The sequence below is a fragment of the Hydractinia symbiolongicarpus genome, chromosome 2 (assembly GCF_029227915.1).
Source record: "Hydractinia symbiolongicarpus strain clone_291-10 chromosome 2, HSymV2.1, whole genome shotgun sequence".
NCBI classification, from domain to species: domain Eukaryota; kingdom Metazoa; phylum Cnidaria; class Hydrozoa; order Anthoathecata; family Hydractiniidae; genus Hydractinia; species Hydractinia symbiolongicarpus.
Window position 1 is genome coordinate 18,363,192 of NC_079876.1, and position 72,089 is coordinate 18,435,280.

General features: G+C 33.5%; 1 protein-coding gene and 1 long non-coding RNA gene across 3 annotated transcripts; one reads left to right on the top strand and one right to left on the bottom strand.

Moving 5' to 3' along the window:
* Positions 1-10,719: 10,719 nt before the first annotated feature.
* LOC130629817 (uncharacterized) lies at positions 10,720-37,344 on the top strand. 2 transcript variants are annotated; one of them, XM_057443178.1, is made up of 16 exons: positions 10,720-10,934; positions 16,416-16,594; positions 17,201-17,585; positions 17,660-17,760; positions 19,341-19,800; positions 22,920-23,041; positions 23,586-24,093; positions 24,324-24,593; positions 25,125-25,403; positions 26,210-26,358; positions 26,506-26,749; positions 27,902-28,194; positions 28,872-29,065; positions 29,203-29,437; positions 29,870-29,946; positions 36,894-37,344. In XM_057443178.1, exons 1-16 carry the CDS (start codon positions 10,880-10,882, stop codon positions 37,231-37,233), a joined length of 3,891 nt encoding a protein of 1,296 aa, XP_057299161.1. In that variant the 5' UTR covers positions 10,720-10,879; the 3' UTR covers positions 37,234-37,344. The 2 variants fall into 2 exon arrangements, with proteins under 2 accessions (XP_057299161.1, XP_057299162.1); XM_057443179.1 differs by lacking the exon at positions 36,894-37,344 and adding an exon at positions 34,245-34,670 and having other exon boundaries at positions 10,721-10,934.
* On the bottom strand, positions 12,455-14,460 carry LOC130629818 (uncharacterized). The gene is made up of 2 exons (XR_008982022.1): positions 13,183-14,460; positions 12,455-13,021 (listed from the first exon to the last, which is right to left on the bottom strand). It is a non-coding gene; the product is annotated as an uncharacterized LOC130629818 (long non-coding RNA).
* Positions 37,345-72,089: the final 34,745 nt, after the last annotated feature.

A 72,089-nucleotide genomic window follows, 5' to 3' on the forward strand; every position in this document is an offset into this window, starting at 1 on the left:
ACCGATCAACGTAGGATGTTGATCTTTTTTTCCGTTATGTATAGGACGTTCACCGAAATGTTTGGCTTATTCGCCTCGAATTTGTAAATGGATTTGATACTTGTTGGGTACTCTATACCCTCCAAATTATAAAGGTCCACGTAGGGTTTCACTTGCCTATTCTTTGTGTGTCTTTTTCAATTTCCTCATGATGCAGGGATGCTATAACAGCCGATTTGAAGCACTCCTCATCTTTATTTTTTGGATTATTAATTGCCTTCTTCGAAGCTATCCATTTAGGTAGTTTGATGTGCGATGAGCCCCTTGTCAGGCGTAGCTTGTGGAAGTCTACGTCGAGGTATAGGATTTGAGATATTGTCAAGCCGCTTTGGGTAACGCCAGATTTTCCACATGTGCTTTAACCTGGGCAAACATGCTGGATAGGATGTCATCTACGTCGTTACCATGAAATACTGAGGCCATATTGCTATGGAAGACCTTTTTCACTTCGATATACTCCTTACCATTAGCCCCCTCTATATTTGTTGGTTTTTTCCACATTATCCATAGCGACAGCTACCTTCACTGATCCCATATCTTCTACCCGCCCCTCAACTAAGGTTATAACGTTTGGCCGCATCATCCCGAAATAGCCATCAACATCGGCATTTCCTATACCGGTAATTCGGAAACTCCTAAAAGTCCTGTGAAGAGCATGCTTATGCTCTTGTGGTGTAAAATCCTTCCCCGGCCGTTCATGTGGATAGCCCTCGTTAGCCTCCTGTTCTTCTTCATCATGGAGCGTAGGTCTTGTGTTTGCTACCCTGTTATAGAGCTCCCTCACTCTGCGTTTGAATGCTGCATAAGTATTCTTGACCCCTTCTTTTATAGGATTTGGGACGGCATCAACTATCCAGTTGTACCATTTCTGCATCTTATCCCTTACAAGGGAACGATTTTTCGACAGTTCCTGTTTCTCAAAGGCGTCCATCTGAGGTGGGGGCAATACCCAGTTGTACCATTCCCCGATTTTACCCTCGATAGTTGGACGGGTCTTGGCCATCTCCTGTTTCTCAAAGATATCCATATCCCCGCTACTATGGGATTAGCCGGTTGTTTAGGTGGTCCCGGGGCGTATTGTGGTATATTCCCCTTCTCCAACAAGGCAACCAGTTCAGCTTTACGTGGCTTATAATACCCTGTTAATCAACGACTTTTTGCAATATCTCGTAATTTTTTGACTGTTCTGGATTCCATTCTCTCTTTATTATATAGAATTTTTTGTTTGTCAGAGGATTTCATTCTGCTCGACCTAGCGTGGTTATTTTCCTTGGGGGAATTCCCTATCATGCAACAAATGAGTCAAAGGGGAAATTCCCTATATGTGCGTGATTATTTGATTATTAGGGAATTGCACTAAAATCTTGATGACGTCAATATGGTGAAAACTAGGTCTTATGTAGATTAATATGGGATGGTATCGGATGGTCCTGGATTACTAGGTCTTATGTAGATAAATATGGGATGGTCTTGGAATGATGCGGTAACTATTGGGGGATTGTCGGTGACTTTGCTGTGGGTTCCTATGGGTTGCTGTGTCGTCACTGTTGTACGCGCACGCGACTGCGCCAGAACATACATTTTCCTATCTCTAGGCGTGCTGAAATAACACGAGCTGGTGCGGCAGCACACACACCTTCCAAATGTAAATACTTTTTACAGTTCCCCTAAAGAAAACTGATAAGTAAAAAAACATATAGTAATGTTACTATGCCGTCTCCTTTATCAGTCAGAGGTGAAGAAATGTTAAGCCCATGTTCGTGTCTTTCAGAAACTCAATAGGAAAAGTTAGAATGAATGTAGCTCGATTAAACCTCTTCCAAAAAACCACGATAAAATAAAGGTAGTCAAGGCAGTTAACTACCCTGTTGTCTTTGAATGACGACCCGTTTATTAATGAGTACCTTACTAATTTTAGAATAAGAGCATTACAGCAGTTAGAAATCTCAGTTTTAATAGTACCGTCTTAGAAAGACGAACACTGGGGACAAGACCTCTTATCGCTGCCCAAGAGTTGCGGTGGTTGTAAAAATGCTCTGCGCAGTCTGTTATCGAGTTGCACATAGGCTTTGTTAATGCGGATTCTTTCTGTTGTCTTTAAGATGAAAAAACAGTGGTTGCACGATGTTGCTGTGGTTAGCGTTACAAATAAAAAGTCGTACACCATAAGGGACGACCCAATGAACAATTGCAATAAATACTGCAATATCGTTTTTGCACAAATGCCAAAATACCAGATTACTTGATTACAAAGGCTAGTATATAATATGTGATAAAAGGCAAGCCGGTCCGAGATCTTGCTTCTATTAAAAGATTTCTAATGAAAAGTGAATTGCAATCAGATGAGAAACGACCCAGCCCGGTTTGCCGAGATCCCGCTTTGTTGAACCGAGATTTCGGTTGACGGGCTGGAAATTTCTCAGGCTGATTTTTTAGCTCGTACACATGCCTAAACTTTTAGAAGATCAATATGACATGCAATACTTTGGCTGGTCCTTCTGGAGCAAAGAAAGAACTTTCATTGGTAACCTGAATTCATTAACGATTTTTTGTCTTGCCTCCTGGAATTCAAGACTAATATGATTTTTATGTGTCAAGATTTCGATGCTAATAAGCCAAGATTATATTCAGAAATCCGTTTATCAATGGCTAAACTGTTTAGCAATGGTGATAAACCTTTTGGCCCAGTGGAAGTTTCTGTCATGCCAACAGATTTATTAACTGAGGATGAAATAAATAAATGTAGTACAAGGATCAAACAGGAAAAGGCAATCATAAATAAAAGGCGAAAAAGAGTCATGACAAAAAATAAAGACACGAGACAAAAATTTTCCAAAGCTGTAGTAAGTGCTATACGATCTGGTAGTTGCAGAATAGTTTATGAAAACTATGATAGACTGGCTGAAATCTGAGGTGGTTCAGCCAATACTGTGCCACTTCCATTTGCTGTTAGTGCTGAAGATATTAAAGGGGAAACTAGTAGTAGTGTTAACAATGAATATTATGATGACAATGATGCAGCAAATGAAACTTATGATGAAGAAAACCGTAGCTGTGTACACACAAACCTTTCGCCATTAAGTCACCAAATTGAATGTGATGCTTTAACATCCTCGACCTCGGGTTCTTCATCAACTAGTTGTGAGAAGCGAAAGACTTGTGCATCTCGCTTGTTAGACAATAAACGGAAAATTTGCAGAAAAATTTATCTGCAGCTCAGAAGGATAAGTTATGTTTTTTATATAATCTATCTCAAGCAATGAGAGAATCGACCAAATGTTTCTCTGAATCAGAAGGATAAGTTATGTTTTTTATATAATCTATCTCAAGCAATGAGAGAATCGACCAAATGTTTCTCTGAATCAGTGACTGCACTGAGTACTGGTATGTTGCAGATGCATTGACTTTGCAAAGCTAACCGCAACAGCAAACAAACTTTGTTTTCCCTCCCCAAGGATACTTTACAAGCATGCTACAAAATCAAAATTATCCTGATGGATCGAATACACACTCGTATATATATATTTTAGTGCTAAAATTGACATGAAATGAACTGTTAGATTGATTGTTGTTGTTTTAACATGACTCATTATGACTCAAACTTTTTTTTTTACATTTCTAATTTGACTAATTAGCCAAAAAGAATTTGCCAATTTTTTTTGCAATCTGTTAATTTTAATATATATTTTATGTGAACATTTGTGACAGAATACTATGTGAGGTTCGAAATTTGGTGTGAGACTTATTGATGGTAAAACAGCATGCAAGTTTATTAATTTTGGGTTTAAAAACCGTTGTTTTTTTGTTTTTGCTTTTTGACATTTTGTCTAAAGTTTAGTAAGGATATATTTTATATATTCAATACATAAAAATACATAAAAAACGTTTTCTGACATTATAATTACAAGCTCGTGAGCTTGTATTAAAACGCAAATGTGTCCTACAAGAATGGAAATTTTTGCCTCTCTGAGCACCGACACGGGAGTCGTCGTGTGTTCGAATCTCATCTTGGTAACTATTTTTACTTTTTTTTTTCTTTTTTCTTTTTTAAAAAGATAAGACAAGTGTTCAAAACACTTATTTAACTAGCTAGTAAATAAAGGTGTTTCCACCAAACTTTTTAAAAGTGAATGTAGGCAGAATTAAGTGAATTAATGACTTTCGCAAATTTTGGGGTTTGTGGGTTTGTGGTCTTTCTTCTTCCTGTCAGTCGGTTCACCCAAGACGGACCCATCGAAAATTAAAATTTCGAGGAATTTTCCGTTCAGGAAGATCTCACAAATTAATTTTGAAAAATAACTGCGTAGTGTGTAACAAATATTATTGCGTATCTGAATAGGAAAATATGTCGTGTCTAACTTCGTAACAAAAATCCCAATTTGATAGACAACATTTTGTAAACCTTATTCGCGAGGTTGTTTGCGTATATCATACGTCTTGTTGATCCTTGCATTCCATTTTTTTACACCTAAATAAACATTTATTTTCACATTTTGTGTCAAACTTTGGCAGGGTTTGTAGTAAACTAACTGATCTTAACATATACATTGACAAAGATTTGTTTTTGACATTGATCAGCTTTGTTTGTATGTGACATTTTGAATGATTTAGATTTTATGGAGGAAATGTAGTTTAAAACGCTTTGGTAAAGTTTTTTCCGAATCATTTTTGCATTGTCAGAGGGTCGGAGCAAAAAATTTTAGTAGATTTGAATTATAAATGCCAAATTATACTGCAGTTGTTGGATACCTTCAATTTTTTAGTCATTTTTATAATAATGCAAATTGTAAGCTTCGCACTGCTGTATCTTTTGTTTCTTGATGTTTTTTGATCTGCTATACATGAATTAAATGAGAAATCCGTGGGAAGCAGCTAGTTGAATATTATTTTACTACTTTAAATGAAAATGTAACTTTTTACCGCGATCAATCAACAAATTGCCTATAACATACGAAAACGTTTGATACGCATTTTATTAGAACGTTGCGTTTATTTAATTTTTGATGAGAAGATACCTTTTACCGCCTTTTAAAGAAATAAATAATTTGATGCGAAGTCAAACTCACAAAAACCTGAAAAAATCAAAAAAAATGTAAAGGAGAGCAACGTTAAACAAGTATTAACCCTCGGGACATAATATATTTTTTTGAAGGAAAGAACGTAAAGTGTGTGAACCAATTATAACGTGCAAGTTTTAAATATATCACTTTTATGAAAAAAGGGTAATATCTCGACAAATTCAAAATATATGGGATGCAAATTTTAAAAATGGGTGTTTTTTAAATAATTTTTTTAGCCTTTCAATATCAAAATTATAGAAAAAATCTACCAAAATTTTCAGGCTCTCGTGGTGGTGGTCAACATTTGAATTGTTATTAACAGAAGTATGCTCGTTATGGAATTTCCTGACATAAACATGGTTAAGGTATTTTCAACGGTGACAATAGTGGTACACGCGAAAGTAGCGAGCATTAAAATCGCCAATTTTTATTTATGTTATCATCTGCAGGTGTTCTAACTTTTAAAAGTTATTTCACGCGCACACACACAAATGTAAACTTCTAATTGCTTGAATAACATGCATTTGTTTAGAACAGCTTTGGTATAGTGGTGCAGGTTCAGGTGCGGTTTTGTTTTTGTTGTTGAATAGCTTGGGTGGTCAGTATATAAATGTTTCTATCGCTAGGTAAAAAATGTTTTTATGGCAAATAAACAAATAAATAACAAATAACAAATATTTTCTATGTACACAGATATTGATAAAAATGTTGTTGAGAAAGCTATTCGCTTCAATATTGTTTTTGTCAGTAACCCATTTTATTATTGTTCGGGCATTGATTTATATGAAGGAGGATATCGTGTTCTTTTTTAATCCTTAATTAGATCATTTTTGGAATTCTATATTCAATCCATAGGGTGTAGAATGTTTTTTTTCTGTTTTTTGTTAATAATTTGTTTAAGCAATTTTTCACAAAACATACCTTTCTTATGTAATTATATGCCAGATGATAACATATTCAAAAGTTTTATACAACAATGAAGACCTAACATGTTTGGGCCACCTTATATCATTCCAACGTAGTATTTGTACCTCAAGCAAAGATCCGGGGAGAATTTTAACCGTTCAAACAGATAGATTTTTCATTCAGTTTAGTATCAATACGAACTTTCTTTGTAACTTCCGGAGATTATTGATTTTCCGGCACATTGTGGCAGTTTTGTTCGATTTTTTTTATTTTCTTAGTCAGTGGATATACTTAATTATTAATATGCAATAAAGAAGAACAGAAGTAGCTTTCACGAGTTTTAACGTTTTACAACATGCGTTTTCATTAGCTTCTGTTGTAAAACAAACCTTGGGTGTATCAAAAGGGTGTTAGCGAAAAACTTTTGTTTTTTTATAAGTTTCTCACAATAACTTTATGCTTCTTTTTTATAATTTTCTCACAATAGCCTTATATTTCTTTTGAAGGAAGTATCATTCTGCACCAATATTCGAAGCTGTGTGATTTACAAAGTTCGTGTTAAAGTTTTAAAGAGAAACGAAAATGCTATCAGATGTTAGATCTTTCAAGGGAAGGCCCTGTAGCGATCCGAGTATTTTTTACTTTATACACCATCTTTGTTGTTATTAACGTTTCTAAATTCTTTCTGTAAAATTTGACAAGCTATATTTGACAGAATTTATAATTAATCACGACATTTGAATTTTTGATTACTGCTACCTTTAGGAAAAGCTTAGACAGGTTTACATGCAACGGGATCCGAGGATCTGATTTGGAGAATAAAACATTGATTTCGCTAACTTTGAGAATATCAAAATATACCGTTTGAAAACCATAAATAATTGTCCAATAATAAAGAGCGATTGAAGTGCACAGGGATGAAACGTCATCCTGCCTGAATCGTGTAAACTTTGTGAGAATTTATTAATAGAGACAGGGCTGAACTCGTCCTGGGATGAGATTTTACATGTAAACAGCCTCTTAGGAAATACTATTCATAATATTAAAACAAAATGTTCAAAATAAGAACAAAGTACAAGGCAGACCTGTTATTTAATGCACGTTAAAAAAGCATATTGTGTAAAATCGTTTTAAGGACTGATGAAAGTGCAGCGCAATATAAATTATACTTCGTTTTTAAGCTTATGTTCAAATACCATCTCGATTTGCTAAGGCTTTGGCGTTACAATCAAGCCAGTCAATGCCAAGAACTCATGGTCGCTACAGGTGGTGCTTTAAAAAGTATGTTTCGCAAGATAAAATCTGAGTAAGTATTATGAATTCAGCAGGAGATTTAAAATCAAGTTTTTCCCCTTTAATAACTACATTATTTCAAACACTAGACTTGATCCTAAATGAACCTAATGGCATAAAAAAACACCAACAGCACCACTGTTAATTCACGAGATAACAAGATCTGCGCTGTTCACTACCAGAGAAAAAAATAGATATACTTTCTTTCCCAAGGCATGGCATTTTGTTGTGCATAAAAATATTCTAATACAAGTAGTTGAAACTACGTGAATTGAGATTTGGATTTTCTTGCCCAATTTGGAATTACATGCGCTTATTGTATAAAAGGATTTAATTAGCAATATCTTCATGAGGCACGTTTCAGGCAGCAGTTTTTGAATTAATTAATCTCTCCAATGAACTAAATTTCGGTTCTCAAGATGTTTTATAAAATATCAAAGAAACTGTCTGTTTCTTCAAATGTTAAATGTTAGATGATAAAAGGAGAACGAAAATAAAATCAAACGCATATATATGTTACTTTTTGAAAAATGCGTACAACAATATTTGATAATCTCCTGATATTTTTTTCAAGAATTCCATGCAACAGAACCGTCTGGCAAATTTACTTACTTAGCAACTTGTAAAAAAATGTTTTTAGGCAATGTGAGGTTTCCCAAAATTTTTTCCTCAATTGGAATGTCAAACGTTTTTCCAACAAATTTGATGATTTTAATACTTATAAAGAGATAAGAAGGCATATTTCTATCTTATAAACCGACCAACACATGATCAAATCACTTGTGTAGGTGTGAATAATTTCTGTGAGTTTATTTATTCATTATAAAACTGGCAATAGTGAGAGCAATGAGACATTAAATATGCATTTTAAAGAGTCTGGGAACGAATTTTGTATAAATTTCATTTCAGTGAAAAAACACGTACGAAAGTGACCAATCTCCCCGATTTTTTTTTTTTATCAGGTATTAGTTATAAAAATACCTCAAAAGTAACAAGGAACATAACTTTTATTCACATTACACGTTTTTGAAGTTGAAGATGTGAAGCACCGTACGCGCCTGTAATGTGTCCACTATTTTACCGCCGGTTCATTATGCGTGTGTTGTATCTCTCGGAAACAAGTTATTTATCAACTGAAAAAAGGAAATGAAGCGAAGAAGATTGTTTCTTTTGTACTATTTACCTCAAAATTAAACGGAGATTCATAGTTATTTTTAGTAAAATTTATTTTGTGTACAATTTCTGATCTATACATTTCTACGTTTTAGGGTAATACCAGTATTAGGGTAATTAATTTAAAGGTACCAGTATATGTTAATAAGTCGGTGGGGGGGGGGCGTGAAATAAGTCATGTGTTTTGTTATCGGTATAACAACGCCATTTTCACGTTAATCCAACAAGTTTGTAGAGAATGCAGAACGTAGTTATTGGGAAGAATGTCTGTTAACATTAATTGAAATTTTATCTTTTATGATCTTTTTGTTACTTATTTTAAAAGTTGTTTTTTCTTTTAAATTATTTACAAATGCACCTGCGATATATTGTGATACCAATTTCAAATATGTTGGTTTTCATTCAATGTGGCAGACATTATTTTAATTAATTTTTTTACGAATTGTATAAAGTGCTTTTGGCCATAACAGTTCCTTGATCTTATCAATACTTTGTTTACACAGAAAATAATTTCTGCGCACGATTGTCATAAGAAATTAAGGAAACGGGCGTTAATTTCTCAAGTCTTTTAAAATTTGTTTAAAAAAGTTTCTTAACTTTATGAGATCTGATAGTTATTTGATCAACCAACATAATTCTGACAGAACACAGAGACCGGCTTTTTTTCACACAAGAAAAAATGAAATACTGCGCTTTAGGCTTTTTATATATAGTCTAAATCTATTCTGTTAAAATATTTAATTAATCTCTTGATTTGTCAAGATAACCTGCTCCACGTTAATCTAATTTCTTGCCAAGTCTTATTACCTAAATGGCATTTAAATACTATTGATTAAGAGGCATATGTAAATAGAGTTTCCTATTTAAAATTCTACATTTTTCATCTAGTAAACATTTCCTAATTTTTGGGAAGGCGTCTAGTCAGTTTTTTATGAAGCAGTGAAGTGAACGCTAAAACAGACGCCTTACTGAGTTTAAAATTTAAGATAAATCTTAAAAACAAAATTTAAAACAAAAACTTTTAATAAAAAGAAAATTTAATCCTGTTTATTGGTTATTTTTAAAACAGAATATTGAAACAAAAAAATCTTACAAAACTTTCTATACTTTCGTTTCCTGAAAAGTAATTCTCATGAATTTTTCATTACGCAGATTTTCATCTATTGACTAAAAAGTACGCGGTTTTTTGATCTTGTAAAAAAATTTCCTGCCTCTAGAAGGTTGTCGAATGAATTGAAATGGGGAGAATGATATTTAAACAAAATCCTTGCTGCTTCTATTTTTAAGAAAGAATTAAGCACATTTATTTAAAATATTGCAGGATAAAAGTTATATTAAGGCAGCCATATTTTGTCAAATAATCAACAGCAGCGAATAATTGGCATTCTCTGCACATATGCAACTCCCTGGACACAAGCCATTTCATACTGCATTTTTAGTTAGGTTGCTGTTTATAACGTTTTGTAACATGCAGCTAAAGTCCCCCATAAAGTATTTCATTTTTAATGTTCTTCTCAGCAAGAGATTATATAGGCGAATTCTATACAAATTCACGCAATTTAAACTTATTAAAGCTAACTTGCCGATGTCCGCTTACGCTTACAACCGAGTTGGGACGTCGATGTTAGATTCCTTGGCTAGTTACCCTAACTCTCAAAATGTGTTAAATGTTGCTGACGTCAGCACGGCATTTTTTCTCAAATTTCGAAGCTTTTTTGGGCCCTGTTGTGAGTTATTCTTTAAATCAGATGTGTTAAAAGGACGAATATCGCAGATTACACGCCACCATATAACGCATCTGTAAAATGTAGCTCTTCCCCAGCCTCCAGCTGCGGAGGACCGTATTGCTGGCATTATAAGTTTACCAGGTTTGATTCAATTTGGACAAGCCCCTGAAATATTGAAAGCCCTGACCGAAAAGGGTTACACTTCAAAGTTTAAAACAGAGCGATGATGTGAGTGCAGTTGTGACGGAGACTAAACTAACTAAATATAAACAGTTTTTGTACAAAATATTTGCGTTTTATTAATGATTTCCGTAGCCTAGGAAAATATTGACATTCATCAATTTCGGAATGTGAAGTGTTTCATATTTTATAATTCTTTAGTTTATTGGCGGCCTGTAGACGAGGTTACCGCGGAGTCACACAATTGGTTATGGCCACGTGACTTCTTTGTTAAATGTTCATATTATTCTTCCCATCAGTTCTTAAAGTCTTTTGAAGAACCACGCTTTATAGCTACTTTCATTACTGGATTTTCTTTTACGAAAATTTACAACAAGATTCTAAAAACTTTTATCTAATCTATTTAATCTGTTTACATTCTTTGGCGCTGTAAATGTCAAGTGCTTGTTAAAGAGTTTGTTCAATGTAATGTAAAAGTCTTCAAGTCCAGTGTGCATTGAAATGTTTTTGCAAGCGTTTTTGTGTGTGGCTGGAGTTCTGTTTCTTCCAAAAAGAGGTATGTCGTTGTTGTTTTTAAATTTTTTAATTATTCCATTTTAGTGTGTAAATTTTAAATTTATTCTTATGATAAAGACCTCTGAGTTAATGAAAACAAAAAAATTTGAAAATTTTATTACTGCGGGACAGGGAAATAAATTTTAGTGTGTCTTAATATTTGTGAGTATAACGCTGTTTGAAGATTATCACGGGGGACATTTTAAAGAACCACAATTTCGGTAGTCAAGATATAATCTCGACGTGTAAAAGCATATTTCAATCAATTTCTGTTGTACATCAAAAATCGTGCCTATTTTTACGCAACCATGTAAACATGCCAAATATCCGATGTTAGACTGATTTAGGCGCCAAGTGAAGGGTTGCTGAGTCCATACGAGAGTATAAAATAAAGAATTGCGCAATTTTACTAATCTTTAACCTTACTCGGTCCGGTGATTTTCGGACATATTATGACCGGGGGGGGGGGGGGGGGGGCGGAATCCTCCCCCCACCCCTTAATGATTTTCCACAGACTTGTCCAAATTGAACCAAACTTAGCACACTTATAGTACTTCACAAAAGGAACAAAATAACAGCAATAATTTTTGCTTGCGTCAGAACATTCTCTGTAACGTCATAAATAGCTTGAAATTTCTTTAAAATGCTACTATCTGCTTAAAATTCAATTACTTTAGTTATAGAGCGAATTTTTACATTCTGTTTAAAGATTCTGACAGCTAAGTAAATGTTACTTAACATATTTCCGATTTTTACACGAATTGCATTAAAAAGTGGCAAAAAATGCACGAAATTCCTTTTTCTCGATTTTCGGGTTAAACCCAAACAAATGGGGAAATCGGATTAATCATGCGTCCAATAGATGTGGAATGATTCTTCCTGATAAAAAAAGTGGTGTTGTAAGTTTCAAGTTCTAAGAACAATCCTAACAAGAGTTATTATATTGTTTTTATTATAAGGGTTTCATAGAGATTTTTAGGGGTACTTTCGAGTAATAGCCAATATGAAAGCCTGTGAAAGGTATAGGACATAAATAGTCCAGGAGCTCATAACAGAACTTTAGGTGCCATTTTCTTCAAAAGGTTTGACCCTCCAAATAGGTTGGTAGTATCATGGACAATAAAAATCACATGGTCAGCTGACCAAATTTGGGGGCGTTTGGGTCCCAGGCCCCTAAAATTAACCTAATTTGAGACTCCTATTTGGTCCCACAATTCTCAAAGCTTAAAAGTTCGTAACGTGTGTAATTATATGAGAGAATCTGAAAAATGATAAAGCTTACCGAAAAATTGGGTCTTAAGACTGGGTCAGACCCCTGCAAAGACCATATTAAGGACCTTAATGTGTCTCCAAAAGCTACAAACTCCAACCTTTGCACAAAAATTCTCGGAATTAATAGTGGAATGTCATTGGTCATAAAACTGACCAAAAATTTGGGTCTCTTGACCTAGTCAGACCGCGTCTCTACCCATATCCCTATTTTAAACAGCTTTTAGAGGGTGAAGAAAATCAGTGACTACAAAGCCCAAACTCAGTATTTGTGTTCTATACTAACTATGTAATACATAAATGGTCGAGCTTACCAAAAAATGCGGTCCTATCAGCAGGTCAGACAAAGATCTGAACAGAAACTCAAATTGGACCTCATAAGGTACAAAGACTATTCCTTTGTTGTAAGACTATTCCTCATCATTCAGGATTAGACATAGAGCCGTACAGATAAAAACCTAAGAAGTTAACAAGAATAATGCTTCCACTAGATGACAAGAGAGGAGTACAGAACCAATCTCATATATCAAAGCACGCATGTACGATACCTTGTGAATGATGGGTTTTATTTTCCACCCGACACTGCACCAACGTAGGTTGGCTGAAATTCTATAATTTTTCCAAATACCAACAATATGCAAAAGAGTTTGGTACCTGCCACAAATTAATCAGTTCCCAACTTCTATAGCTGTAGTAGCAGAATCATTGAGACGTGCACAGGTGATTGCAAATAAATGTTGTAAGAAAAACATTTCGTAACATACGATCTTGCAATTGCCAAAGTGGCTATGGAACTTCAAGCAGAAGAATCTCAAACTACTAGAAAAAAAAAAGAAAGTGTACAAATTGTATTTAAACAGCTAGGAACAAATCTTGATGTCACAGATGACGCTTTTGCAACGTTGGGAAAACTTGTAGAAAAAGGAATATATCATCTGTATGTAAAGCTAGATTGGTAATGTTCTTGGAAAAGTACAAACCATGAGGAGAAAATGAAGCAATTCCATGTGATAAGAAGTTTGATGGAAGTTCTCTGCCACCTTGTTTATGAGTGTTGCGTCAAAAGATTTATCGCACAAAGTATGTTGCACAGTTATGGATGTCATCAATAACAACGGAGCCTCCAAATCACCTTTCTGAAGACACAGGTTGGCTCCTGAAAGATAAAAGCTATAACACACTTGGTTTTCTTTCGCTTTCCCAGTAGTAGCTAACGTTCTCTGGATAAAAGTTCAATCAGTTTTTTACTTCGATTACTAAACTTCGCTTCATACCAAAGAAAACAAATGGAAAATGTATAGCTAGCTACAATTGGCTGATATATTTCATCGTCGTACGTTTTTCTTCTTTATAACATATATTTCTGACAACAAAATAAACTTTTTGTACTCGCTCGACAACAAAAGCCGCTCTACAACAACATTTTTGTTTTTTACATTTCAGATTCAAATTACATTCATATTCAAATCCGATAGAATTTTTATGAAAGGAAGCAACCTCGGTCCCAGAACACAAAAATGGAAAATATAGAAAAACAAAAATAAGCTTTAAATTAACCTTATGATGAGTAAACATTGTTTGAAATAACTTTTTCCAGGATTACTTTGAAAAACAGACAACCTTCTTTGATTCGGTTTTCTTTTTTCAGTCGATAAACAACTTGTTTCCCTTAGATACGGCGTGCACATTAATCCGGGGGTAAAATCAAATTATTCTATCTATAACGACCAACAGGACTTTTAAAACAAAAAATAAACAAATAGAAACATTTAGAAATAAAAATAAAAATTTATTGTTAATATAATAAAAAAATGAGTTTTATTTTTTAAAATAACGAAAAAAAAGAATTAAAAGTTTAAATAGTAACCCCCTGATTTGCGTTTTTTTAACTTGGTAAATTTTAGCGTAACGCCATCTCGTAACTTTGCGTGTCGTGGACTCACATGGTTACTCACACAAGCGTATTATTATATAGATAGCACTTCAGGCATATGGCCTCACATCAATAAATGAAAGCGCCATTTTTAAAGAAATAAATTTACCGTAACTTTTGTTTAATTACAAAGACCAGGGTCAAAGTTACATATCGCATTTCTTTTATTTCGTGAAAGACGTTCCTTTGGATAATACAAATTACTAAGCGATGTTCAATGAATACAGGTACAGATAGGTAGTTAATACAGATACACCATGCCACTTGCTTATCTAGTGCATCGCTTAGTACAGGTATTTAGGCCTATCATATATCCATAGAGCGCCCTTATCAAAAACATAACCTTCGTTTAACTTTGACTCACCATACCTTTATCGAACAGACACGACAATTTCCATGTTCTAAATTTTAATTGTGGATATAAAAAGAGTTAAAGTATTTCATAGGTAGCTAGCTGCATTTAAACATTAAAAATTGTATGAAAAATTTGCCTGCCTTTTCACTAACACATCATGCCTGGCAGATTGCTAAAGCTATACATACTAGAATAAAACAATTGTGGAAAAAAATATAATTATAGGCATAATATAATTAACTAAAAATATCATGCAAAGAGTTTCCTCCCCATTATGGATACGTGTTTATGTAGCCAAAATCTTTTCAAAATTAGTTTTTTTAAGAATTGAAACTACAAACAACTTGAGACAATGGAATTTTCTTGGGCATTTTTCGGAGTTAGCAAAGATAATAAGCTCGCCTATACTTTTCAGCCGATATGTTGCTACTTCAGCATATTTGAGGACCGCTAAGCAGCGTTTAAAATGGTCTAGTCGCATTTCATAGCATGAAGAAATTACGGAATGAACCACGTAAGGTTCCACGAAGTGTCGAAATATGGTAAAAACTACCCATGCTGACCTCAGCAACAAGTAGCACAGGTTAAGAGTTTGGATTTAACCAAATAACCGAAATGCTAAGTCGTCCGCTGTAAAGATTGGCAAGTTCAAATTGTGTTAGCGTGATATAGAAACAGCCGAAATAACCACTTCTGGCAACAGAATTCAAACCTTGCAGTCATGCACCAACATTTTTCCCACTAATTGTAGCTAACTATTAAGAAAAAGTAATTTTATTAACCTGTAGAAACGAATAATAGAAACAAATTTCTGAATACAAACTTATTAGCAAAGACAGAGACATTTTCGAGATGCATGAGCGTAGCTACTGTTTGTTTAAAAAAATCTGGCTTTGCGATTGATTTAGTAAACTTGTGGAAAAGTGATAGACGATGTGCAGTGCCGAAATTTTAGTACCCGTGGCGTGCTGACGTGTTCGAAAAACATCTGACGAAGATGGTTAAAAAGCATCGCGTATACATGATTGAATGAGATAATAACTATTCGAGATAATAACTATTCGGTCCCCCTATGTATGTTTTGATTGAGAAAAGCTAATGACTTCAAATTTTGTAGGGAGATAGTATTTAATAAGTAGAATCTATTTTATTAAAAGAAATCACGATGACGTCATCATTTTTAAGATGGCGTCATCAGAAATCCCCAAAATTGGACTTTTTGATGTAATCAAATGACGAAATTCATTTTAGTAGTTACTGCTTTATTTTTCACATTTTTTTAAACAATTCATAAACATTTTTTTGGCGATGTCACGCATATTATAACGTCATTGTCTTCGTTCAGAAGAACGGAATTTCCCTTTACAGCAAATCAACATAAGTTGATAAAAAGATAATTATTTGACAGTTTATTATTTCTCTTTTATTTCTTTCATCTATTATTTCTATTTTATTTTTATATCAACTATTTGGTTTTTTCCATGATGACATATGACAATAGATTAGTGAATGAGTGAAAATGAGTAAATGTCATATTTGTGTATGTCTTTTCTATTCTCTATTTAAAAACAATAGTAAAAGTATTGAAACTAAGTTATTTTAGTCAAAATAGAAATATATATTTTTGGGGGGATTTTGACACCTTTAATAAATTGAACGAATGAGGAAGGTGAGGTTCAAAAAAAATTGCGGCAAAGTATTGCTAAATAAATTTTAAGAAAAGTCAGAAAATTTCAGGGTCATATCACAATTTATAACAAGTTATGCAAAAAAAAAAACTCGTAGGTGGGGACCATTTGGTTCCCCTGGTTGGAATACGGTTAAACTAATATGTCACTCTGTATTTAATATTTATTCTGATAATTAATGGCTGATATACTTTGCTCCATTTAATATTAATCATAGTTCATTACTGTTTCACGTAGATTGTACCAAATGTAATGTGCAAAAGAAGTATGATTCCACCATGAAGAGCAATTTCACCCTAATTGATGTTAACGATCTTACAATCGCCAACCACACATATTGGCTTTTTAATATCGAACGTATTTATGGCATTCCAATATTGAAGAAATGTTTCCAATACATTGACAATGGTCTCTTTGTAAGTCATTTTTTAAAAATTAAATTTATAGGAAGATAGAAAAAACAGTAAGTAGATTTAACGTCATCTAAGCATGCTTTAATTTGTTCATATATTCACCACAAAACGAAGGAAATAATTTGTTGGTATGATATTGCAGCCGCTATTATGGCTTTTGAAAATCGGTTTAATGAAGGACTGTCACCAGGGCCATTGGATATTTTGAGGTGATGGAAGTAGTAAGCATGCGAAATTAACCTGTTGCACCAGCGATCTTTTAGTGGGAATAGCACTGAAAATATTGGAATATTCTCTCTCATAAAGTCATGTGAAATAATTCTTCGCTTTTTTAAATGAGACTTGGATCATTCTTGCTTGTTTTTGGTATTAGATGGTATTTTTATCGATTTTTGGAGGGTAATTCTTGTTAGTTTTTGGTATTAAGTGGGCTTTTTTTAACGATGTTTGCAAGAGAGTTCATGTTAAATTTTGGTGTTAAGTGGTATTTTAACGATATTTAAATGGGTATTTTTGTTACGTTTTGGTAATTAGTGGTATCTTGAACAATATTTAGATGAGAATTCTTGTTTGTTCGCGGTACTAAGTGGTTATTTTAACGATATTTAGATGGGAATTTTTGGTTTGGGATACTATCAAACAACAACATACCATCTCATTATACATGCTATCGAGTACAACAAAACATGCAACCGGACTTCTCCACACAATACAAGAGATGATGAATTCACGGCCGACGAAACCACTATCGTCACATACAGTATCACAGCATCCGGTTTTGTTAATGCTGATAAATTCCAACTTGTTTTTGTATCAAATGAAAGCATCACATACGTCAAGTCAACAGCATGTAATGTTGGATACAGTATTATAACAGGATTTAGACCATTTTTAGTAGCTGTTGGTTACTACAAGTATTGTTTATTTTATATCCATTGCCGTAGTGACGGAGCAATTGCCAAGATAGAACACAACCTTTGCACAAGGAGGCCAGGTAATAATCATTTGTCAAGTTTTTTTATGCTCAAGAAAAGAATTTAAAGATTTAACAAAACAATTATGTTTTAGTTATCTACCCACCATCATCTGAGAAAATCTACATACAAGAAAATATAAGAATACTGCAAAAACCTTTTTTGTTTTTCTCCAGTTTCACAAATTACGTCATGGTAAGTCATTTACTTTTTTATCTGTAAAAATTTTTCTTGATATTACTTTATGCTAACTGGCAGCAAGGACACACGGAAAAACAATTTGCAAACTTTGTACGATGGGCGAAGCACTGTGGAATTTTCCACAGGAGACAGTATTATTAATACTCGTTCTCTGCTTGATTACACCAAAAAAAAGGTTTTACATATATATTTATATTAATATACCATAAATGTAATCAGAGACTTCCGAATATATGATTGAGTGAATTTTGACATTTTTAACCGTGGCACTCACTTCTTTAATATACCTACCAAAACAATGTATAAAAAAAGAATGCAATACCATCAGTATTGCATTCTTTTTTTATACATTGTTTATCATTAGTATCCATCTTGAACGTCTTCGTCCTACAAAGTAAAACCATACAATTTCTACATCAAAAGTACACATCCTTTTGATTAATATATGTATCTGATCCATGATGTGGTTGCTTTTCGTGTTTTGTATCTCCAGAGTGCTTTTTGATTGAGGTACAAATAATGATAGGGTTACAATTATTATTAAGCATTTACTGGGTGCCATAATTTAGAAGCGGTGGTATCCCTGATAAATAAAATTCAAACTACAAAAAATAACTTCAAAAAATACTACATATTTTTTCAATCATTGTCATTAAATAACGTAGATATTATCATGTCATGAACAAGCACGTTTGCTTTTAGGCTACAGCTACAATGACAACAGTTGTAGCTGTCGAAAGGTTGCCTAAAGTAAGTTAGCTTTAGGTGTGGCAAAACTAAAGTTTAACAAAAGTTTTTTCGAAATCTAAGTGTCGTGTTTCTTTTGTTTTTGCATTGCGCATAAAGATATAGGTTTGATTAATTCTAGACAACACATGCGAGAGGTTTCATGCCATATAAAGAAAAACTTTAAAATTGCAGAGAAGAAAAACAAATCATTTTCTCCCTACTCTAGCATTGGAAACCTCAAAATAGCCCAGCACGAACAGAGTTAAAATCACGAAGCTATCGAGTTTTTCCTTGTGTTTTGAAAATTTGAAAATATCTTTATTTCTAAAATTTGACAAATTACTAATTTTGCTTCTACTAAAATTACTGAATCCTCAGTACCCACAAAATTATTTCCAGGATTTCCGGAAAAAAGTGCAAAATAAACGATATCGGTTCCTCTCTTCCACCAAAATAAGTTTCAAGGTAGATTTTTCTTCAAGTTACTTGTTTAATTAAGCTACTGGGTATTAAGTTATTTGAAAGTATCCGTTTTTTCTAGAGAGCAATGACAGGTGCATATTATATGAACTATAGACCTTAAAAAAGTTGTAGGATTCTCGCGAATGGTTATGCTTTGGCCTGATGGCGAATGGCTTTGCCTTGGCCGGATCGTTTTAACTTTCCTTACTTCACCAAAGCTAAATGCATCTACCAGCTAGAGCATGCACTATTTACGTGTGTTTATTCTACGTGCGAAGTAAAACAAATCGTTGAAATAATTTCCATAAGAGTCTTAGAAGTGCTCCTAACCACCAGAAAACGTGTTAGACAAGCGCCTACAATTATTACGATGTTTTATTTAGATAAGTCGCAATGGAGTCCTGTCACTTTCATCGGTTCATAATGGCTACACAAGCATACCAAACAAAGACACTGTATTTGTAATGAATAACAACAGTAAATCAAATTTTCTAAAACTAACACGTTTGGAATATCAAACAAGTCCCCTATTTTTAAGCGTTGCCGGTAATGACATATCTAAAATTACTCAAAGTCCATTCAACGCTACACAGCTTCTAATCTTTACCAGTTATTATGATGACGAACTCACAAACCAGGCAATCTTCGCTACAGACAACAACTCAACGTACGAGATATTAAACTACCGAAGATTTGATGATTACAGTGTGATTGGCTATTCAGAGCGCTCTTGTGGAAGTAAAATTCTGTTTGGAAATAACTCAAGTCAAATGGTGCACACATCAAATGTAGGAGTACCAGGTCGACATGTGTTTCGACTGACCCAAAAATGCAGAGTTGCAGGTAATGTAACATCTGTTGTAATTTCGGTCTTTGTAAATTGACATGTGTCAACAAAATAGATTTTTTAGCTTGTTATTACCAGATCGATACAAAAAACCGTTTCTAAGAAAAAAACATGATTTGATTGGCTTACGGCGTATTAAAACAAGGCTTTGTATGGAACCATACTTACCTGTTTGGAAAGCCATGAATAAAACGGTACCATAAGAAGGTAAATACTTTAGATAAAGTTTCAATTCACATAAGCAATCTATATTATAATACCCGTATACGTCTGTCTGTCACGCAAAATGGTCGCTTAGCGGCGCAAGTAGCGAGAAGCACGCAATGCAGTATAAAAAAGACGGGCGAACCCGTGGATTCTTCCACTGGCTAACGACTAGTTATTCAAATTTGTTCTGTGTACTTACAAAAGTTCAAAATCAAGAATTCTTCAGCATTAAAGTTCGCAGAGCTATTCGCGATAAACATCAAAAAACATTTTCTTATCATATTATCAAAAACAGAAACATCAAGAACAATGTACACATTCACCGCAATGCCACTTCTTCGGATTTGATAAACTTTTAAAACGGATAAACATCATTTTAAGTTTGATTTCTTTGTTATTTTTTCGTTAGAAAACGCCAACCGCATTAAACTACCCTGCGTGCGTTGACTGTTGACAGTTATCTATCAATACAGTAAAAATGGCGTTTTATTCTTTTGTTTGCTTGACTAAGTTAAATTAAAGAAAGGGTACAAGACAACATATTTAAAGCATATTTAAACTTTCTCTAAACTAAAAATATCTATTACTATCGTCATCGTTTTGTAGGTACTGGTTGAGTAATCTAAAATATTAAAGACATGGTTTTATTGCAGTGTAAATTAAATAAAACAGGTTCGGAAGTTTGTTGTATAAAATTATTAGTTGGCTATATAAGAGATAAATTAAAAAAGAATTACTTCTTCACCAAAGAAAGTTAAAGTAATGTCGTTACAAACCTGAGTTCATTTCTTCCTTTTCCATATCTGAGGCACAGACTGTTTCTCTGTAAAATTAATTCAAGGAGTCATCATAAAACATTACAAAATAATAAACTGTATTAATATTTTTTTATTTCCCTCTGATAACGTAACAAAACTACAGCAGAAGTTTTTATTGTTTTCGTTTTTTTCCTCTTTTCTTATCTAAAAGAAGAAATTTTGAACGTCGTTATCGATTTCCAATTTTGTTTTGCACATTTCGCGCCGAAAATTCACTTCAAACCCAGTACGCAGAAAAATATCTTACGCCAGTAGGTAAAATACTTTTTAACCTGGAGTTCATAAAGAAAACTGGACTAAAGGTCACAAGTTGGACACCTGACTAACTTTTCAAAAAAATTTCCTTGGGAAGAAATATTTTCGCTTGCTTAAATGGCATATGGGCTTCGCTGGATGGTTTAGCGCCGCAAAAAGTATTGAAATCAAACAAGTATTTTTTGTCATCCTTAGTTGCTTGGGAAGCACAATTTAAACAGAAATTGTGTCCTTTATTTAATTTAATTCTTAAAGTTATTTTTCATATGAAAAGCAGTCGCGTAATAAAACGGATACTAACATGCTTTGATGTTGCACTATAAAACATAAGGCCGATATGTACTTTTTACCTCGGCTTTCTATTTTCCACTACAAAATCAAACTGTCAGTATTCATTTATTAAAAACCCATTCTCCACTTCTATGTTGCCGTAAGTAAAAACGAGGCCGTGTTTTTAAAACGACGCAAAGCTTTAATGTGGTTTAACTTCCTTTTCATTAAAATTGATTGATAGTTTTGTTGATCTTTGTATAAGTGATATAAAAAGAAGGTACAATGACAGAAAAACGGGAAATATTTATTTTAGAAGAAGAAAAACATAACTAGCTAGCTAAATATGTTCAACGGAAATTTACAATTGATTGACTCTGGGTTCTTTACAAGTCGAGACACTTGACTCTTTTCCCACAAACATGTAGAAAATCTTTCATTACATTTTAATTGCCAATTTTAATTCGAATTGATGGTGAAAATAAAAAACTCTATAAATTTGGTTACTACACAGTTACGTACATGAGCCTACATTTTGCGTCATTTACAACTGCTGCAAAATTCCTTTATAAACAGTTGTAAACAATTGTTGCCATGAACTGTAGCATTTGTAGTAACAGAGAATTAATGTAAATAACAGCCTGCTATTGTGTTTTTTCAATATATCGGTACTATATTTAACGGAAATGGTTGTTTTCATAGCCCGTATATTTATAAAAGACATATTGTTGCAAAAGATAAAAAGCAAATTATGCTTAAATGTAAATTACGGTCAAACGTAATTAATAAGCCAACAACATCAGCCTTGCTTGCATATATGTGTCGGTAAAACTTTCCATAAAATATAAAACACCAAATTTCTGATCAAGATGATCCGTCTCCCATGCCATACTTGGCATCTGTATATTCAAAAGGGAATATGCAGTTTAAAATTTCTTCGATAAGAACCACAAAAAATAAAAGTTGGATGTAAGGTAGTTGAATTAGAATTGCTAAGTACACAAGCTTTCGGCATCTTTATTTGTCTATGAAATTTCTTCGATAGAGTAAACTTTCAGTACTACACAAGCATTATTTGTTTTGTCCAATGATTTGTCTTTACTCCTATTAGACGTGGTTATTTTTCATTAGGTCAGAAATGCTGCCAGGGTCCAAAAGTCTAATACGCTCAATATCCATTACATTAAGGATGGCATCGTATTTAATTTTTTATTTCGCTTTAAAGTTGATTCATTTTAGCGTCAACAGCGGCCAACATAGACGGCATCGCGGCTAAAACAAATTTTAATGCTGATGCCAATACAATAAACGCTGAAAGCTACGACCAAGAACGCGTGAATGATAATCGGCCCGCTAGTTGGTTGTACATCCGGTTTAATCCGAGCGCTTGAATTTTCTACCGAACAGAGCAGAAAAATTATTCCTCTGCTTTAAATTTAGAGAATCAGTAAGAGAAATCAGCAGGAGCAGTCAGAATAGTCAAAAATATACAAACTTCCGTTGGTTACTAATTACGTCAGGTTTACGTTCGAGGGCAATCCTAATAGTAATTCTCTACATTTTAGCTCTTTATCCGTATGGAGAAGAAAATGGTGACCAATTGTTGCCAAAAGGAGACAATCTTGTGGAGAAGTTGCAACTTCAATCACCATTAAAATTGAACACAGAAACTATTCACGATATCTTCGTAAGATAAATTTTGTGTTACTACTTTACTCTGCTAATTTTCGCGTCTATTAACGAAGTTTTAATTTGGACCAAATTATCGAAACTGGATTATAAAAAAATGAAATTTACGAATAACAATTGTTTCATTTATTCTTTTGTTGACTTATTATTAAATCGAAGTCTAAGAAAGTTGGGCGGGAATTTCTACCCGCAATTTTTAATCAAATTTATCATTGTAACCAATAATTGGATGAAAATAAGTGTTTTCACAATACGATAACACTTTTAAAATATATATCGACTAAAATACTTACTGTAGCACATAGTCAACAAAAACGACAGCATTTCACTTTGTTTTAAAACGGGAAAGTTTTTTTAAATGCTGCCTCTTTTTCTACAATTCAAGTCAAATCAAATCGTGCGCAGTTTTGTAAAAAAAAAAATTCTGTAACCTTATATAATAAGAAGTAACTTTGTCTCGATAGTTGATATTCTTGGAATTTGACGCACTACTGCCTGCCTGTTCTTTTTTTTCTTCATCGCTGTTTCAATATTTTTTTCAGATAAGCACCAATGCTTTGATATCCACAGAGAGACTTTCATCTTCAACGGATTACCATCTGTATGTACAGTATCCATATACAATCATTGCACCACATAATCTAGATTATGATACAAGAAATAGCGGTAACATATATTACAGAGAAACTAAGGATGAAAATACGTTGAAGCTAGCTTCTATGGACATCAAGTCTGTGTTTGGATTTGTTGTCAATATAACATCTGCAATTATTGTCACTTATCTTGATATTGCTGGCAAAACTGCACCGTATCAAAAAGATACATTTCAGGTTGTTATTGCACATAACAACAGCAAGGCTTTTCTTATTTTGATTTTCAAGCAACTAAAAAATTCAAATGGATTGGTAATGTTCTCGGAAAAGTCTTGTTGCAGCATCAATGTGAGCAAATCATTTAATTATGGTGACACAAGATTTTTGTCTGGTCATACAAACAGTGGGAAGTTGGGACTTGGGAAGTTTGTTATTGATTTAAAACGTAATTTAAAAGGTAGGAGTGTAAGTAACTTAACATTTCTTTCTTCTACACAATCTGTTTTAAAAAATTTTTATCAAACGTACCTTCCCCCATGAAGAGACTTGCAGATTTGAACAACAAAAAATCACTAGGACTGATTGTTTTAATAAATTGAAATTTTTAAGTTGAAAAAATAATTTTGCTGTTTTCCAAACCGCTGACGGTGTCAGTAAAAGATCTTTTAACGAGTTTTTGTTTTTTAGATTTTAATCCGAGAACATACAAACGGAAAGAGATCTCCAATACAACTGGATATGATTTTATCAAAATCTCTTGGAAATTCGAACCAAATAATTCAGCTATAGTTACGTTCAATGTCGTTGGTGAATGGGAAACAAAATGGTTATATTTGCCGTTTGATGCAATTGCAATTCATTTTCACAACTTGCTGCAGAACCAGACGTACCGTTTTGAACTGCTGGATACTAACGGGAACTTACCTGCGGTTGTTTCGTTTTCACCTGAAAAAATAGGTAGGCCACCTTAAAAAGTTTATTTTGGCTAACTGAATGGCTAACATCTTACTATCCTATTAACTTAGAATGATGTTTGAAGAAACACTATATATTTTGGTGAAGAGTTCTTTTTTTTATTCTGACAGCTTAGCCATGCTTAAATATGTCCAAGAAAATTGAAAAAAGGGGGCTTGTGTTTAGGACGTCTCTAGCCATAAGACGACCTTCCCTTGATACTAACTGGTAGCCTTGTGAGGGCATTCGCTTGCAGTGCGGGGGTCTTCATCGCTCCGCATGAGAATGGATTTGATACCTTAGGCGGTTGACTAGTTGAGCGATTGCTTCGTAAACAATTTCAATAATAATAGAATATTTGAATTAAGGTTCGTCTTTTGTTAGCAGAGACTGCTCTTTCTATCAAGTAGCAAAGTGTGAAAACAAAGTCGCAACATTCATATAGAGCTATTTTACTTAAATAATTAACTTGTTGGCGAAGTTATCCGAGTTCAAATTGAAACAAAGTCAAGGTAAATTTAATTTTTAACACAGGTGCTGTTACAGACGTTTCCATCAGACAGAATGGAAATAAAGCGTCCTTGTATTGGAAAACGCCATTGGTAAAGTTTGGAAATCGGACAGTCGCTAGGACCTTGATTAAACACACTGTGATAGAATCTGGCAGGGTAGTCCATTCCTTAATTTCGTCCTTCATTTATAAGAGTCCATACAGGTTTTGTGGAGTAATAGGATCAGAACACACTTTTGTTATAACCCTGGCTATAAAAGATCAACTTAGTCCTCCGGAAACAATCACACACACATTTGTAGGTAGGTATTGCTCTAGTTACGTGCTTTCAAGAATGTTAAAGTTGTTTTTATACGAACACTTAGGTTGAGACTGTGCCAAAAATTAGGAACATATAAATAATGAACTTATCCTGAATTCCTTTACAAAAACAGAATAATAAAACAATTGTGTAACTCGACAATAACTTTATAATATCTCCTTTCACTTGGAGACTTGTTATCACTTTGTTATTGTTACAAATAAACGTGTTTTTTTATAACTAGCCGATAAATCGGTCGTTTTACGCCCAGTGTAGCACAGCACATAAGGTAAAGCGTGTTGTGCCCTTTTGGTGTGTTTTGTTTTCTTTTTTCTACAACATGTGCACCAAATGTCCAAAATGTGTTTGGGGAGTTACATTGAAACGTCGTTCGCGACCATCCTTTAAAGCGGATATTTTCCTCAGAAATATAATGCAACATGGCAAGTCTCTACGTATCGGTCGGTCAAATTGCTCTACAGAGGTTTAAAATAATGCCGAAAAATGAAGGTGTTCGGCTCTTTCTAATCAATTATGTAAGACTACCCGGTATCCAGTGGATAAATTCACGGTTTGCCCGTCCTTTACATATCACATTTCGTGTTTTCGTATCACATTTCGTGTTTTCGACCTTTTTCGCGCAGATATAAACAGACAACGGCTATTATTGAAAAGACTTTTAATACTAACAATAATAATCTTATTGTACATTTAAACCAGATATTTGTCGGTGTCAGTGCCAGAATCTTTACTTTCCTTGTATTCGCCAGACTAAAACTTAATTATCGACAACATGATCAAATTTAGAAACTGCGGAAAGTTTATGGAAGAATGTCATTATCATTGCGTCAACTTGTGGCAGTGTTCTTCTGCTTGTTTTCCTCGCCATGGTGTCCTATCACAGAAAGAAAATGAAAAAAAGAAATAAATTTCTGTTTACCCAAACAGCTTACAAGGTATGCGGTTAATAACTTTACTTTATGTGCGAAAATCTAATTTTAGACAATATTGACCGAAATATTGTAATTTTAGTCATTCATGACTTCAAAGCATGTGTGGTCTGGCAACTTGTAAATCCTTCCTTTCTTTTAATGTTCTCCTAGTTGGATCCTGATCGAAGCATTCTTGAACAATGCAATGACTTGACCTACGATACAAAGTTTGAATTTCCAAGAAAACGCATCTCGTTGTTTCGAGTACTGGGCGAAGGCGCGTTTGCGCAAGTGTGGATGGCTTCAGCTAAACAAATGGAGCACTTTAAACCCAGGCAAACTAAGAACAAGGCTGGTCTGTGGGAAAGATACGGAGCAAAGAAAAAAACCTTTGTTGCAGTCAAGACACTTAAAGGTAATTGGAGATAATTTTTGTATCTGTCTTTTCTAATCGCGCGTAACTGACTTTTCAAAGTTCAAATATCTTAACATACTTTAACATTCCCAGATATCTCCGAATCAGTGATCTGCATCGTTCGATATAACAATACCTGTTCCTGAAATCTTTTATCAATTGAATTCATTCATCTAATACAAATTGCTGCCTTAATAAGTAGATTTGCAGCTCTGTTATTAGAGCAAACGTACGGCAAACAAGATGTCGCGGGTTCAATTGCCTAACTATCTGTTATCTTTGAGCTGCATTTGTTCTCCCAAACAAAACAAAACTAAAGAAATTATTCCGATGTTTCTTTTCTCTAATGTTGGCATGATTCCACACCACCTGCAACAAAAAAATTTCAGAGAATGGCTATAACTAAATAAATAATAAAAAAAAACAGTTTTGCTTATATATACTTAAAAACTTCCATCACTTACCCACTTATTAATCACAACAGCTAATCCAAATTTATTTGCTTTGACTTTAGGAACATTGAGCTCTTTATAATCAGCCCAAAGAGGCCACCGTAGTGAAGTAGTGCTTAGTGAAGTAGTGCTCAAAATTCATCAGAAATGGTTTTAAGAAATGACTCTATAAAATACATGTTTTTTATAAGGTCAGCTTTAAGTATAAGAACTTCAGCTCTAAGTGAATCTGTTTTTCACGCCATCTCCGGCCGGTTTTTTCTTTAGTAACTCTTCTATGCTACATCATACTTAATAAGTTTTTGTATTTTTCTATAAAACACCTTTATGCCAGATTTTCAGGTCCAATAGGTTCTTTATGTATTAGCCATTACTTGAAACTACGTCTTAAATTATTAGAAAATCTAATAACTTTTGTTCAGATAGAGACTAACTCGTTTGTCAAGAATTTAATTTCGTAATTTAAAGAGGCAATTGTTTTTTCTCGCATCAGTTTCTGACGTTAAAGAAACAAAGTGCAGAAAATATTTAAAAAATATTCGTGACTTGTTGACACGAAATCATAAGTAGCTGACTAACTTTTAAGATACGCTCCCTTTAAAATTCAAATGGGTTTTACTTTGCAACAAGTCTTCTAATTTATCCTTACTGTTTTTAAATGTGATCTTCCAGATTTTACCTTTTAATTTTTTCTTTTTAGCTGGTGCCACAGAATCAGATTATAAGGATCTAGCAAACGAGCTTAAACTTTTAATACACCTCGGAGAACATCGAAACATTGTCAATCTGCTTGGTGCATGCACTCGCGGTGAGAATTTGTTGGTGATTCTTGAATATTGTTCAAATGGAGCTGTGTTGAATTACCTACGATTAAATCGTTATGATTTTGAAGCTTCTTGGCACAAACAGAACAACGAGATCTTCAATCTTTATCAAATAACTTGGATAGCGGTTCAAATTGCTGATGGGATGAACTTCTTGGGAGAGAAAAAAGTAACACACATTTTGTTGGTTTTGTGTGTGTGGGTTTTCGTATTTCTGGCCGGTACTGTTTACGCTTTTGAGCTGTAAAAAAATTTTCGCTCGAGTAATTCTCAATAAAAAGCTCGGTGTCATCTCCTTAATGTAGATTGCAGAAGTTTTTCCCAGAGTATATTTCTGTTGTTCGTCGAAACGACATGATGTAAAGAGAGTTTATATTCTAACTCACAGGCTCAGACGAAAATAACTTTATATATCTACTAATTCTCTTTGTATAGTAAGATCAGTCTAGCAATAGTAAGGTCAATCTAGCAAGATGTGTAAACCAGGATGTCAAAAAATACAACAGTGAATTATGTTCTTTAACGATAAATTACTAACGCAATTAAATTATACCGTTTAAAAGAAAAGTGAGGTACCTGTGTTATTTTGGGGATTGTAATGTTAAAGAATTGTTACAAGAATTTGGAATGTATCGACTTTTTCACCTTGTAAGGGTGGGCGGGTGGGACCCAAGTTGCTATCGACGTGTAAGGATTTCTTGCGTTACTTCTCATTTAAAAGCTATGTCACGTGATAATTATTGCATAATTATCGGCAACACAGAACAACTCGTAATCGTAAATAAATTTATTTTGTCAGTGCATTTTCCTCTTTTGTTTGGCATATTTTTATGTTTTAATTTCTAGTGTGTACACCGCGATTTAGCAGCAAGAAATGTTCTTTTGACAGAGAAAATGTACGCAAAGATCGCTGATTTTGGCCTTTCAAGAAACACTGGTGGGAAAGGCTATTACCATAAAGAAACGGAAGGAAATCTTCCTCTGAAATGGATGGCCCCGGAAGCTATAACGCATCAAAAGTACACCACCAAAAGTGATGTGTAAGATACTTTGTTTCTTGACTATGTGCTTGAATTTTTACAATCATAGTAAGTGTAAGTGAAGTGGAATGGACGGACGGACGGACGGACTCACCAGCATTATAAGGATTCACGTCGCCGCTTTTTTAATTTTTTAGTTGGTCGTTCGGCATTTTGCTATGGGAAATTTACTCACTCGGGTCCACACCTTACCCAGGTGTTAAAAATAATGAAATGTTAAAATACGTAAGGAGAGGAACAAGAATGGCAAAACCAACGCATTGTAAAGAACAAATATATCAGCTAATGTTGCAATGTTGGTCAGGACCGCCCGAACTGAGACCTTCGTTCATTGATTTGCGCAACAATATCGATCAAGTTTTGGTTAATAATGTAGGTATTGATTATTTTATAAGTTATCCTTACTAGTACCAAAAGAAAAATAATCGATTAAGTCAACAATGAAACGATTTTAGAATCTTAAGAATTAGAGAAGCTAGTCATATTTTTCACTCCTTATTTGCGCTGACCTTTACATTAATTATATTCTGTGGAGACAATTTTGGTACTTGGCACGTGCTACAGATAAGAATTCGTCTTACATATATTTGCACACGTCTAGAATAATTTTTTAATTAGGTATTGGTACATCTTGAAAAGTCCTTTTATCTGTGAAATTGAAGTCTCTACATTTTCTACTATGCGCACCAAATCGGTCCAGCTATGCGTGGACAAACGCTATAGCCGGTAGATGACACAACAATAAGCTGAAGCGTGTGATAACGTTCAAAAGATTTCTTGTCAATTCTTTTACTTACTGCACAGGAACAAGGTTTCTACAGTGGGCAGTCGTTGGCGAATGTTTACAAAATAACTTCATCGAAATCTTCGGAATCAAAAGGGTAAGACACTGTTTTGAATTTTCCGCAAACATTGAAACAATACCATTAGAAAAGGATTTAAGTGCAAAACATCGAACTAAACTCCCCCTAATTCGATCAAATTCACTGTCAAAAAAAATTAATTCGATCTAGATATAAGGAAAAATTCTCTCTTTAATATGATTTTCATGAGTGTAAAAAGGCCCTAACCACAGTTTGAACCATATTTCAAGTTTCGAATTTCCGTTCATTCGAATGTTTTGAAATTGAAATTCCCTTCTGTATTTCGATTTTTTCCACTTTGCCGCCTAAAAATTCGAATTAGAGAGAATCGATTGTATCCTTAAATTCCCTTGTATTTCAATATATATATATCGCATCATATTTCATCTTATATATTAACTCCCTTGCGTGAGTAAAACTGTGAGTCCACGACACGGAAATCACGGGTCACTTTCTTATGACGTGGCGTTACGCTAAAATTTACCAATTTAAAAAAACCCGCAAAACAGGGGGTTACTATTTAAACATCTTTTCTTATTACTTTAAAAAATAAAACTCTTTTTATTATCTTACAAAAACTGATTTTTAATTTATTTTTAAATGTTTTTATATGTTTTTTTGTTTTAAAAGCCCCCTTGGTCGTTATAAATAGAATAATTTAATTCTACCGGTTTACAATGTGGGCGCCGTATCTAACGGAAACAAGTTGTTTATTAACTGAAAAAGGCAACCGAAGCGAAGAAGGTTGTCTTGTTTTTAAAGTAATCCTGAAAAAAGTTATTTCAAACAATGTTTACTCATCAGAAGGCTAGCTTAAACCTCATTTTTGTGTTCTGGGACCGAGGTTGCTTCCTTTTATAAAAAATCTATCGAATTCGAATATGAATGTAATTCGAATCTAAAATGTAAAAGAAGAAACTGTTGTTGTCGAACGAAGTTGGTGTTGTTAGTTAGAAATACTTTTTTTTTAAAAATAAAAAATGTACGATGATATAACATCACAAAGAGAATACTCCTTTTTATAAATTATTGCGCAATATCCAGCCTCATCTTGAAACTGAGACACTCGTTGTGAATTTTCCTCACATTTTTTCCGCTTTGAGGCGGGGGATTTTATAATAACAACTAATCATCAGTATTATAGAGATAATCATTCTCAATAATAAGTTTCGCTAATTAATAATCAAGTTCCGGAACAAAAAGAATTATCTCCATTATTTTTTGCTGCGTTTCAGTGATAAACATTAGAAATAAACATTCGTTGGCAAGAAGGTGTCTAAGAAGGTTTATCTGGTATTCACAAAACAAACTACAGCTATTTTTTCAAACTAAAATCATCAAAAACTGCTATTTTAATAGCAACAATACATCACACGAGGCTCACGCTTCGAAGTACTTTATTATATATGTTTTATACAACAAAAATGGACAAGGAAGATCAACATGAAATTGAACTGGAGGTTGAAGATTTTCAAGAGTTCTTTAATGATATCTCAGTAGGTAAGTGATAGCAGATAGATACATGGACCTTCAAAAAGTTAGACAGGAAAAACACAAAAATTATTATTCACTATACATTTGCTAAAAATTCTTTTATAATTGCATTAAGACAGACATATTTTCTTATATTTTCAGATCCAGCCAGCATTATTCTAACCGAGGATGATATATCTGACCCTCATGTCAAAATTGATATTGAAAAGCTGCCAAAGTACAAAGTCGAACACCTGAAAAGCTGGCTAATATTTCGTGGCGATACATTACATGGGATTGACACACTCAAGGATGCACAAGTACGAGTTTTGCACTATATTGAAAGTAAAACCAGCAGTAGGATTGTAGATCCAACTCCAGAAAAAGTTTGGCTTAGGATAAAAGCAGAAAATGGGGATATTACTAAAACCTTTGTGGAAAGAAGGAACTATGCCAGCTGTGCCTGTTGAACTGAAGGCAGATATATTAAATCCATTAGACTTAACAGGATGGTCAAAATCGTTGACAGAAATGCCCAGCTTCACTGTAGAAAATATAAACATTTACAATAAAAAAGTCAACGAAACATATTGTAAAAATTCTACTGCAATAAAAAAACATTTCATACGTGGTGATCAATTTATTGAAGAAAATTTTCTTGATTCGACCAACATATATGCGAAACACAGTGACTCATTATTTTTTTTGAAAAGTGTGGCAGCTGCTAGTTTAAAGAAAGCAAACAGATGGGTATTTTTAGCTTTAAACAAAATTACAAGTGAAATTTGACATGAAATGGAACATGCTCCCATGCTTATCCTCTCATGAAAACTTTAGCTAAATGGGTGGTAGATAGACTATCAATGATTCCCGATGCAAAAGTTTGTACCTCGAAGCCTTGTGTTTGGAATGTACCACAGTCTAGAGACAAAATTGAGAAAATACCTGTGATGAAATTGACAATAAAGTCACCTAATGCAAAAAAAATTAAAATGGAGAAAAATAATGATACTAACTGTACACCAAAAGAAAAAAAAGGAATTGTTTCGTCCTTATACGAGTCACGTGTTTCTTCACATACTGCTGATGAGGATTTGACGTTCCTATTATCGCACATGAAAAATACAAAAACCAACATTTGTGCCACAAAACTGATTAACCTAAATCCTGTTCACTTTAAACAAACTCAGTTTGGAAATGTACCATCAGGTTCATTGCTAAGCTACCAATGCCCTATGATGCCTCCTGATTTTAAAGTTTATTGTTCTATTCCTAATTCATCATCAGTATGTCAAGATGGTTTTAGTTTTCAACAATATCCACCGTTTCCATTTCAGCAAGTACAAAATAATATTGACGAATATATACAAAGAATTCACATTGTTGAAATAAAAAAAATGCAAAAGCTCGAAACTATGAAGGGTCATGCAAACAATATTGAAAAAATCGAATCAAGTACAAAAAACCAAGCTGATGATCCAAACTGGTTTACGTATCGTAAAAATAGATTCACCGCCTCGTTATGCAACAAACTTGGAAAAACTGCACCAAAAACAGAAAGAGGGTCAAAAACTTTAGCTCGTAATATTGTAGCTGGTGATCCAGCAAAGCTCAATAAGATTGTAAAAATGAAAATGGCGTATGGGCGGTTTTATGAACCAATAGCAATTCAACATTATGAAAGATACACGACACTTCAAGACTTCAATATAACGGTTGAACAATGTGGCTTGGTCATTGACAGAGTTAATTACGTGTTAGGTGCTACACCTGATGGCAAAGTAACCTGTGATGGTTCATTTGGCATATTAGAAGTAAAGTGTAGCGAACAGTATAAGAATATTGATCCCAAGACAATTTGTCACATATCACCCAATCCCTGTGTTGTTCTTGATGAAGATAGTGGTTTAATCAATATTAACAAAAAGCGTTCATACTATCGGCAGGTGCAAATGCAGTTGGCTATCACTTGTCGTACTTGGTGTGATTTTGTATTTTGCACATCGATAGAGTTTTGTTTGATGAGAAATTTTGGGAACAATTGCAGAAAAATATTCTAGATTTCTATTTCAAGTACATGCTTCCAGAAATTGTTGAATATGACAAAGATTGAGTTAGAATCAAGACACAATATGTCATGTATATACTATATGTGAACAATATATATTTTATATTACTTTTTTATTTAATTATATAGCGTTGTGAAAAGCATTTAGAAAGCTAAAGTTTCTTTTTTTAAAGTTATTCTCTCTCCAGGGTCTAACAGTCACATTGTTAATATATAAACAATAAAGTTTGTATCTTATTTTAAAATAGGCTGTTAAAAGTTAGTCAACATTGCACAAACTGATATTATTTGATTCAGTGACCCTGGCATATTTACTGGAATCACTCTATCAAAAATATGAAAACACTTTAGTCTTTGGATCATACGTTCGACATGAATTCTTTCTGCGGCTATTTGTTGACTACGAACAACTTCACTATTCACTTCAATAAGAAACTTTCTAATGGTGATAAAGTACGAGGTCTACCTCTTGATGAATCCCCCTTGATTTGTTGGTTGTTATATAATACAATGTTCTCGCCATTCTCACCAGCATTTAAAAATATTAATATTCCCCGGAAAATATCAACCGATGGCAAACCAGTGTAGTGATTGCATCCTTGATCTGATAACAGCACTTGTTCAACAAATTTACATTTAACTGTACTTGTATTTGCTTTCAAGGTCTTATTTTCTTCTATTAACATAGAAATTTGCTTTTGTAAATCTGCTGATTTTTCTGTTTGAGTAAAAGAATCTATGGTAAAAAAATTATCTTCAAATACATCCATTTCAGGTTCAGGTTGTGCAATTTCTGACACCGAATTTCTGATTTTTTTTCGTGGAGATGGTCGGTCAACTGGTGGCCTTCTCCTACTCAAATCATCTTTTACCATTGTCTCCAAAAGTACAGGTCTTGCACCCTTCTTTAGACGTCTCAAAGTACCGCCGGGAGGTCGAATAATGTCCGTTTTAGAAAAGTGTTTTTCACACAGAACAGTGTGGTTAGTTACACGAAAGTTGTCCTTTCCATCAACACGTTTAATTCTACTACACCACACTTTTCTCTCACCAACATCTTTTGGAAACGTGAAAAAACTTGTTGCTGTTAAAATACGTTCACCTTCAAACTCTACTAAACCAGTATTGTCACAACCCCAGGCTGCACATTGCTTTCCAAGACTTTATGTTCTTTGTTTACGTTTTTTTGACACACTATCCGCCATTGCGATTTTTATTGTGAAGAAAGTACACAACGGCTACCTCGTTTTCGTGTTAACGCGATTACGTCATCGCGAATTTATGAAAAGGAGTATTGATTGAAAATGTATCAAATAATTGTAATCCAATTTATGAAGCGAAGTTTAGTAGTCGAAGTAAAAAACTGATTGAACTTTCATCAAGACAACACTAGCAAGCTACCTACTGAGAAAGCGGAAGGAAAGCAGGTGTGTTGTTTAGATTATTTAGGAGAGAATTGAATTTGGGTGTATAACGATATTTTTGCCGTTTCTTTCAGACCTAAATTTTTCCTTAAATATTAAGTTTGTTGTTGTGTCTTGCGCCGGAAAATATTTTCTTGAAACCCTTATTTTGCAAGATATACTCTGAAAAATGGGTGAGAAGTTCAGAATATCCTAGGACTATGTGTAAGCTTGATAGTTTGTTTTAAATATGAACAATTGTATGACCCACAAAATTAATTAGAAGTTTACTTTTTTATTGTATATCAAACGAACTGAACTTTTTTGTGTCCAAGCAATAGGCCGTTATATGTAGTAGAAATTGCCATTAGCTAGCTATAATAATTATAGCATGCTTTATTTTATTAAGGCATTATATATTTTCAGGTCATAGCCATGCTAAGAACATATTGAGAATAATGAGGATAGCATTTGTCAAAAAAGTTAAGAACATCAGGCTGAAACTAAAACGCACTATTCTTATAAACAGAGTGTGTCTATCCTAGAGAAGAATTTACATAAACTGTAAAAAGTAATATTTCCGTTGTTACTGTTTTTAACACTACAGACTGCGTAATTCAGTGTTAATGTCGTTATGAAAAACCTAAACCTAAAACCTAAACTTAACTCAATGTTTACATCTGTTACATTGCCGTTTGAAATATATTCGATTCTTAAATTCGAAAACGCTGCATTGTTATCTCCTTTGATATTATGCGTGATTATCTTGATTATAAGTTTGGGTCTGTCCTTTTAATATTTTGGATTAAAATATTTCGGTAGATAAACAATATACCAAATGATTCAAGTTTTTATATTTCTCTTTTACGTGTTTTTAACTATTAATTTCTTATATTTTAAGTATAACTTTTGACTGAATAGCTGATTTTGTATGACTTTACGAAAAATGTTTGATTTCTTATTAATGTTTGGTATTCCTTTTTCCCTGGTGTACTTCTGGAATGGCAAAACAAGTATATAGTTTTAGTGTATTTCGCTTTTTACGTAACGGTTGTTAGACACCTTTGATATTTTTGGACATTTTCCATTTTTATTTTAAAATTTTTTTTTGTTGCACATGCTTATATTTTTAGACGTTTTGTTTCAGCGGTTCTAAACATAGAATAAGGCATATTGTGAGCAACCTCGATCCCAGGGCTTTTTTCTCTTTTTGCCATCCCGTTATAAAAGAGACAGAGAGCCAGGGTTCGAGGATGAAATGTGCGTTTTGAAAATTAAAATTATTGTGATTTATGTTTTTGTTTGGTATTCCTTACATCGGTTTAATGAGTGATTCAATGGATTTTTCACGGGAATTCAGATAACTGTTAATTTCTTATATTTTGTGTAAAACTTTGAAAGGGTTGCTGTATGCAATAGACTGAATATTTGATTTTGGTATGACGTGTTACAAACTTTACAGTGTGGAAATTTTGTAAAAACTTTTTTTGTATAACTTGGCAAAATATGATAGACTTTTTAAATGTCTGATATACTTTTTTCCCTGGTCTACTTACGGCATGGCAAAGCAAGTATAAATTTTAGTAGATTTCGCTTTTTTGAGACGGTTGTTAGACGCCTTTGATTTTGTTGGACATGTTGCCTTTTTTGTTGTTGTTGTTGTACCTGCTTATATTTTCAACGTTTTAGTTTCAACGGGTAGAAATATAAAGTAATGCAGACTGTGAGCAACCTCGATCCCAGGGCTTTTTCTCTCTCTTTTCTGTTCCGTTATAAAAAGAGACAAAGAGCCGAGGTTGGGTTATAAGTTTTAAAAATTAAAATTACCATATGTTGTATGTTTTTGTTTGGTATCCCTTACATCGGTTTAATGAGAGATTCAGTGGATTCTCCCACGGGTACTCAGCTAGTATTCTATTTTTTGTTTTAACCTACATGTCTTGTTTTCCATGCGAAGTTGCTTACGCGACGTTTAATATTAAAATCTAACTCAAAATTAAACAAAATTCAATATTTTTTAGTGAAAAACTTGCTGTTTATGATGAAGTTGGACAAAACGATGAAAAGGCCTATAATGAAACCTACAACATCGACGGCTATCTCACATTGGAAGAAAATGGCTTTCAAGAGGAAAACGAAGAAGGAGCAGATGAAGATAATTTGGGATTTCAGGGAGATTATGTTGTAGAAAAAAGCAAGAGAAGTTACACCATTCATGATAGTTATATCAGCTTGGCAAAAATTGACGAAAGTCCTGACGGGAATAAACATGTTGAAACACCAGAAGGAAACAAGGAAATAGGAGATGCGCTTCAAAGCAGAAATGGAGACGAAGAAAGTTTAAATGATATAGATATATGATGATATAGAAAAAATATAAATTAAATAAGAAAAATTCATCACCAATAATGTGGATTAAGTTAAAGTAATATAATAATATATTGTAAAGGGAGAAATATATATAATGATAAATCGGACTTGTTTTTAACGCACATATCATTATTACAATCTACGGTAGTTGATCCATTTTGCAGATAACACTTCAAGACAAGACACAATTCATTAAAATAATAGTGCGCAGTGCTAACAAGGCATGAAAAGAATTAACAATATATAAATTAATTGAGAAAGGTTTTAAGGATGATATCCCTAGCCTCGATCCCAGAACCTGCACGGTTCTTTTCTAGCGTGCACTAAGTTCCAAGGCCTAATGCCAAAACGCAAGGACCAGATGGACTGAGATTCACAGTCGAGGTGCTATAAAGGAAAAAACGAAACGAAGGTCAATGATGCCTTTTAAATTTTTCCCTGAATGGTTATTTCAATACTTTTCTTCGGGAATTTGTTTTTCGAGTGCCATGAGTGTTGATTATTATATGTTCAAGGAGGTCCTGAAATAAACGTATAAAGTTACCTTAAATTACTAACAATAATAAAAAAACTAAGATTTTGAATCGATTTTAAGAGTTAGTAAGCAATCATGATACTTTAAACAGGAAGGATGAAAGTGATGAAAAGAAATTTTTCTACATCACAAAAGAAATTCCAGAAAGAGCGAATAGCATGTTTCAATATATTATGAGGAAATAGCCAATTCGCAATTAAGCCTTTTCAAACTTTTTTGCAGGGCCAAAAATCGCGAAATCGTGAAAGGTTTTTTTAATTAGGCTTTTTGCCAGCGTTGGTCAAAAGATTATGACAAAATATAACCATCCCGTACTAAAACGCACTTCTCGATACGCCTCTCCCGCTCCCCTCTACATTAAAGTCTTATTACAGGAGTATCTGTTATCGAGCTTCACGCATACAGCCTGTTGGGAAAATATAATTACACACAAAATGAAACTTTTATAGATTTAAAGATTGAACTTAATAGAATAATTTGTCTGGACACACCTTTCGCAGGTTTAAATTGCAAACAGAGCAAATTTTTTTAAAAAAACACCTGGGTATTTTACGTTAAGTGCAATCGGTCAACTTTAGAAGTAAAGATCACATTTTCCTAAAGCTTAAAATCATCCGCACTGTCCACACACGGTGTGAACTAATATTTTTGAACTAATATTTTGTGATTGGTGTATAACACAATATTAATTTAAATTAATAATTAACAGCTCTTTGATTTGAAAGAAGAGCCAGAATACCTTCATCACGTCACCTGGATAGTTATTATTATTATTTACCCAGGATAGCCTCATCAGTTCCTATTGGTACTGCTATCAACGAGGGTCCTGCGAAGGGGGTCCTAGCGCATTTAAAGCTCCCATTTGAGCTACGAAAGTCGTGCAAGCACAGCAATCGCTCAACTAGACAACCGCCTAAGATATCAATCCTATTCTCATGCTGAGCGCTAAGCAGAAAGGATAGATTCACACTTTTATAGTCTCTGGCATGACTCGGCCGGGGTTTGAACCCAAGACCTCCCGCACTGAAAGCGAACGCTCTACCACAAGGCTATCAGCCGACACAGTAAAATGACAAGTCTAAAAGTAAAGCTTATATACGAATTGAAACGTATTAGATAATTGCTTGTTACACAAGGGATAACAGAATAAGCAGTATTGAAAGAAGTTGTGCAAACAGTTAAAAACAATTTTAATTCCCTCGATGCCATGATTCTGTCATTAAGAATGGGTTGCTTTTCTTTTATATAAAACGCCTCTTTGAACAGAAGAACGTTCCAATTATCCGAGGTGTCAACAACGCGTTTATTCTCCCGCACTAAGTTCAATTTGAATTTTACTACGTCAACATCGTTAGAAAATATATTGTTAATGCAGAATAAATGCTCAAACCGGGGACAATTCTCAATATGTGTTTTTGACTATATATAGTTTCATAGTTATTAAGTGTGCATGTACTTAAAATACAGATGAACCACAAGTAGATGCAAAAAATGGATCAGACAAAAACAAACCTTCAGAAAATTTGTCATTAAAAAAACATATTAACGATAATACGCTAAAGGCCACACTGCTATAATTGAAATTCCCAAAAATGAAACATGTTTGATTTTACATGCAATTTAAGCTATAGATAGTTGTACCAAAAATGTTACGTCAAGAATTTTATCTAATTGTTCAAATGCTTTTATTATCAACACTAGCCGAATTCCCGTGGAAGAATCCACTGAATCTCTCCTTAAACCAATGTAAGGGATACCATACAAAAACATACAACACAGTAGTTTGAAAACACATTTCGACCTCGACCCCAAACTTACAATCGGCATTATTTTATGTTTATAATCGCTGAAGCAAAAAAATCTAAGTATGCGAAACAACAAAAAATAATAAAAAAATTATGAAATAAAAATGGAAAATGTCCAAAAAAGTCAAAGGCGTATAACAACCGTTACGTAAAAAGCGGAATACGCTAAAACTATATACTTGCTTTGCCATTCCAGAAGTACACGAGGAAAAAAAAGGATACTAAACATTAAAAAAAAATCCAACATTTTTTGTTAAATCATACAAAATCAGCTATTCAGTCTGTTGCATACGGCAAACCTTCCAAAATTATACTCAAAATATAAGAAATTAATAGTTGAAAACACATGAAAAAGAGAAATATAAAAACTTGAATCATTTGGTATATTGTATATCTGCCGAAATATTTCAATCCAAAGTATTAAAAGAACAGTTTGCTTTAACAAACCCAAACTTATAATTAAGAAAATCACGCATAAAATCAAAGAAAATAACAATCAGCGTTTTCGAATTTAAGAATCGAATAAAATTCAAACAAGCGTAAATTAAGAGATGTAAACAGTGATTTAAGTTTAGGTATTAGGTTTAGGTTTTTTATAACGGCATCAACCATGAATCACGCAGTCTGTAGTATTAAAAAAGTAACCACGGAAAAATTATTTTTACAGTTTATGTAAATTTTACTCTAGGATATACACGCTGTTTCCATAAGAATAATGTGTTTTAGTTTCAGCCTGATGTTCTTAACTTTTTTGACAAATGCTATCCTCATTACTCCCAATATGTCTTAACATGACTATGCCCTGAAAATATATAATGCGTTAATAAAATAAAGCATGCTATAAGTTACTATAGCTAGCTAATGGCAATTCTACTACATGTAACGGCCCATTGCTTGGACACAAAAAAGTTCAGTTCGTTTAATATACAATAAAAAAAGTAAACTTCTAATCAATTTTGTGCGTCATACAAATGTTCATATTTAAAACAAACTATCATGCTTAGAAATATTCTTAGAATATTCTAAACTTCTGACCTATTTTTCAGAGTATATTCTTACAAAATAGGTACTTAAAGAAAATATTTTTTGGCTCAAGACACAACAACAAACTTAATATTTAAGGAAAATTCAGCTCTGAAAGAAACGGCTACAAACTTGTTATACACCCAAATTCAATTCTCTATCAAATAATTTAGAGAACACACCCGCATTTCTTTCGCTTTCTAAGCAGTCCAATCGGTTTTCTACTTTGATAACTAAATTTCGCATCATCCCAAAGAGAACGAATTAAAAATGTATAGCTACAATTTTCTGATGCATTTCCAATCAATTCTTTTTGTGGTGTTATATCATCGTACGTTTTTCTTCGTTTTAAAAAATATTTCTGACAACAACATTATTAATTTTGTTCGACAACAACAGTTTGTTTTTCACAGTATAAATTCGAATTACAGTACAGTCATATTCGAATGCGACACAACCTCGGTCTCAGAACACAAAAATGTAAAATATAGAAAAAAATATAAGCTTTAAGCTAACCTCATGATGAGTAAACATTGGCATACTTTGTTTGAAGTAATTTTTTTCAGGATTAACATGAAAAACAGACAACCTTTTTCGCTTCGGTTTTCTTTTTTTAATTGATAAACAACTTGTTTCCATGAGATACGGCGCGCACATGGTAAACCGGGGGTAAAATGAATTTATTTCAACCGTAACTACCAAGAACGGCGCTATAGCATAAATAACAAATGGACCCCCTGTTTTTTCATTTAGCTGTTTACTTATTTTTTTAGTAAACTTTAGCTTACGGCCACGCCATAAGAAAGTGACCCGTTAGTTGCGTGTCGTGGACTCACAATTTTACTCACACAAGGGAATTAATATATAAGATGGAAGAAAGCTGTTTAACACCAATATAGAAAGAAAAATGGTTGGGAATGTTTATTTACACAAGAGATGAAAAACTTCTTTCCCTGCAGAAAACACTGTTAAACTTTTTAATAACATTCAAAACATTAAACCACAAACGTTAGCCAAACAATTGGCTCGGATATCTGGTCAGCGGGCTGCTCAAAACGAGACAACTCTATAAAGAGATTGAAAATCGAGTGACGTAGCACGAAACTTTTTCATTAAGTAAAGGCTCTGTTAAAGATCTTAATATTGTGGCTTTAAACATAAACTTACTCAATTATCTGGCAGTCAAACCAAAACCAACAACTTCAAAAATAGATTTTAAAAAGATACGGTGGTTTTTTTGCTGAACGTCAAAGTAAAGTTGCATGCGACTGTTTATGAAGCTTCGGCTCTAACCTTGCCAAGTGTTAAAGTAAACGTTCATAACCTCAGTGCATGTAGAATCTTTCTGTAGGCGGCTCAAAACAACACTTACAAACACTTGCATTGGATATTTTTAAACACTGATTAAAATTCAACATTAAACTTCAACCTTAATGGATCCAAGGGAGCCATTGCTATAATGATTTGAATGTTGGGTCAGTAGATTTAAATAGTTTTAACAGAATATTAGAAACAATCCATCAATATTATTTAAAATTTAATCGTGACATAGGACTTAGCAGTCAGCACAGTAATCGTGCTGCACATGCGCATAGGGGTAATACAATTTTCCAAAAAAACCTTCTGTCAAATTCGGTTCAAAAAGAATACATGAAACAGCCGTCGTTACTCAGCAATTTTGTTTCGCAAAATAATGACAAGGTGCAGCTACCTAACTACATTTAGTATAGAATTATTAAGAGTTTTGTTGTAGCCAAACTGCATTTTTCTATTTTGCCTTCATTGGTAGCAAAAACTTAGTATATAGCCACAGCCACAAATACAAATAAATAAAAACATACCAAACTGGAAAAAAAATATAAAAAAATAATAGGAATTTATAACATCGCAATGCCAGTAAAAAACAGGGTTTGCCAGGATCCAAAATAAATTTACAGGGCTGCAAGGATATTCCGTGAGTCTTGCTACTTGTGGTACCATTGTGACAGACAGGCTTAAACGGGCATTATAATACAGATTTCGAAGACTTGTAAAAAGTTTGTAATTTTTTTTATATATCATGAGTGCCACCTCTTTTCAAATAGTGCTCCATTATATGAACACGCATTCCTTGAAGCCCCAACATGTAGAAGGCGCTCTAGGCGACTATTTAAGTGAATACGATATAACGAGTCATATTTTAGAAGAAAAAAGTTATAAACAAATTTTTTCTTTTGCTTCTTATTTAAATTTTTTTTACATCCTATAACTAATTAAGATAGCGAAGTTTGCCAATAAAACGACAGCAAATGTACCTAGCAACTACAAATACGATGGCCTGAAGAATGACACATCGATTTGCTACTCTTTAATGTTACTTCTCTACAGGTATTAACACCTGTAAGCTATATATTCGTGTTTTTTCATTCATTTTAGCTCTTGTTGTACATATGCACTCAGTCAATATTTCTTTCTGTTTTATTACTTTGTTATTTTATTTAATGAGGATAATATGAAGGCTTTAGCAGCATTCATATTTGTTGTTGTTTTGGCGTTGGTTGCGGCTGACCACTCAGAAAAACTGCAAGAAAGATTGGAGGTATTTATCCTTTGGTAAATAGTGTTAGTGTAATATCTCCCATATTAATGAACTTTTTTCGTTAAAAATGGTAGCCGAATCGAATTTTGCACTGAAGCTGAAAGTACGATGCACGGAAAATCTGAGGATCGGAATGTCACAGAAGGCTAAAGACTATTCCATGCTTTAATATTTGAATTTCCGTTTGTAATTCAAAGACGCTAGCTGCGATTAGTAACGGGCATATTCCTGTGTATATATTTTCACAGGTTGGAAACTATTTAAATGGAATTGTTGTAAAACGTTTCTTTTTATAACACGCAAGGATAAAATTGTTTCTTGTACCAAACAGAATAATTAAGTTTATAATGTAGGCTTGCTTCTTGGATTTTTCCAACTGACATAATATTATTTACGTGTAACTGCTAACTATAAAGAACTTTTAATTTCATTTCTTCTTAGTGTATACAAACTGCAAAGGAATGTCGAGCAAAAACACCAAAGGAGAATGTAAGCCGAAAAGAAGTGTCAAGTCAATTAACGAAGGACCGTCCACTTAAAGCAACTATGAGGACAATACTTCGTAACGCGCGACCGACTTTAACAGGAGAATGGAGGCCGAAAGATTGTGACGATTGCTGTGAAGAGTTCTTAAAATGTATGAAATTTTAATTTGCAAGATATGCTTGCATAATAAAACCGCAGATGTTAAAGAAATAATTTTTATTTACTTCATGTTTATTACGAGTTTACCTTACCTTCCAATAAAGATAGAATAAATCAAAATACAAATCTTGAGTCACACACACGCACACGAACTAACGTGAATACGTTATAAATGTATGGCCTAGCAGGAGAGCCAGTATCATTTATCTTACCACCGAGAAACTGAAATAGTTAAGGTGAGAAAAATTAACTTTTCTGCTGTCAGAGTACTGACAGCCCTTTTTGATTGGCCACTTCTGTTATTTATTGCTAATGTGATTGTTATATTTTTCAACGTTCTGAGCGAGGATGGTGTCACTCATAAGAACGCACATGGCTATTTCCCCATTTTTTGGAGAGGGTAGGATGTGACCACATTTGGTTTTAGGTTCAATGGTTGAATTTTAATTCAGGGTTTGCTTTGAGAAATTATTTTATGTTTATTAGTGATTTAAATTAAGGCTTTCTCTGACACATTTGTTGACATCTAAGATTTCTTTTGATGGAAACTCATTTTAATTTTATCGAAGACAGCTTACCGGCCATTAATATGCAAAATAAAAAAAGTCAGATTTTTCAATTTTTGAATGAAGTTTTTCGCTGTTTAGCAGTTGTCTTTTAACGTATTTGAGACCTTGGAAATAAAGATTAACCTTTAAAGAAGTTCCAAATGCATATTGTGACCAAAATTATTTGGGTACACACGCTAAACAACACCAACACATAAGCTTTTTATCACTCATACAGAAATGACAATAAAATAAATTGAGAACGTATCTGAATTACCAATTTAACCATCTGAAAGTTATGCTACTATGTACAAATATCCTGTCAAAGCATTTATAATACCCTTAAATGCTTATCTATTGAAAAAAAGCTAAAAACACCACATAAATATTATAATTTTGTAAAAAAAATTGATTTCTTTTCCGTTCTTGCCAAATTTACTAGAACCATAACGTCGGATCGATAAATGGGGTTCGTAGAAAAAAGGAGAGAAAAAAGGTTCTAATTGTTATTTTCGAACCATCGTTTTTGCCACACTTGGAAAGCGAACATGCAGACACACTATAATCCCAATGTTTTATTTGCTTTTTGTACGTAATAAAGAAGTGGGGTTTTTCACATTTGAAATCAGAATGCAATGTTGCACAGGTTAACTGTTAAAAAGTTGGCACGAAGCCGGCTACTCTTTGTAAAAAGTTAAAAAAACGGCTTCAAATATTTATTGTTACTACCATTATAATTCAAAGATAGGAATTTTTAAAGCTGGATGGACTGATGAATGTTAAAGTTGAATGGAAACTGTTTTATTCAAGCGATGTTTGTGTTGTATTTGCTTAAGTTGGTACATTTATACTGGAGTTCAAGTGTAACAGAACTAGCGACCCCTGAATATGCAAAACTTTGATTTACACATGGTTATATGAAGCGGCAGTTTTTAGACACCTCACGGCTGTTTTAAATCGAGCAAATCGGAAATTAGGCGTTTCGAAGAGGTCTTGAGCGAGTTCGGAAAATATGTAAACAAAAACATTATGAAAATTTACACGTAACTTAGTCTTTTTTGCTTGCATTTCTTATCTCTGATGAATAGGATAGTTTGAATTTGCTTTAATAGGGACCTGACTACTTGTGTATTTAATTTTTAAACCACAAAACTTTCAAACGCGCGGGAAATAGCTAGCTGAACTGAGGGTACTTGTAAAATTGTATATTTTCACGTATCACTCAAGAACGTGTACAAGCCAATCAGGAGTTTTTCGAAGGTCTCTACTGCTAGCCACAGTTTATTAAATAGTTGCTTGTGCTTTGTGTATAATACCAATATCACTTCGTTTTTTTGTTATGAAGATGTATTCCCCTAAACTTAGTGATTTTTGTTTATAAAAATGGCTGACCTTGTAGAGTATGTGGATGTACACTGACTGGAAAAAGTACTTATAACGTGGTTGAAATTAACTTTGGTACAGATGTGTCAGTTATACCTACCAAAATCTTGCAATAAGTACTATTGCTGCGTACAAAATGTCAAAAACCGAAGAAAAACAATGAAAATGTGTAGAGTGGACTCCACATTTTCTTGAAAATTGTAAGTCATGCCAGAGAATTTTACAGCAAGCAAAGGGTGGGAGACTTTCTAAAAAAGTACATTCAGACAGACTGCGAAAATGTTTGCATGAAAAAAGCGACGACAACATTATTAAAGCCGTAGAAATCCTACAACTAACCCCTTTAAAAACAACTCTTCCAATGTTGAAAGACTGATGACACACGTAGTTGATATTAAGATGAAACAGTCTACACTGAAAAATAATATTTCAGGATATTAACAGTGTTTCCCAACTCCAATTTTGAAATTAAACAAACTATAACATAATGCCTCGTAAAATGTGAAATATATATTTGTAGTAAGTTTAGTTATATATAATTATTTCTTATTCACTTTGTTGACCCGAAATAAGAGCCTTATTGTCTACGTAATCTCTTCCAGACTTAAGACGCTATTCGAGAAATAAAATTTAGGGAGTGGACTCATCTTAGGATTTCTGTGTCAAAGAAAATGATGTCATATCGACTTAAGTTCACAATTTCATTGAATCTTAACAAGCCACTAAATCCTATCAAGCATATCACTAGTGTCCTTCAATTCTTCAAATCGGCATTTTCACCTCCCAAATAATTAAAAGTCGAATTAAGGTGGTCTACTGTTATAGGATCTTTCTTCTTCACTCGTTGCTTTTTTATTCTCTTTGCCGCCTCAAGCATTTTTTTTAACGATAGGAGCTTCGCAAGGATCATGACATGAAATGATGTTGTGGTGAAATTTTATGGCATAGAAACAGCTTTCGATTATACTAACAGACGCATCACCTGGAATTAAGCTCAAAAGAAATAATGCCACCTGAAATTCGTCGGCTGGGAAACATTTTAATGGCTACCGCTCAGCCCAATCTTTCCAAAGGTTAAAATAACAAGTATACTTCTTTAAAGTAGTTAGACATTTGTCCAAAACATTTGAAATTTGATCAGCTAGTACTTTAAGCTTTTTATTCACATTTCCAGAAGTTTGTTTTTCAACATAAAATTTTACAAAGTCTAAATTCACAGGATAAATATAATTATTAATCATTTGCACTCATCTTTTAGTACAACACCTGTTTTTTGAATTCTGCTATCCTACTTTCTTAACCTGAGCAATCCTGCTAATTTTACTTCGTCTTGTACAACCGGCAACATATAATCCTAATACAGTCGTTTCAATGACCAGTAGACATCTGCAATCCTGCTGATTCTACCTTCCTCTTAAACTGGGGCTTGACTGCCCGTCTGTTTACACTTTTCACGATTAAGTTTCCACACCAGTAGGGATTTGCAATCCTGCTGACCTACATATTTCGTAACAATTCATGATGTAAAATTTTGTATCCATCATAAAATTACAGTCTCGGTTTTACGAAAATGCTATTCTTAGTGCAATTATTGGGCTTTTAAAAGCAGTAGAACCAATAAAAGCATCACGGTTATTTCCCAATCTAACATAATCGCTGCTGATTTTAAAAACACGGTATTCTTTAACGTCTTAACTTTCGAATCTCATTTTATTAATAACGGCCAAGATTTTGCAGATTTTTAGTATGGAACAACTAGCACACCTATGGCTTTCGACGCTTCCATGTGACTTAAAGTTCTGCTAACTAATGAAGTAAGCGGGGCTAAGTAATTATTTTAATTTCCCCACGCGACACTAAACGCACCAGGGGCCCCCATAATCTATTCAGTGTATTGAAACACTTTTCTGTAGTTTGCCAGTCTTTATAGTCAAAATATTTACTTATTTTATCTGCGAAGCGATTTTCTTTTCTAGGTATCCATGATATATTGATATCGATAGAATAATCGAAACCGATTTTGAAAATACGCTGGGATTTTACAGTACCTGAATGTGTTATTATAGCAGCCGCGAAATTGTCTGATTTCCAATTAATAATTTTGCATTTTCATGTAGTTTTGAATGTTTTTAATGTGAACAGAATTGCGTATAATTCCCGCCATGTGGAACTAAAGTTTTCCTCATGAACTTTAAAATTCTTAAAACAAGTGTATGTTTTACTGTCCGTTTTTACGTGCGCTCCTATAGCGTGATCACTGACGTCCGAATAAACATCTATTTGTGGAATTCTGTAGGGAATGGTTTCTCTTTTGTTAAACATTTTAAAATTATCACGCCACAAGATAATTTCCTTGATAGACTGATCTTTTTGTTTCAGATTAATTCGAGGACCCAAGACATTTCTGCATCAATAATTTTGTATAAGTTTCTAGTTTTTAATTGAATTAATTCTTTCACGACGAATTTTGTAGAAACAATTTTGCCACACAGCCTTGTTAAATTTCTCGTTGTTGAATACGGTAAGTTTTGAATGACCTTATTAATACAATCTATGGAGTCAACTCGTATTTGAGGGATAGTGAAAACATTTCTATGCAAATCTGCTTTAACGCCTAACCAGATTACTTCTTTTTGTGGCTTCCAGACACTCTTACCGTTGTTAATAGTGAATCCGCTTTTAAAAACAGTCTGAACAAATTCCGACTGTTTCAAACATGTTTCGTATGAGCTTGCGACTCCTAAACCATCATCCAGTACACAGAAATACAAATCGCGCCCTCCCTCCAATATTTAACAAGAAAACACATAAAAATTAATAGGGCAGAAGTTAAGCCAAAAGGTAGAACAGTGAAACGAAATATTTTGTTATCCTTTCAAATTTCCAAGAATATTCAGGATAAGTTTGATGTTCTTCGAACATATCAATATGGGGATAACCTTGCTTCAGATTAAACTGAAACATGAAGCTATCCCTCTTTAAGTATTTTTCCTTGGCTCTCCAGTCATCGAATTTTACTTTGTCTTTATATATATGCTTATTTACATGCTCAATTACAAGATCAGGCGTTTTTTACTATTAACTTGAGTTGAAGCGGATAATGGGTTTACCACGAGAGGAGTGAATTAAATTTCCCGAATCCTTCCACTCTCAAGCAGTTCTTTTATTGAAGCAGTAACGAATTCTTTTTCCGTGAGAGCTGATCTATTATTTTCAAAATGCGCTTTTTTCGGGGTTGAGAAAAATGGAATTTTATAGCCATGTTTTAGGATGTATATAATTGTTCTGTTCGCTTTTATGGTTTCCCAAAAAGGAATTTTGTTTTTTAAATTGCCGTTTACACTTTCATCATTGTTTGATTGTGATTTACAGTTTCAGACGAAATTAAAGGAAATATTGACTTATCTTTAAATGTACTTTTATCTATTAGCTTCGCTCGTCTGCGAAGTCGCTAGCCAGGTCATCTTAGATGTAATCTTCGACGGTACTCCACCCTACAATAGATCTTTCAGCAATTTTAATTAATTTGTTCCTTTTTTCAATATTCGAAACTATCTCCTGAAACATTTTTGTAGATCTGTGCTTTGAGCCTTGTGCCATCAGACCTCCCAACGTCTCAAGGTCACGTCGAATAGATCCATTAAACTCGTATTGTTTTTTATTTCCCTACCACTTAAAAGAAAGTTCTGGTTCCTTTTTGAATTTCTTTGCTAGTTTGTGATTATCCTTTTCAAACTTTGTTTGGATATCTTCAAACTTTTTGTCAAAGTAATTTTTAATACTAGACTTTCCTGAGCAGATCTGTTTTCTCTCCGTCTTTTCTGTCCTCTTGATACACGTCCGCCACTAGACATGACTTCTTCTCTGTGAATCGTCTAACCGTACGAATGGAATTGACTTGAGAGTAAAATGGGTGGTAAAGTCCTGTTTCAGCATGCGCGATTATAAGAATTTGCAAAACCTTAACCAGGTTGGCCTAATTCTTATTTCTTGATTGTCTTAAACAGTTATTATTTTTAACCTGAAATCCCAATAAAGATATTCTTATAGAAAACAACGTGAAAACTTGGTTATCATAAAGTAATGGTGTAGACCTTTACACTTCAGTGAGGCATACAAACGAATTGCTTTAGATGAGATATTCCTGTATATTAGAAACAGTGTTTGCCCCTTACCAAAAGTCTACCTGATTTTTTTTCCATAAAAAGTTTTTTAACTTAAAGGTAAGAAAAAAAAACGTGCATTTAAAATTTGAAAATTTTAAACGTTTTTCATAACACATGGTTTTGATGTATTCGTCTGGTTGTCGAATACGCAAAGCTTTTCGATTCATTGTACTTGGGTCAGTCGAACGACGAAGACAAACCTTAGTTTTTAAAATTGTTATATATTAAAACATCAACGTTATGTTTTAATACAAACCAAAATTTAATTTCGCATCGAAACTTTATAAAACATATAGATTGCAATTGGAATTGATACAAGCTCATACAAAAGTATCATGGAACGTCTGTGATTCCTACCTTCAGTTTGTTGAAACGATTGACTGTCATTGGTGTGTGGGAAAGGCTGATCAGGGATTGGAACATTCAGAAATTTACACAGCGGTTCCCAGCCTTCTTTAACACTATACACGAGTAACTTCTCTTCAGGTACGTTTCGCTTAACTCCTTCAACCCATCTGTCGTAATACGCTACACCGTTACCGCTCTTTACGGAAGATATCATATCTCGAAAGTGCTCATTTTTGAATAAGCTTTCTTCCAACAGCTTAGAATGCATAAGATAGGATTTGAAGAGGCCCAGACTTAAAAAAATACTTTCTGGAAAGTGGACGTTACCAGCCAATGCTTTAAGAATAGTTTCATTCATTGATTGCTCCCAGGACTTCGGTTCTCGTACATTTAATAGCACTTTGGCATTTGGAAATACTCTCATCAATCTCTCATAAACTAAGTTAACAGGGGCATCAACCCCAGCAACGTATCCATTTGAAAGAAAAAAATCTTTAAACTCGTCGTCGGACATTTTATCATTTAGGATACGTATCCATTCTTTTTGGTGGAAAGCCATAGTCCGATCCATATGATGACATTTACCAGGGAGAAGAATCTCTAAAGCAGTTTTTGTTGAATGAGTTCCATTTCGAGGGAGCCCTGCACCAATAAGAATGAAATCGTTTCGTGTAGTCATTTTTCTACCTAAAATATAAAAACGAAATAAAAATGGAAAGGAAATGAAATTTAAAAAAAAAATGAAATTGATCAATATTACAACAATAACATATTTTTATATTAATAATAACCTTTTTCTGTCTATTTATCCGCAAGAAAAACGTCGTGCTACAGCAACACAAAATGCGACATATAGAAGACGAATATACCTACGGACTAGTCTATATTTAATACCCGACTTTCCGTATTTCCGATTTTTACGCAGGCTAACGGCTGGTTAGTATAAAAACATCTTCTACACGATTCAACGTAAATTCATACGTATTTAATTTAAAAAATTAAAAAGACTTTTGCACTGCCCCTCTGTAGTAAAAATTACAGAATCAGCACTTATGTCGTAATTTTGTGTTGCCTCTACATGGTTTTACATCCTTTGGTTGGCTAACGATTTATTTAGCTGATAAAATCTTGTTGAAAATCTTAAACATCTGTTTTTTTATAAATATCGTTTTCTTGTCGTTCATTTTGCTACTTTGTTTGTCTCCCAAAATCCAATAATTAAAGTTGGTTGGCGCAACCCATCAAATAGCAACCTCGCTAATCTTCGGACGATTCAATTGTCAGTAATTACTCTTCTTAGTGTAAATGTTATTACCACATTAAAAGAGCTTACTGACAAAAATATACAAAGCTTTCTCACAACACTAACAACGTGGTTCCTCCAACCTCAAATTTTGCAACACTCCTCCACATATTAAAAATGTATTATAATTTCAGCTAAAAATTAAATCAACCGAAGAGTTTAAATAAGTATTACAAATAAGCTTTTGTTTGGTTGTCGTGACGACATTTACATTAAATTAAATGCGGCTAATATCGCACACTCCTCCGCATATTTGTGAAAAAGGTCATATAGTCTTTGTTTCGAATTATTGTGAAGTAAAAAAAGGAGAGTTTAAGTATTTGATAAAAATAGCTGTTGTTTGCATAAAGATGTGTTGTCGTGGTAGCAGATGATCTATTATAATTCACCTTTTGTTTACTGATTGTGGTGTGTGTTTTTATTCTCAGGTCAACTAAAAAAGATTTAACTTAACAAAACGTTTTAAGCGAGCTCTCCTAGTTTACAGGGCTGGAGAGGTTAGACGATTTCTGTCTAATACAATATAAAAGGTTTTGTCTATCTATACTGAGAAATATTACTCGAGGTCAAAGGTATAGACAAGCTTGTAAGGTCGATACGATGACCGAGGGTAATATTTATCGGAAGAAATAGATAAAACAGTTTATATTGTATTAACTGATAGCTATTTTATTTGGGCTTGTAGAAACCAGGATTCTTTTCTAAAGATTTACTTGTGAAAAGGTTGAAAAAATCGGGGTTTTTTTATTAAACAATTAATTTTCACAATTTGTCTAGTACTTATGGCTTATTAACCGTTCAGCCTGTCTATACGGGAAAATATAGACCGATGACGTCCATGCAAGTGACAAAACCTAATACGGTTTAATAAGTCATTTATTACCCCACTGATGAATGAGAAAAAAGGTTTTAGAGTCCAGGGGTCGTGACCAAGAACAAGGCTTAATTGAAAACCATGAACTTTCATTAAATATTTTAAACGTACACAAAAAATAAACAATACAATACAACTTTTAAAAATAAAATATTTTCAAACAGTTTTAAAATTCAATTCTTTGTCGTTTTGCTGGTGGAGTGTTCTTATTAAAATTAAATGTACAATTGTTAAAGTTTCCTCCGGAAAAAATGGAGAGAGGGTTGACTTTTGTTATATTATATTTATATTATGTTACCAGGGTTTCAGGAGAGAGAGTTAATAGAGTCAGGGTGTTCGCACGCACCACAACAACTGCATGGAACTGGAAGTATTAATAGCTGTCGATTGGTTATGTACGTCAAGTTAGTTATTATTTGAGCTCCAGATATTTGACATTTTGTAACAGTGAGTGGTACTAGCTCATTTGTAATTTCTTAACGAATCAATATTTTTATGACCACTGTGTTGGGCTACATAAACTGCGGGGACATTTGCATCCAAAAGCTTTCCAATCGATGTTTTTCTTACCGAATGATTTGCCACTTTTCTGCCTGTAACCTGTGTTTTTTGGAACTTTAAAATTCTCCAATTTTATTTTTATTGAGGGGAGTTTTCAAATACCAACTGTCTTCTCTTATGTAGTCAATTTTTTGCCTCAATGTAAGAAAAAAAAGCAAGTTTTCCATCCGCACTTCCTCCGGTCGATGTTTTTGAACTCTTTGTAAAGGGAGACTGGGCATCTCTCCGTTACGGTGGCATATGTATCTAGAGAGAGAGTTAAGAGAGTAAAGGCGTTCGCATGCACCACAACATTTGGAAGTTCTTACCGAGATGTTTTTAAAAAGAAAGAAAAAAAAGAAAAAAAGGAAGATATAGCTTTATGTGAAAAGTTATAAGAATTTTTTATGAATTAAAGATATAATTTACGTGAAAAAGTTTTATGCGGATATTGAGAATAATAAAAAGTTTAAAATTTCATAGACGGTTTATGAACGTTCTGTGTATCATATTGTTGTTTCTGGTTTTATTTTTCTTGCAGACTGAAAGCGTTTGATTTTCGTTGTTTTGGGAGAGTTGTTGGTTATTTTTACATGTGGGTGATTTGAAGTTACTTGTAAGGTTTGATTTATTTCATTCATTATGTCGAAAATACCGAAAGTTGAGAAATTTTAGGGTGACAATAGTCAAGATTTTTTAGTGTGGATTCAGCAGTATGAAGCTCATTTATAAGCACTGGGAGTAGCTGATGATAAGAAGTTAGTTACTTTACCCTGTTGTGTCGAAGGTACAGCATTTTCAATTCTTACTGAACTACAAGAATGTACTGCAGGTATTACTTATGCACAAGTTAGTGAAAGATTTGTTACGCGATTTTGTGGAAAGGTTTTTAAAAGAAATCTACAGTTAAAGGGGAACTCCAGTAAAAATCACTTTTTTCTTTTCTGTTATATACGTACTCAGAAAAGCATAAGAAATCAAAAAAAACTTACTTTACTTGTTTTTCTTATTTAAAATTGTTGTACAAGCCTTCGCATATTCAATTTTTTTCTCATAAAAAAAACAGTCAGGCGCGATTTCATTTAGGACTGGACCTGATTATAAATAATGACATCACATCGTGCAGAAAGTTTAAGCGAGCGCGGAGAACGTTCATGTTAAGACCTATAGCTTACATTAAGTCGCTTTTTTTATGTAATTTACGTGTAAATCTTAAAAAATCCTTAGTTGCCCTGCGTTTCGATATACCAAACGACCAGAGTAATGTAAAGAAGAAAGTTTTCACAGAATCTCCTCTGTGAAAAAGAAAGAACTCAAAAATGGCTAAACAAAACACGTAGTGCAGGTGATCTACCAAGCAATCAAAGTTTTATATTTGGTTGCCGCACTTCACAGATAGTTCTTTTAAAAGAGATCTCCAGGAAATAAACTTCCATAATAAAATATTGGCACTTTGTAAAAATGCCATTTCAGCTAGTGAACGCGATCAAAGTTTCTCATTTCTTCTCGTTTCATTATTTGTACTTATATCCACAGAACACACCAAATTTGCAATACAAACACAGACAAAAAAGTTTTCTAGTTACACATGTATCTTTCGTAGCGCTCAAGTTACAATTTTTTGTTTTTCAACAAAGAAGCTTTTCTGATTGAAGGACATGCCGATCATTTTCAGGGGGTAAATGTGCCCATTTTCTTCAACCTTTGTAACTTTTTAAGGCTGCATGTAATGCTGATAACGCAGTTTCTAAAACAGCTTTGTCAAAACAACCACTTATTAATCAGTAGCTTCTGCAACGCATTTATGACCTACCATAATCATAAGAATGATTTATATTTATACAATATTAATACCCCCGTTTTACCAACTTATCACGACCCGAACATTATTCGATCTTTCAATCACGCATTTGAATGGTCCTCCATCACGGCAATAATTTCAACATTACATAAAATTTGTTTGCATTTGGGCGCAAAAAAGCGCACGTGGAGGAAAAATATTGCTGAATTGGGAAATAAAAATAAACTGGCTTGTAAAGTAATGAAGTTTTTTTACTGAAGCAAATGATAAAGTTTTTTGACGAAAAGAATGTTAAATTAAATATACTAAATATATATTTTATTTCTTTTAAGAGCGTTACTTTGAGTCAGTAAAAGACACCTCGTCACTTTGCATCATTTTTAATTTCTCCCTTGTGAGACACAAGAGGTTCGAAGTCGTGTGGCTGTAGCTTTGTAAAGTTTTTTTCATGAAGAGAATTATCCGATTCTAAGTTTTCTAAGTTATAATCTTCGTCTTTATTACAAGACGTCTTATCAACGAACAATATAAACAGTAAGTAAACAAACTTTTAGAAGGTGTGCTGCTGAGCTTACGGACTTTCTGCACGATGTGAGGTATGTTTAAGTCCTCTCGACCTTACGCGACCTTGCAAATTTATTCAAAATTGAAGATGTTCACAGACCCGATAAAGGTATAAATGAAGATTTTTAACGATTGTAAAAGGTTTACTCTGAAATATTTATGTATTGTCTTATTAAAATAATTTTTTTTTCACGTATTGTTTTTTCACTGGAGCGGCCCTTTAAAGTTACAAAACTTAAAATTTACAAAGGGTACTCAACTAAACACTTTTGTCATAGATTTGAAAATTTACGTGAGGAAGCACGATTGTTTTAGTTATCAGGAAATAAAAACATTGAGAATTTGTTAGAATTTATATCTGTTAAATGTGTATGACGTCATTAACAAACACCAGCAGTACCAATGCGAAATAATAGAGATGATAGGATTGAGAGGCTTGACAATTTGATGGAGAAAGTACTTACAAAATTAGACCAACATGAACGCAAAAAAACAAATTTGCGAACACTGCCAAAAAGAGGGTCATACGAAACAAACCTACTTTCAGCTGAGACGATGTTATAAGTGCAACCAACCAGTGCATATTGCGAAAAATTGTAGAAATGACCCTACAACGAGTTCATTAGCAGTCGGATAAGGTGATACGGATATAGCTGAAATTGACCCAGAACAACGGACGATGGTTAAAATTAGTATTGGAGGTAAATTAATTAACTTTTTGTATGATACAGGGTCACAATTTACGATTACTACCAAAAAGACATATGAAAGTATGGCTAACAAGCCACCACTTATGCCTATAAGTCAAAACTGATCAGGAGTGGACGGAAATAAATTTTCATTTGAGGGGATGACATATTAAATTTGAAGTTTGAAAGGAACAGTGGAGGAGAGTTCGTGTTGTAGTACGAGCCAGTTTTAAGTTCTGCCGATGTTGACAGTAATATATTTGGCGCCAAACCGAAAATAGGTTTAAGAGTTGTACGAGAGATCCAGAAAATACTTCGATTATTTACACGACCAAAAATGATTAGAAAGTTCGATTGACGTCTTTTAAAGAGAAATCGCTCTCCACTGCACCATATTTTAAAGTAGCCAGGAAACCGTTATTCAGGATGGTGGTATACAGGTGGTAAAGACCAAAATTGTTAATGCCCAAAGACAGCGATCACAACTAACAGAAAATGATTTCTTTTGTTTAGAAGATAGTTCAAAAAATGTATACACTTTTCGAGTGGAAGACATAGCAATAAACAATACGATTGGAAAAATTTCAGTTCCAGTTAAAAATCACTTAGGCGATACTATAAAACTCAAAAAAAAAAATTTTTAGTCTTGAAAATCTTGTCAAAAACAAAACCTGTTTTGCTAGTCCTAACGGAACAGCTATAGATGTCATTCTTACAAATAGACCCAGATGTTTTCAACACACACTAACATGTGAAACAGGATTAAGTGATCATCATCAAATGGTAACAACATTTTTAAAATCTCATTTAGCACGCTTAGCATCAAAGAAAATTATTTACAGAAGTTACAAAAATTTTAATGAAGCCAACTTTTTACGTGATGTTGAGAACGCAAATTTTATTTGTAATAGTAAAGATCCTGAACTGAATTATGAAAACCTCATCAATGTTTTCACATCTATCATAGAAAAGCATGCCCCACAGAAGCAAAAAACTCTGCGTGGAAACGAGGCACCATTTATGACAAAATAGTTAAAAAAGGCAATATATACAAGGTCTAGGTTCAAAAATAAATACAATAAAAATCCTACTTCTGAAAACAAAATCACGTACAAGAAACAGAGAAACAAGTGTGTAAATTTACGCAAAAAGGCTATCAAAAACCATTTCAAAAGGGTAGCAGAATCAGGTTTTATTTCCAAAAAAACGTTTTGGGAAACTGTTAAACCCTTGATATCAAATAAAAGTGGAATAAGCAAAGGAGATATAGCGATCGTTCAAAATGAAAGTTTAGTTACTGATAAAAAACAGCTAACCAAACTTTTCAACGAATACTACATCAATATTTTAGAAAATTCTTGTGGCATGAAACCAAATCCTATAAAATATAAGAATGTAAATGATAAGTCAAAAATGATTGAAGAAATTGTTGATAGTTTTGAAAATCATCCAAGTATCATTAAAATAAAGGAAATCAATGATTCTAACAACAATGAGAACTTCACATTCCAAGAAGTTGATGAAAATACAATTTCTAAACTGTTTAATGATTTAAACACCAAAGTATCAACAGGTGAAGATACAATACCATCAAAGCTGACAAAATTAGCAAAAACGCACCTAGTAACGCCACTAACAGATGCTATAAATAGTAGCATAGTTTCAAACAAATTTCCAAGCAAAGCTAAGCGAGCTGCTGTAACGCCATTGGATAAGGGAGGAAAAGATAAAACTAAAATATCAAACTACAGGCCTGTCAGTGTTTTAAATGTTTTTTCTAAATTTTACGAAAGGGTTATGAAAGAACAAATAACCGCTTATATGGAATCAAAATTGTCGACCTTTCTCTCCGCCTATAGGAAATGCTATAGTACCCAACAAGTACTAATTCGCTTAATAGAGGAATGGAAGAGTAAACTTGATAAGAATTATGTGGTGGGTGCGATCTTGATGGATCTTTCAAAAGCTTTTGACTGTGTACCACATGACTTACTAATTGCGAAACTAGCTGCTTATGGATTTGACAATAAGTCTCTTCAATTCATTCTATCTTATCTTACTGATAGAGAGCAAGCCACTCGAATAAATGGGATCTATAGTCTATTTCAAATTATCTTATCAGGTGTACCACAAGGTTCTATTTTGGGACCTATCATATTCAATATATTTATAAATGATTTGTTTCTTTTTATAGAAAAATATAAGCTACATAATTACGCTGATGATAACACAATATCCAACTTCTCAAATTCTATTCCTAATTTGATAAATACTTTAGAAAACGAAGCTAAAACTGCCCTCTCCTGGTTAAAAGAGAATAAAATGATTGCAAACCCTGAAAAGTTTCACTCGATAATTCTGACAAAGAATAAGGCAGATAATTTAGGTCTAAAATTTAATATAGGAAATAAAACTATTGAAAGTGAAAATAACGTGAAATTACTAGGTGTGACTATAGACAATAAATTAAATTTTGACAGACACGTTAGTGATTTGTGTCGCAAAGCATCAGCCCAACTAAATGCCTTATTTCGATTTAGAAGTTTCTTATCCTTTCAAGCAAAATATATTTTAGTTCAAAGTTTTATCTACGCAAATTTCAATTATTGTTCCCTTATATGGCATTTTTCTTCTTCTAAATCTTTATCTAAAGTCGAAATGATACAAAAACGAGCATTAAGATTTCTGTATAATGATACGGTAAGTACATACGAAAATTTACTTAAAAATTCCAGCAAGAGTCACATGAATGTAAATCGCTTACGGTCATTGTGTATAGAAATCTCTAAAACTATAAATAACAGCAGCCCTCTTTTTATGAAAGATATATTTTGTTTAAATGATAACGGTAGGACAGTCAGAGAACAAAATACAAATAATTTGGTAGTCTCAAGGAAAAGGACCGCGACTTTTGGAACTAATAGCTTATCAGCCCTGGGACCAAAGATTTGGAATAACCTACCATCACATTTGAAACGATGTGACAACCTTAAAGTTTTTAAAAGCATGATTAAAATGTGGGACGGATCTAAATGTAACTGTGATGAATGTAAGGTCCCTTTATAGAACTTTGTTGTTATTATTGTTTATATATATAAAAAAAATGATTTTATTTAATTGTAAACATAAAAAAATTTAGTCGATTTAGATTAGTTTTCTTAATTACTTTTTTTTTGGAAACTATTGTAAATATGTGAATAATCGACTTTAAATAAATTGAAAAGAAAAAAAAAAAAAAAAAAAGAAAAAGGGACAAATGCTTGCAAATGTAAATATTGCAGAAAAAGTTGAACTTTGTGATAATCAGTCACTCAAGACAGACATTCAAATTGACACGTGCAAAAGTTTAATAAACAATAAGAATTACGACTTCCGGGATTTACCCAGAGAAACACGTAAAAAGTTAGAGAACAGTTTGAATACCTATTATAATGAGACTATCCGGGAAACCCAGCGTTGAAACACTGGGGTAAGCCACAAGTGAAGGTGTGACCCAGCGTTGAACAGCGTGAAACGCTTAATAGGAGCCGTAAAATGTGCCACACGATCAGGTGGTACAGTATGTCCTAATGAAGCGCAACCACCATTATAGTGTTGCGACTGCAACATATTTTTCAAAAAATAACTTTCCTGCAACAATAGCTGAAATAAAAGCAGAGTTTACAAACCGTTGTTACTCCATTATAACAAAAACAATCGGCAAAAACAATCGGTCAACATTATTTTATTTTGAAGAATAAGTTTTTGTGAAAGTTAAAAAATGAATAGTGACACCGGCTGAGCGCTTAGTTCAGGCGTTTAGTGCAGGCACAGCTGGAAAGGGATAATCCCCTTTTAAAAAAACTTTCTTGCAGAATTTGTTTAAATAAAAACATAAGAAACTCTCCATTGCTAACACAGAGCTGAGCGGTTAGTCCAAGGAAACAGTGTTGCACATCCGTACAGGTTTGATTACAGAGAAGGCTGATCCCTTAGTGCCGGTAAACCGTGTTTAATATGCGCATAGGCAAAACAACCTTTTACAAAAAACAGTATGTTGTTAACACTGTGATAACGGCTTAGTACCGTTAAACAGAGCTGAACAGGCGTAATACTCTTTTCCAAAAAAAAACTTCATCGCAACTTTGGCTTAAAAGGAAACACAGGAAACATCCTGTTGTTACCCTTCCAGCTTTTATTTATAGAAAAGGTTTTCAGGAAAATCATAACAGATGTAGCTACCTAACTAACTGCATTTAGCATAAGAATTATTGCTAAGAAAATTGTTGTAGCCAAACTGAATTTTTATACTTTCACTTTTTAGCCAAATATAGAAGCTAGCTAAATGGCTACATTCTCAACATAAAAATAAATGTTGGGTAGGATAAAAAGTTTTTATATCAAACAATAGTAAAAAAAAGCTGTAGCTAGCTGCAGGTAGCCTTCAAAATCTTTTTCCTAGCCAAAAATCGTAAAACTGGTACGTTTAAGATCTGTACGTAGTTAAAAAAAGTGGCAAGCTGATGTCTTTATAAGTAAAAATAACAGCCATAGTTTACTAAATAAGAAAAAAATAAAACGAGTTTGAAAGTTTAAAAAAAATTTTTTTGTTAGGCTTTTTGTACACTAGGTACATCTTCAGACTATATAAACAACTTTGTCTTTGCATTTCGTATTATGAACTATTGTTTGGGAGAACTGTATGTGACGTAATTTTATATTTTTTTCATATATTTTGTTATCTAAACGCGAGGACTGTATGCACTGAAATGACTGCTTTTTTTAAATTTTGGCTTAAAAGGAAATTTAAACCAGAAACAACAATATCATACACAGAACGTTCATAAACCGTCTATAAAATTTTAAACTTTTTATTATTCTCAATATCCGCATAAAACTTTTTCACGTTAATTATGTCTTTAATTCATAAAATCGTCTTATAACTTTTCACATAAAGCTATATATTCCTTTTTTTCTTTTTTTCCTTTCTTTTTAAAAACATCCCGGTAAGAACTTCCAAATGATGTGGTGCGTGCGAACGCTTTGACCCTCTTAACTCTCTCTGTGGAAACCCCTGAAAACATAATATAAGTATAATATAACTAAAGTGCCGGTAACCGACAAAACACAGTCTTCAACCCTCTCTTCATTTTTTTTGCGGAGAAAACTTTAACAATTGTACAACTAATTTTGATACGAACACTCCACCAGCGAAACGACATTGAATTTTAAAACTGTTTTGAAATAATCTCTTTTTAAAAGTTGTATTGTATTGTTTATTTTCGAACGAGTTGCTGATCGAATGTCTGTGTAAGGTCGAAATATAAAGAAAGTTCATAGTTTTCAACTAAGCCTTGTTTTTGGTCACGACCCCTGGATTCTAAAACTTTTTTTTTCATTAATAGTTATAAAATAATCAGTGGGGTAATAAATGACTTATTAACCTTAGTAGGTTTTGTCACTCGCATGGACGTCCTCGGTCTATATTTTCCCGTATAGACAGGTTGAACGGTTAATAAGCCATTAGTACTAGAAAAATTGATAAAATAAATCGTTTAATAAAAAAACCCCGAATTTTTTCAACCTGTTCAGAAGTAAATCTTCAGAAAACAAACTTGGTTTCTACAAGCCCAAACAAAACGGCTATCAGTTAATACAATATAAACTGTTTTATCTATCTCTTCCGAGAAATATTACCCTGGGTCATCGGATCGACCTTACAAGCTTGCCTATAAATTTGACCTCGGGTAATATTTCTCAGTATAGATAGACAAAACCATTTATATTGTATTAGACGGAACTCGTCTAACCTCTCCAGCCCTGTAAACTAGGAGAGCTCACTTAAAACGTTTTGTTAAGTTAAATCTTTTTTAGTTGACCTGAGAATAAAAACACACACCACAATCAGTAAACAAAAGGTGAATTATAATAGATCATCTGCTACCACGACAACACATCTTTATGCAAGCAACAGCTATTTTTATCAAATACTTAAACTCTCCTTTTTTACTTCAAAATAATTCAAAGCAAAGACTATATGACCTTTTTCACAAATATGCGGAGGAGTGTTCGATATTATCCGCATTATATTTAATGTAAATGTCGTCACGACAACCAAACAAAACCTTATTTGTAATACTTATTTAAACTCTTCGGTTGATTTAATTTTTAGCTGAAATTATAATACAATCTTAATATGTGGAGGAGTGTTGCAAAATTTGAAGTTGGAGGAACCACGTTTTTAGTGTTGTGAGAAAACTTTGTATATTTTTGTCAGTAAGCTCTTTTAATGTGGTAATAACATTTACACTAAGAAAAGTGGTTGCTAACGATTGAATCGTTCAAAGATTAGCGAGGTTGCTGTTTGATGGGTTGCGCCAACCAACTTTAATTATTGGATTTTGGGAGACAAACAGAGCCCTTAAAGTAGCAAAATAAGCGACAAGAAAACGATATTTATAATAAAAACACAGATGTTTAAGATATTCAACAAGATTTTATACGCTAAATAAGTCGTTAGCCAACCAAAAAACGTAAAACCATGTAAAGACAACACAAAATTGCGACATAAGTGCTGATTCTGTAATTTTTACTACGAAGGGGCAGTGCAAAAGTCTTTTTAATTTTTTTAATTAAATACGTATGAATTTACGTTGAATCGTGTAGAAGATGTTTTTATACTAACTAGCCGTTAGCCTGCGTAAAAATCGATGGAAATTATTCCGTTGCTACTTGCAATTTCCATTTGTGGCTCACTTACGGAAAGTCGGGTATTAAATATAGACTAGTCCGTAGGTATATTCGTCTTCTATATGTCGCATTTTGTGTTGCTGTAGCACGACTTTTTTCTTGCGGATAAATAGACATAGAAAAAGGTTATTATTAATATAGAAATATGTTATTGTTGTAATATTGATCAATTTCATTTTTTTTCCAATTTCATTTCCTTTCCAATTTCATTTCGTTTTTATATTTTAGGTAGAAAAATGACTACACGAAACGATTTCATTCTTATTGGTGCAGGGCTCCCTCGAAATGGAACTCATTCAACAAAAACTGCTTTAGAGATTCTTCTCCCTGGTAAATGTCATCATATGGATCGGACTATGGCTTTCCACCAAAAAGAATGGATACGTATCCTAAATGATAAAATGTCCGACGACGAGTTTAAAGATTTTTTTCTTTCAAATGGATACGTTGCTGGGGTTGATGCCCCTGTTAACTTAGTTTATGAGAGATTGATGAGAGTATTTCCAAATGCCAAAGTGCTATTAAATATACGAGAACCGAAATCCTGGGAGCGATCAATGAAAGAAACCATTCTTAAAGCATTGGCTGGTAGTGCCCAATTTCCAGAAAGTATTTTTTTAAGTTTGGGACTCTTCAAATCCTATCTTATGCATTCTAAACTGTTGGAAGAAAGCTTATTCAAAAATGAGCATTTTCGAGATATGATATCGTCCGTAAAGAGCGGTAACGGTGTAGCGTATTACGACAGATGGGTTGAAGGAGTTAAGCGAAACGTACCTGAAGAGAAGTTACTCGTGTATAGTGTTAAAGAAGGCTGGGAACCGCTGTGTAAATTCCTGGATGTTCCAATTCCTGAGCAGCCTTTCCCCCACACCAATGACAGCCAAACATTTCATGAACGGACTGGTAGGAAATACAGACGTTCCATGATACTTTTGTATGAGCTTGTATCAATTCCAATTGCAATGTATATGTTTTATAAAGTTTCGATGCAAAATTAAATTTTTGTTTGCATTAAAACATAAGGTTGATGTTTTAATATATAACAATTTTAAAAACTCAGTTTGTCTTCCTCGTTGGACTGACCCAAATCAATCAAAAAAGGTTTGCATATTCGATAACCAGACGAATACATCAAAACCATGTGTTGTGAAAAACGTTCAAAGTATTCAAGATTTAAATGCACGTTTTTACTTTTTACCTTTAAGTTAAAATTCTTTATTTGGAAAAAAATCAGGCAGACTTTTGTAAGGGGCAAATACTGTTTCTGATATACAGAAGTATTTCATCAAAAACAGTTCGTTTATATGCCTGAGTGAAGTGTAAAAGTCCACAGAATTTCTTTATGATAACCAAGTTTTCACGTTGTTTCCTATAAGAATATCTTTATTGGGATTTCAGGTTAAAGATAATAACTGTTTAAGACAATCAAGAAATAAGAATAAGGCCAACATGGTTAAGGTTTTGCAAATTCTTATAATCGCGCATGCTGAAATAGAAATTTTCCACCCATTTTGCTCTCAAGTCAATTCCATTCGTACGGGTTAGACGATTCACAGAGAAGAAATCATATCTGGTGGCGAAAGTGTATCAGGAGGACAGTAAAGACGGAGAGAAAACAAATCTGCTCAGGAATGTCTAGTATTAAAAATTACTTTGACAAAAATTTTGAAGATATCCGAACAAAGTTTGAAAAGGTTAATCACAAACTAGCAAAAAAAATCAAAAAGGAACCAGAACTTTCTTTTATGTTTTAGGGAAATAAAAATCAATACGAGTTTAATGAATCTATTCGACCTGACGTTGAGACGTTGGGAGATCTGATGGCACAAGGCTCAAAGCACAGATCTACAAAAATGTTTCAGGAGATAGTTTCGAATATTGAAAAAAGGAACATATTAATTAAAATTGCTGACAGATCTATTTTAGAGTGGAGTACCGTCGACGAATACATCTCAGATGACCTGGCTAGCGACTCCGCAGACGAGCGAAAAATTAAAGCTGCTGAGAATCGTGCCCATCAGAAAAAAGCAAAACACATTTAATCACACCAGGAAATCAAAGTTTTCGGATTTATCGTCAACGATCTCCAAAGATCCAGATAAAATCTAATTTCGGAATGCTGAATCAGAATTCAGACGAGTTGTTCACCCCAGTGCGACCAGCTTCAAGCCGACAGGAACTTGCTTCAGCTGCGGAAAAGAACGACCACTAGCGAAAATGCTGCCCCGAAGCTAAAAGATAAAATTACATTTAAAGATAAGTTAATATTTCCTTTAATTTCGTCTGAAACTGTAAATCAAAATCCAATAATAAGTTTTAAAGTGTAAAAGGCATTTAAAAAACAAAATTCCCTTTAGGGAAACCATAAAGCAAACAGAACAATTATAGATATCCTAAAACATGGCTATAAAATTGCATTTTTCTCAACCCCGAAAAAAGCGCATTTTGAAAATGATAGATCAGCTCTCACGGAAAAAGAATTCGTTACTGCTTCAATAAAAGAACTGCTTGAGAGTGGAAGGATTCGGGAAATTTATATCACTCCTCTCGTGGTAAACCCATTATCCGTTTCAACTCAATGTTTAAAAAAGGCCTGATCTTGTATTTGAGACATGTAAATAAGCATATATATAAAGACAAAGTAAAATTCGATGACTGGAGAGTCATGGAAGAATACTTAGAGGGATGGCTTCATGATTCAGTTTGATCTGAAGCAAAGTTATCACCATATTGACATGTTCGAAGAACATCAAACTTATCCTGGATTTTCTTGGAAATTTGAAGGGATAACAAAATATTTCGTTTCACTGTTCTACCTTTTGGCTTAACTTCTGCCCCATTAATTTTTACGGAAGTAATGTGTTTTCTTGTTAAATATTGGAGGGAGGGTGCGATTTGTATTTCTGTGTACCTGGATGATGGTTTAGGAGTCGCAAACTCATACGAAAAATGTTTGAAACAGTCGGAATTTGTTCAGACTGTTTTTAAAAGCGGATTCGCTGTTAACAACGGTAAGGGTGTCTGGAATCCACAAAAAGAAGTAATCTGGTTAGGCGTTAAATCAGATTTGCATAGAAATGTTTTCACTATCCCTCAAATACGAGTTGACTCCATCTTAGATTGTATTAATAAGGTCATTCAAAACTTCCGGTATTCAACAACGAGAAATTTAACAAGGTTGTGTGGCAAAATTGTTTCTACAAAATTCGTTGTGAAAGAATTAATTCAATTAAAAACTACAAACTGATACGAAATCATTGATGCAGAAATTTCTTGGGTCCTCGAATTAATCTGAAACAAAAAGATCAGTCTATCAAGGAAATCATCTTGTGGCGTGATAATTTTAAAATGTTTAGCAAAAGAGAAGTTATTCCCTACAGAATTCCACAAATTGATGTTTATTCGGACGCAAGTGATTACGCTATAGGAGCGCACGTAAAAACAGACAGCAAAACATACACCTGTTTTAAGAATTTTAAAGTTCATGAGAAAAACTTTAGTTCCACATGGCGGGAATTATATGCAATTCTGTTCACATTAAAAACATTCAAAACTGCATGAAAAGGCAAAATTATTAATTGGAAATCAGTCAATTTCGCAGCTGCTATAATAACAAAATCAGGTACTGTAAAATCCCAGCTACAAGAAATAGCTAAACGTATTTTTAAAATCGGTTTGATTATTCTATCGATATCAATATATCATGGATACCTAGAAAAGAAAATAGTTTCGCAGATAAAATAAGTAAGTATTTTGACTATAATGATTGGAAAACTACAGAAAAGTGTTTCAATACACTGAATAGAATATGGGGGCCCCTGGTGCGCTCACTGTCGCGTGGGGAAATGAAAATAATTACTTAGTCCCGCCTAGTGAGCAGAACTAAAAGTCACATGGCAGGGTCGAAAGCCATAGGTGTGCTAGTTGTTCCATACTGGAAATCTGCAAAATCTTGGCCGTTATTAATAAAATGAGATTCGAAATTTAAGACGTTTGTTAAAGAATACCGTGTTTTTAAAATCACTAGCGATTATGTTAGATTGGGAAATAACCGTGATGCGTTTATTGGTTCTGCTGCTTTTAAAAGCACAATAATTGCACTAAGAATAGCATTTTATGACGGATACAAAATTTGACGTGATTTGTTACAAAATAGGTAGGTCAGCAGGATTGCACATCCCTACTGGTGTGGAAACTTAATCGTGAAAAGTGTAAACAGACGGGCAGTCAAGCCCCAGTTTAAGAGGAAGGTAGAATCAGCAGGATTGCAGATGTCTACTGGTCATTGAAACGACTGTATTAGGATTATATGTTGCCAGTTGTGCAAGACGAAGTAAAATTAGCAGGATTGCTCAGGTTAACAAAGTAGGTTAGCAGAATTGCAAAAAACAGGGGTTGTACTAAAAGATGAGTGCAAATGATTAATAATTATATATATCCTGTGAATTTAGACTTTGTCAATTCTTATGTTGGAAAACAAACTCCTGGAGATGCGAATAAAAAGCTTAAAGTACTAGCTGATCAAATTCCAAGTGTTTTGAACAAATGTCGAGAACCAACTACTGTGAAGAAGTATACTTGTTATTTTAACCTTTGAAAAGATTGGGCCGAGCAGTACTCATCAGAATGTTTCCCAGGCGACGAATTTCAGGTGGCATGTGAAGAAGAAGGATCCTACAACAGTAGACCACCTTAATTCGATTTTTAATTATTTGGGAGGTGAAAATGCCGATTTGAAGAATTTAAGAACACTAGTGATATGCTTGATAGGATTTAGTGGCTTGTTAAGATTCAATGAAATTGTGAACTTAAGTCGATCTGACATCATTTTCTTTGATACAGAATACTGAAGATGACTCCACTCCCTAAATTTTATTTCTCGAATAGCGTTCTAAGTCTGGAAGAGATTACGTAGACAATAAGGCTCTTATTTTCGGTTGAACAAAGTGAATAAGAAATAATTATATATAACTATACTTACTACAAATATATATCTCACATTTTACGAGGCTTATGTTATAGCTTGTTTAATTTCAAAATTTGGAGTTAAGAAACACTGTGGACAACAATGTGGAGTCCACTCTACACATTTTCATTGTTTTTCTTCGGTTTTTGACAATTTGTACGCAGCAATAGCACTTATTGCAAGACTTTGGTAGGTATAACTAACACATCTGTACCAAATTAATGGTCAACCACTTCATAAGGACTTTTTCCAGTGAGTGTACATCCACATATTCTACAAGTTCAGCCATTTTTATAATCAAAAATCACTAAGTTTAGGCGAATACATCTTCATAACAAAAAATGAAGTGATATTGGTATTATACACAAAGTACAAGCAACTATTAAATTAACTGTGGTTAGCAGTAGAGACTTTTGAAAAACTCCTGATTGGCTTGTACACGTTCTTGAGTGATACGTGAAAATATACGATCTTACAAGTACCCTCAGTTCAGCTAGCTATTTCCCGCGCGTTTGAAAGTTTTGTGGTTTAAAAATTAAATATACGTGTATTCAGATCCCTATTAAAGCAAATTCAAACCATCCTATTCATCAATTATAAGAAATGCAACCAAAAAAGACTAAGTTACGTGTAAATATTCATAATGTTTTTGTTTACATATTTTCCGAACTCGCCCAAGACCTCTTCGAAACACTTAATTTCCGATTTGCTCGATTTAAAACAGCCGTGAGGTGTCTATAAACTGCGGCCTCATAAAACCATGTGTAAATCAGATAATTGCATATTCAAGCTTCGCTAATTCTGTAACACTTGAACTCCAGTATAAATTTTCCAAGTTGGGCCAATACAACACATGCATCGCTTAAATAAAACAGTTTCCATTCAACTTTAACATTCATCAGTCCGTTCAGCTTCAAAAATCCCTATCTTATGAAATGAATTATAATGGTAATAACAATACATAGGTAAAGACGTTTTTTATCTTTTTACGAAGAATAGCTGACGTCGTGCCAACTTTTAAACAGTTAACCTGTGTAACATTCTGATTTCAGATGTCAAAAACAAACCCACTTTTTTATTACGTACAAAAAGCAAATAAAACATTGGGATTATAGTGTGTCTGTATATTCGCTTTCCAAGTGTGGCAAAAACGATGGATCGAAAATTATAATTAGAACCCTTTTTCTCTCCTTCTTTCTACGGACACCATTATCGATCCGATGTTATCGTTCTAGTATATTTGGCAAGAACGGAAAAGAAATCAATTTTTTTTACAAAATTATAATATTTATGTGTTGTTTTTAGATAAACAATAGATAATCATTTGAGGGCATTAAAAGGTTTTGACAGGATATTTGCACAAAGTAGCATAACTTTCAGATGATTAAATTGGTAATTCAGATCATTTTCAGTTTACTTTTATTGTCATTCCTGTATGAGTGATGAAAAGCTTATGTGTTGGTGTTGTTTAGCGTGTGTACTCAAATAATTTTGGTCACAATCCGCATTTGGAACTTTTTTCAATGTTAATCTTTATTTCCAAGGTTTCAAATACGTTAAAAGACAACTGCTAAATTAAGTTTCACACTTGCAACGAAAAACTTCATTTAAAAATTGAAAAATCTGACTTTTTTCATTTTGCATTTTAATGGCCAGTAAGCTGTCTTCGATAATATTAAAATGAGTTTCCATCATACAAAATCTTAGAGGCCATAATTTAAATCACTAATAAACATAAAATAATTTCTTAAAGCAAACCCTAAATTAAAATTCAACCAGTGAGTCTAAAACCAAATGTGGTCACATCCTACCCTCTCCAAAAAAATGGGGAAATAGCCATGTGCGTTCTTATGAGTGACACCATCCTCGCTCAGAACGGTGAAAAAGATAACAATCACATGAGCAATAAATAACAGAAGTGGCCAATCAAAAAGGGCTGTAAGTACTCTGACCGCAGAAAAGTTAATCTTTCTCACCTTAACTATTTCAGTTTCTCGGTGGTAAGATAAATGATACTGGCTCTCCTGCTAGGCCATACATTTATAACGTATTCACGTTAGTTCGTGTGCGTGTGTGTGACTCAAGATTTGTATTTTGATTTATTCTATCTTCATTGGAAGGTAAGGTGAAACGCTTGAAAACATGAAGTAACTAAAAATTATTTCTGTAACATCTGCGGTTTTATTATGCAAGCATATCTTGCAAATTAAAATTTCATACATTTTAAGAACTCTTCACAGCAATCGTCGCAATCTTTCAGCCTCCATTTTCCTGTTAAAGTCGGTCGAGCGTTACGAAGTATTGTCCTCATAGTTGCTTTAAGTGGACGGTCCTTCGTTAAATGACTTGACACTTCTTTTCGGCTTACATTTTCCTTTAGTGTTTATGTTCGACATTCCTTTGCAGTTTGTATACACTAAAAAGAAATGAAATTAGAAGTTCTGTAGAGTAAGCAGTTACACGAAAGTGATATTATGTCAGTTAGAAAAATTCAAGAAACTACATTATAAACTTAATTATTCTGTTTGGTTCAAGAAACAATTTTTCCCTTGCGTGCCATAAAAAGAAACGTTTTACAACAATTCCATTTAAATAGTTTCCAACCTGTGAAAATATATACACAGGAATTTGCCCGTTACTAATCGCAGCTAGCGTCTTTGAATTACAAACGGAAATTCAAATATTAAAGTATGGACTAGTCTTTAGCCTTCTGTGACATTCCGATCCTCAGATTTTCCGTGCATCGTACTTTGAGCTTCAGTGCAAGATTCGATTCGGCTACCATTTTTAACGAAAAAAGTTCATTAATATGGGAGATATTACACTAACACTATTCACCAATGGATAAATACCTCCAATCTTTCTTGCAGTTTTTCTGAGTGATCAGCCGCAACCAACGCCAAAACAACAACAAATATCCATGCTACTAAAGACTTCATATTATCCTCATTAAACAAAATAAGAAAGTAATAAAACAGAAAGAAATATTGACTGAGTGCAGATGATTTTAGTTTGGTATGTTTTTATTTATTTGTATTTGTGGCTGTGGCTATATACTAAGTTTGTGCTACCAATGAAAGCAAAGTAGAGAAATGCAGTTTGGCTACAACAAACTCTTATTAATTTTACACTTAATGTAGTTAGGTAGCTGCACCTTGTCATTATTCTGCGAAATAAAATTGCTGAGTAACGACGGCTGTTTCATGAATTTTTTTAAACCGAAGTTGCCAGAAAGTTTTTTTGGAAAATTGTGCGCATGTGCAACATGATTACTGTGCTGACTGCTAAGTTCTATGTCACGATTACATATTAAATAATATTGATTGTTTCTAATATTCTGTTAAAACTATTTAATCCACTGATCGAACGTTCGAATCATTATAGCAATGGCTCCCTTGGATCCATTAAGGTTGAAGTTTAATGTTAAATTTTAATCAGTGTTTAAAAATATCCAATGCAAGTGTTTGTAAGTGTTGTTTTGAGCTGCCTACAGAAAGATTCTACATGCACTGACGTTATGGACGTTTATTTTAACACTTGACATGTTTAAAGCCGAAGCTTCATAAACAATGCTTTCCAACGCATGCAACTTTACTTTGACGTTCAGCAAAAAACCACCGTATATTTTTAAAATCTATTATTGAAGTTGTTGGTTTTGGTTTGATTGCCAGTTAATTGAGTAAGTTTATGTTTGAAGCCACAATATTAAGATCTTTACCAGAGCCTTTACTTCATGAAAAATTTTCGTGCTACGTCACTCGATTTTTAATCTCTTTATAGAGTTGTCTCGTTTTGAGCAGCCCGCTGACCAGATATCCGAGCCAATTGTTTGGCAAGGTTTGTGATTTAATGATTTGAATGCTATTAAAAAGTTTAACAGTTTTTTCTGCAGGGAAAGAAGTTTTTCATCTCTTGTGTAAATAAACAGTCCCAATCATTTTTATAGCAGTGTGGCCTTTAGCGTATTATTGTTTATATGTTTTCTTTAATGAAATTTTCTGAAGGTTTTTTTTTGTCTGATGCATTTTTTGCATCTACTTGTGGTTCATCTGTATTTTAAGTACATGCACACTTTATAACTATGAAACTATATATAGTCAAAAACACAAATTGAGAATTGTCCCCAGTTTGAGCATTTATTCTGCATTAACAATATATTTTCTAACGATGTTGACGTAGTAAAATGCAAATGGAACTTGGTGTGAAAGAATACACGAGTTATTGACACCTCCGATAATTGGAACTGTTCAAAGAGGCGTTTTATAAAAAAAAGAAACCCATTCTTAATGACAGAATCATGGCATCGAGGGAATTACAATTGTTTTAACTGTTTGCACAGCTTTTTTC

What these genes read in the sequence shown, in the direction of transcription:
- LOC130629817 (XM_057443178.1), top strand. Translation starts at nt 10,880, where the DNA reads ATGTTTTTGCAAGCGTTTTTGTGTGTGGCTGGAGTTCTGTTTCTTCCA. An exon ending in TCTGTTTCTTCCAAAAAGAG is followed by an intron (nt 10,935 to 16,415) that starts GTATGTCGTTGT and finishes TGTTTCACGTAG; the next exon opens with ATTGTACCAAATGTAATGTG. An exon ending in CCTTTGCACAAGGAGGCCAG is followed by an intron (nt 17,586 to 17,659) that starts GTAATAATCATT and finishes ATTATGTTTTAG; the next exon opens with TTATCTACCCACCATCATCT.